Source organism: Tachyglossus aculeatus, unplaced genomic scaffold, assembly GCF_015852505.1.
Source record: "Tachyglossus aculeatus isolate mTacAcu1 unplaced genomic scaffold, mTacAcu1.pri scaffold_124_arrow_ctg1, whole genome shotgun sequence".
NCBI lineage: Eukaryota > Metazoa > Chordata > Mammalia > Monotremata > Tachyglossidae > Tachyglossus > Tachyglossus aculeatus.
The window spans coordinates 556,819-623,716 of NW_024044853.1; the positions used below are offsets into that span (position 1 = coordinate 556,819).

Genomic DNA, 66,898 nt, shown 5'->3' on the forward strand with positions numbered 1-66,898 from the left:
GAAGTTTTGCAAAGAATGTCATCCCAGTGCATTTAATTTTAAAATGTAAACTTTCATTGATACAATTTTAATAACCAGTAATTTCATGGAAAATTAAAACAATATGTGTATTGATTTATAATATTGCTGCTGGTAACGTTAATTCACCCCAAAACTCTCCTCTCTGTCACTTTTCTCAAGTATCCTTCATGGGAACGATGAGACTATAAAACACAGAGGCTGCTTTGTCATAAGGCAAGACATGATTTGTATATGGCTGTTGAAAGTACACAGAGAAGAGGGCCCAATAAAACAAAGCAATGACGATCAAGTAAGTTACACAGGTAGAAAAAGTCTTTCACTTTTCCTTTCTTGAAGGGAATTTCAGGACCATAACGAAAATGCAACAGTACGAGAGAAAGACGACCAGCAGAGTGCTGACAAGATTCAATGTGGAAATAATGAAGGTCTGTTTCTCTTTAAAATGAATGTCAGAGGGGGAAAGAGATAGCAGAAATGCAGTAGAAGTGATTAATGACTCTGAGGTCACAGAATGAGGCTTGCAAAGTCATAGTGGTCTGTATCAGTGAAATTGAGGAAACCATAAATATACACTGCAACAGCCAGCTCACTGCAGACTCTGTTAGATATGATGAATGTGTAGAGCAGTGGATTGCAGATGGCTACAAAATGATCCAAGGCCATGGCCGCCAACAGGAAACATTACGTAGTTGCCAAAGCACTGGAGAAATACATCTGGGTGAAGAAACCAGTAAAGGAAATGTTTTTTTCCTTCACCAAGATGTTTGCCAGTATCTTGGGTGTGATAGAGGAGGCATAACAGACATCATCAAAATAGAGGTGACTGAATAAAAAGTACATAGGAGTGTGGAGTCGAGAGCTGATCTTGATTAGCCCCATCATCCCAAGGTTCCCTATCAGGGTGATGAGATAAATTACTAGAAATATCACAATGAGCAGAATCTGCAAGTCCAGATGATCTGTAAATCCCAGAAGGATGAACTCAGTCACCATGGTTTGGTTCCTCCTGGACATTTTTCTCTTCAATCTTCAATCTTCTCTCTGAATGATTAACAAAGTCTGTTGATCAAAGGTCCAGTGTGTGCAGGGAACTGTACTAAGTGTCTGGCAGAGCACAATAAAACAGTAATTCAATGCTGATTGTGTTTAATGCTCCAAGGCATCTCTAACTGTCTCCTACCATTCATTCATTCACTCATTCAATTTTATTTACTGAGTGCTGAATGTCTGCAGAGCACTGGCCTAAGCGCTTGGGAGAGTACAATAATAAACTGCTACATTCCAGTCTACAAGAAGCTTACAGTCTAGAATAAATGGCTGGGCTCACAGGCCATGTGCTGGAAAGCCAGCAAAATTCTGAATTCCTAAATCCCATTCTTCTCTAGGTCCTGTTATTTAATGAGCATCCCAGAAGGATTTATGTTGGAAAATAAAGAACACTGACAGTGTCCTCTAGACTGTAGGGTAATTGTGAGCAGGGAATGTATCTGTTTATTGTTGTATTGTATTCTCACGAGCACTTAGCACTATGCTCTGCACACAGTAAGAGCTCACTAAATACAATTGACTGGCTGACTGCATGACCTGAGTAATGATTCCAGCTGTACTTTCACAGGGCTGTACTAGCTGAGCTCCATTTGATTATGTTCCCAGGTTCAGCAAGCTCATTTTCCCAAAAATGCTAGGGATAGGGTTAGGGTGCTTTGTCAGCTATTTTGTTGTATTTCTGAGCCTGCATTTTTAATTCAATGGATTTATGCCTATCCCAGCATATTTGTGTACTCAATTACATATTCTGATCACAATAGTTGTAACTATTTTTATATATTTCGTCCTCAGTTAGAAGATAAGCTTGTATTGGCAAGTAATGTGCCAAATAATAATAATAATAATAATAACAACAATAATAATAATAATAATGGTATTTGTTAAGTGCTTACCATGTGCCAAGCACTGTTCTAAGCTCTGAGGTAGATACAAGATGATCAGGTTGTCCCACGTTGGGCTCACAGTCTTAATCCCCATTTTACAGATGAGATGACTGAGGCACAGAGAAGTTAAGTGTCTTGCCCAAGGTCACACAGCAAAGTGGTGGAGCTAGGATTAGAACCCATGTCCTCTGACTCCCAGGCCCGTGCTCTTGCCACTAAGCCATGGCTTCTTTATTCTGAACTTCCCAAATGCCTAATTCTTCAGTGCATTGCATCAAGTGTCATTCAATTGTTTCCCCTGGGTCTAATGCTACTACTACTACTAATAATACTAATACTACTAATGATGACATTTATTAAGCGCTTACTATGTGCAAAGCACTGTTCTAAGCGCTGGGGAGGTTATAAGGTGATAACGTTGTCCCACGGGGGGCTCACATTCTTAATCCCCATTTTACAAATAACTGAGGCACAGAGAAGTTAAATGACTTGCCCAAAGTCACACAGCTGACAATCACCAGAGCTGGGAATTGAACCCATGACCTCTGACTCCAAAGCCCCTGCTCTTTCCATTGAGCAATGCTGCTTCTCTAGTACCACTATTACTACTAATCAACATGGCCTAGTGGATAGATCATGGACTTGGGTGTCAAAGGAACCTTGGTTCTAATCCTGGCTCTGCCACTTGTCTGCTGGGGACCTCAGTCAAATAACTTCTCTGTGCCTCAGTTACTTCATCTGTAAAATGGGGATTAAGACTGAGTGCCATGTGGGACAGGAACTGTGTTGAACCTAATAATCCTATATCTATCCCAGTACTTAGAACAGTGTTTGACACATAAACACTCAAGGGCTCAATAAATATTTTTGATTATTATGATTATAAATAAATAATTGGAATATTATATCTATAATTTTATATTCCTAACGTTTTACACATTAAAATCACCACTAAAAAGTTATTTGGGCAGAAGATATTGGAATTTTGAAAACTGAATAACAGTAAGGATTATTAATGTGCTCGTTCTTACTGCTCGCTTTCATAACCCCAAATTTGAAGTCAATGTATTTTTTCCACTATTACAGCCAAAGTTAGCATTTTTAAACAGCAATTTCCGTCAGTACATATTTATTACTCTATTTGTTTTATTTGTACATATTTACTGCTCTATTCATTTTATTAATGATGTGTATATAGCTGTAATTCTATTTATTCTGACGGTATTGACACCTGCTGAACTCTTGCCCTATCCTCTCTCTGGCCTGGAACTCCTTCCTCCCTCATATCTGATGGGCCATAACTCTCTTCCTCTTTAAAGGCTTAATAAACTAATATCTTCCCCAAGAGACCTTTCATTCCCTGTCTAAGCCCTCCCTTCTATATTACCTATTCACTTGGATTTGTACTCATTAAGCACTTTCAGAGTCACCCTTTCCCAAGCCCCACAGCACTTATGTACAAATCCATCTGCAATTCATTTTAAAGTCTGTTTCCCTGTATAGATTGTAAGTTACTTGTGGGCAGGGATCATGTCTACCAACTTTATTGTGTTAGAATTTCCCAAGAGCTTAGTACACTCCTCTACACAAAGTAAGTGCTTAATAATCATTGATTTATCAATTGACCTTGGATAAGGAGGTTAGTTTCTTAAAAAGAGTGGCTTATGGTGAATATACACTACCTATTATTTATGAGTGCATCTGCGTTGCATCTACATTAGCACAGCACCTTATATTAATTTGGTGAAATTACATTTCGTAGTGGAAAGTTCAAAGAACTGAGAGTCAAGAGACCCAGGTTCTGAATCTAGTTCTGCCACTTATATACTGTGTGACTCTGGACAACTCAACTTCGCCATGCCTAAGTTTCTTCATCTATAAAATGAGATTAAATACCTGTTCTCCCTGCCCGTTAGACTGTAAATCTCTTCTATTGCCAAACTACTCACTGTAACTTGATCTCATCTATCTCACTGCTGAACACTCTCCCATGTCCTGTCTCTGGCCTGGAACTCCCTCTCTAGCAGATCGAGCCTAAATTTAGGTGTAAGAAGAAACTGTGTTCTAATCCCAGCTCCACCACTTGTCTGCTGTGTGATCTCATGCAAATCACTGTCCTTCTCTGTACCTCAGTTACCTCATCTGCAAATTGGGGATTAAGGACAGTGAGCCCCATGTAGAACAAGTACTGTGCCCAAACTGATTAGCTTGTATCTACCCCAGCACTTACTGCAGTGACTGTCACACAATGATGATGATGATGATGATGGAATTTGTTAAGTGCTTACTATGTGCAAGGCACTGTTTTAAGCACTGGGGTGAATACAAGGAAATTGAGTTGGACACAGTCCCTGTCCCATTTTGGGTTCACAGTCTCAATCTCCATTTTACAGATGAGGGAACCGAGGCAGAGAGAAGTGAAGTGACTTGCCCAAGGTCACACAGCAGATGTGTGGCAGAGCTGGGATTAGAACCCATGACCTTCTGACTCCCGGGTCTGTGCTCTAACCACTCTGCCATGCTGCTTCTCACATAGTAAGCACTAAAATAATGTCATAAAATACACAGACACACAAACACACACATACATATTTACAGTATTTGTTAAGTGCTTACTATGTGCAAGCACTATACTAAACTCTGGGGAAGATATAAATAAATTCAGTTGACCTCAAAGGGTGAAATCAAGGCATACATGGGCAGTTTCAGGTCCACTGTGCAAAATACTTCAAAGAGTTAATTAAATTATTTCTTTAATCATCAAACTAGCTATCACCTTGATTTTTAATTGTATTTGTTAAGTGCTTACTATGTTCTAAGCACTGGCATAGATACAAACTAATCAGTTTGGTTACAGTTAATATCCCCCACAGTGCTCACAGTCTTAATTCCCATTTTGAAGATGAGGTAACTGAGGTGCAGAGAAGTGAAGTGACTTGCCCAATGTCACCCAGCAGTGGCAGAGCCGTGATTAGGACTCATCTCCTCTGACTCATAGATATAGTGGATAGAGCATGGGCCTGGGAGTCAGAAAGTCATGGGTTCTAATACCAGCTCTGCCTCGTCTGCTGTGTGACCTTGCACAAATCACTTCCCCCCTTTGGTCCTCAGTTACCTCATCTGCAAAATGAGAATTGAGACTGTGAGCCCCATATGGGACATGGATTGTGTCCAACCTGATTTGCTCGTAACCACCCAAGCACTTAGTATAGTGCTTGGCACATAGAAAGCATTTAACAAATACAATTATTCTTAATATTTATTTTTTTTCTGTATTTTACAAGATGAAGGAAAATTAAACTTTACATTTTCCATGTTGCTCTATGGAAATTACATTGAATTACAAGGTCTCCTACAGGTTACTCTTCCTTCCATTACATTTCTGAGGGCATCTTTCACCTCCAGATTCTTCAGGCTGTAGATTAGAGGGTTCAGCATGGGGATCACAAATGTGTGTAAAAAATCAACGGGGATCTGTTCATCCAGAGATGAACTTGAGTCGTGCCTTAAATAGATGAAAAACGTGGTGCCATAAAATATCACCACAGCTATTAGGTGGGAACTGCAGGTGTAGAAGACTTTGTGTCTCCCCTCAGGAGACAGGATCTTCAGGATGGCAATCAGAATGTACAGGTACGAGGATAGGAGCATTATCACTGTGCTTATTTGGATCAAACCTGCCCCAGTAGAGAGCAGGATTTCATTGATAATGGTATCAGATCAAGAAAGCTGCAGAATGGGGAGAACATTGCAGAAGTAGAAGCAGCATGGCTCAGTGGAAAGAGCACGGGCTTTGGAGTCAGGGGTCATGGGTTCAAATTCCGGCTCCACCAACTGTCAGCTGTATGACTTTGGGCAAGTCACTTAACTCCTCTGTGCCTCATCTGTAAAATGGGGATTAAAACTGTGAGCCCCCAGTGGGACAACCTGATCACCTTGTAACCTCCCCAGCGATTAGAACAGTGCTTGCTTTGGAAATAGTAAGTGCTTAACAAATACCAGCATTATTATTATTATTAAGTAGTGGTGGATCAAGTTGGAGTGGCAGAAAGCCAACTGGAAAGTGCAACTGGCGAGTAGGGTAGCATTTGCAAATCCAGCCAAGTAGGAACCAGCCACCAGGCCCACACAGAATCTCTGGGAGATGACAGTCTCATAAAACAGAGGGTTACAGATGGCCACATAATGGTCATACAGCATGGCTGACAGGAGAATAGTTTCTGTGCTGGCAAATCCAGAGAAAAAGAAGAGCTGCGCAGCCCATCCAGCTACAGAAATGGCTTTCCCCCATTTACCAAGTTTACCAGGGCTTTGAGGGTGATAGACGAGGAGTAACATGTGTCGAGGGAGGACAAGCCAGAAAGGAAAAAGTACATGGTCAGGTGCAAGTGGGAGTCCATTTGGATTAACCCAATCATCCCAAGATTCCCCAACATAGTAGTCTCGTAGATCAGTTAAAAAACCAGGAAGAGAGGGATCATCAATTACAGGTGGTGTCTGAAACCCACAAGGATGAATTCAGTCACCAAGTTACCATTGTTCCTGTCCATCACGGAATACGATTACCCAATCCACATAGCCAGTTGTGCTACTCTGGGAGTGTTGGATGTCACCCACAACACTTATTTCCCATGGAGTTCCGTAAAACAAGGAATTTCCACCAGGCCGATCTGGAGCCATTAATATAGTTCTAAAAGAAAGGAGTTGAGGAAATGAAAATCCTTCCTTGTAAACGCACACATGTATATAGTGGTTCCTATGCATGCACTCACACAGAGATAGGATATTTAGTAATTATTAGCAATTTAATGTGGGGGCAGAGAGGACATTTATTTATCTGTGTTTTAAGTCTTCTTCATCAGCTATCCCCAGCAAGGTGATGTTGGGGCTTTTGGAAGAGTGGAGTGAGTTTAAGCAGAGACCAAGAACCACACTCGAATAAACCATATTGGGATCCTGCCTCCTGAAGAGAGGAATTCTGGATTCACCCTACTGACTAGAGAGGGAAGATTGCAATAGAAGATCAAATATTCTCCCTGAATGAATGAAAGGGGTGTTTGGATATCTGTGGAGAGATGGCACAGTAAGCTTCTGCTGGAGTGGGCTGGAATGGAGTGAATATTTCCCAGAACAAAAAAAGAGTCTTTTTGCATCTTTGCTCTAGGGCCCGGATGATTTAAAGTGATGGTGACTGGAGTTATTACACATTCGACCACCAATTCAACTGCCACAATTCAATTCTAACTTCCACAGTTCTGAAAGAGGAATATGGGGAAGTGTGGTTAATCAGGTATTTGAATAATAACACTACTTAAACACAGTGACTAATTGTGCTGTTTAAACATCGTTTAGGTGTCTTTTAGGGGCAAAGGCATTATTAATTATATTATACTTTTTATATTAATCTCTGTCTCCACCTCTAGACTGTAAACTCACTTTGGGCAAGGAACGTGTCTGCCTACTCTGTTTTATTTTACTCTCTCAAGTAATCAGTACAGTATATAGTAAGCACTCAATGAATACCACTGATGATGAAGAAGTCAAAATTGCTAAAGGCTTTACCTCTGAAAGTAGGTCTACTGGAAATCTGCAGGGGATGCCCATAGATAATAACATAGATTAACTTCTGAGATTATAAAATAAAATGAAGGAGATGGAAGATTTTAAACAGCTGGATAAAAAGAGTCCTCTTACCTGTTTTCTTCCTCCAAGCAGCTAGATACAATTGGCAGTGTTCACTCTGCCAAGAATCATTCTCGGATTCAATGTTATGTGTGTTGAAATGATACACGAGGGATGTACCTATGGAAATTAGAAGCAGAGATTAAGAAAGGGAAGGACTCTATGGTTGGTGATATTATTAACTTCAGATAAAGCCAATCTTTGATTAATAGATTTGTTCCTTGTTCTTTCCTCTATTTTCTCCAGTATTTCAGCCATTTGGGCAGGAGCCTAGAGAGGAAGTAAAAAATATATTTTATTTTCCTAATTGTTAGCAGTTCTGGAGAGAATGATAAGTGAACTAAACCTTTGGACAAAATAAAGCACTTTGAATTATCTGTAGATTTCTGCCATCATTGTCATGGAATCAAGAAATGACTGTTCTATAGTTTGAGTATTCAGAGGCTAGATATCTGATTTCTTTACCAATATCATCATCATCATCATCATCAATCGTATTTATTGAGCGCTTACTATGTGCAGAGCACTGTACTAAGCGCTTGGGAAGTACAAATTGGCAACATATAGAGACAGTCCCTACCCAACAGTGGACTCACAGTCTAAAAGGGGGAGACAGAGAACAAAACCAAACATACTAACAAAATAAAATAAATAGAATAGATATGTACAAGTAGAATAAATAAATGAATAGAGTAATAAATATGTACAATATGATCATCATCATCATCAATCGCATTTATTGAGCGCTTACTATGTGCAGAGCACTGTACTAAGCGCTTGGGAAGTACAAATTGGCAACAACATGGGGTGGCAACTCCAGCCGACCCAGAGACAGTGCTCCGCACACAGTAAGAGCTCAATAAATACTACCGAAGGAACGAACCAACGGCGCTTCCCCCGCGTCCGGGGCCGCGGGACCGTGAAAGGAAATTCTCGGCCGTCAATCCGACTCATTAAGCGCCGGGTGCCGAGCGCGAGCTTCCGGTCCGGAGGGGGAGACCGACATCGCTGGAGCGGAAAACGGATTACGGATGCGGCCGGATGGTCCCCGCTGACGCGTCGAAACCCAACCCGTCCCACAGAGCTAGCGGCGGCCGCTTCCCCGGCGCCGGGAAGAAGACGCGGCCCACGAGAGCAACTAAATACAGTCCCCTAAATGACACCCTTCCGCGCGCTATTCCGGACACCGGGATTAAGGACGGAAAGGATTTCTTTCGAGGGAGGAGACTCGAGCCAACGATGACGACAGGATCGGAAGGGTCATCCTTTGCCCAGCGGCTCCCCGGGCCCTCTGCTTTTCACAGAGTCCGGTGCCCCGTCGAAGCCGGACCTTCAGTGAGGAAATGGACGGGCGAGACGGGAAGCTATAGCTAATACCATTATTATTATTACATTATTATTATTGTTATTCTATGGGCTGTAATATTATTTTACGTTATCTTATGTTATTCTATGCCCTCAGCTGGGAAACGGGGATGACGACCGTGAGCCCCAGGTGGGACGGGGACCGCGTCTATTTATTTAGCTTGTACATACTTACTATTCTATTGATTTTATTCTGTTGATATGTTTTGTTTTGTTGTCTGTCTCCCCGCCCCGCTCGCTCCCTGTCGGCCCCGGTGCTTGGCACAGAGTGAGCGCTGAACAAGCCCCGTGATTATTTAGCATCGCCGTCGTCTTCTTTGGAAGAGTGCTTGGGATCTGGCCTTCGCGGGAAATTCTCCGAACGGGAGAATACTGGGAATTAATGAAAATTGCGGTCCTGGGGAAGCGCTGACTCTGTGCCAAGCGCTGGGGTAGATCTGTATATATGTATGTACATATTTATTACTCTATTTATTTTATTGTACATATCTATTCTATTGATTTTATTCTGTTAATATGTTTTGTTTTGTTGTCTGTATCCCCGTCCCGATTGCTCCCTGTCGGCCCCGGTGCTTGGCACAGAGTGAGCGCTGAACAAACCCCGTGATTATTTAGCATCGTCGTCGTCTTCTTTAGAAGAGCGCTTGGGATCTGGCCTTCGCGGGAAATTCTCCTAACGGGATAATAGTGGGAATTAATGAAAATTGCGGTCCTGGTGAAGTGCTGACTCTGTGCCAAGCGCTGGGGTAGATCTGCATATATGTATATATGTTTGTACATATTTATTACTCTATTTATTTTATTGTACATATCTATTCTATTGATTTTATTTTGTTAATATGTTTTGTTTTGTTGTCTGTCTCCCCGCCCCGCTCCATATTCACTAATGCAAAATCCATTCTTTTTGTCTTTAATGGAAAGAAAATTTATCTGTCATAAATTGCATTATTTTGCATTTTGTATGGCAGTCCAAAATTTAATCCTACCAGTAGAATGTAGAACTGCAGTGACTTCCAAATTATTCCTCTCTAGTTTAAGTTTAACAGCCATGTTTATATAAAAGTTTTACCCTCTGGGATTAAATTATTAGGGTCTGCAAATACTTATTATCAAAGAGGCTGAAAACACAATAATTAAATGATTTGTGTATGCTTTGATAATTTCAAATAATATTTGAAAATCAATTATGTATAATTACATGAGAAGCAATGGGTGTGGGGGAGATGGAGAAAGGGGAGAGACTGATTGTTTGAGAAGTGAAGAGATAGAGGAATGAAAGAGATGAATGAGATGGGGTAATTCAAAACAGGGAATTAACAGAAGGAGGATTTAGGATGAAAAGGAGGAGAAAAAGGGATCTAGACAGGATGGGTAATAAGCAGAGAGAACAGAGGGAATAGCTGGAGGCTCTTGGTGTCCCTTTTTTTAGGAGTACTGGATGTTAGATTGGATGATGATGATGATAATAATAATAATAATAATAATAATAATAATAACAATAATAGTACTTAAGTGTTTCCTATGTGCCAAGCACTGTTCTAGAGATCTGAGTAAAGAGCAGAGGCCAGGAAGTCAGATTGCATGGGTTCTAATCTCAGCTCTACCATTTCCCTGCTGTTACCCTGGGAGAGTCACTTTACTTCTCGGGTTCTCTGTTTCCTCATATATAAAATGAGTATAAAATACCTGTTCTCCATCCTACTTTGATTGTGATCCCCTTTGAGTCAGAAGCTGTGTCTGACTTAATAATAAGAATAACAACTGTGGTATTTGTTAAGAAGTGCTTACTCTGTGTAAGCGCTTAGTACAGTGCTCTACACAATAAGCACTCAATAAATACGATTGAATGAGTGTAAGGCACTGTATTAAGTTCTTGGGTAGATACAAGCAAATTGGGTTGGACACAGTCCCTGTTCCACATAGGGCTCATAGTCTTAATCCCCATTTTACACATGAGGTAACTGAGGCACAGAGAATTTAAGTGACTTGTCCAAGGTCACACAGCAGACAAATGGCAGAGCCAGGATTAGAACCGAGGTCCTTCTGACTGCCATGCCCATGCTTTATGCACTTGATATCTACCCTGGTGCTTAGAACAGTTCTTGGCATATATTAAGCATCTAACACATACTATTATTAGTGTGAGCATACCACTGAACCATTGACAGGAAAAAGAACTGTATTTTCTAACTTCCCAAATTAAGCAGCTGACCAGTACTGCAGAGACTTTCTCAACTTTGTAGAAATTTGTTCTTCCTTCAGTGTCACAGAGTTTAGTGTCGTGGCTTCTTCTCACAGTAATCCCTGGTGGTGAGGATTACCCCCTATACTAAGTGTGACTCTCAGTTTCTGGCTACCCCTGAGGTGGACTTTGGTTCATGTGGACTCCCACAAGCTGGGAGACTGGGGGGTTGAAGGTGGTGGGGCCCTAAAGAAGTCCAGGTGGAGCTAGAAACCTGGGTCTTTTCCTTGGAAATTTTTGGAATCCCAAGTGAGAGACTGAATTTTCTTGGTACTATGGGTATTCCTGAATCTAGAGCCATGTCCAGTGCAGCTGTTCTGAGGACTTGTTCCCCAGATAAATTTCCCTAAGGCTGCCCAGGTTTACCTGGGCTACTTCAAAATTTGGACTTGGCTTGGACAGGGCACCACACACCACACACTGTGGGGTCAGAACCCTGCAATCAATCAATCAATCAATCGTATTTATTGAGCACTCACTGTGTGCAGAGCACTGTACTAAGCGCTTTGGAAGTACAAGTTGGCAACATATAGAGACAGTCCCTACCCAACAGTGGGCTCACAGTCTAGAAGGGGGAGACAGAGAACAAAACCAAACATATTAACAAAATAAAATAAATAGAATAGATATGTACAAGTAAAATAAATGAATAGAGTAATAAATATGTACAGACATATATACATATATACATTTACCAAGAAAATGATTCCCCGGAAGGCACACGATGCTTTCCAGATTTGGGAGAATGGGTAGCAAGTTTCGACCGCTATGAAATGGTATTGCTTCCTGAAAGGTGGGTGCAGTTCCAATAGTATCAGACAGATGGCAACTCCATCAGGGATTCGGTCATGCCTAAATTACCTAAGATGACTGCCCTTTGTGAACACTCATACCTGATCCTTTAACTCCGGTAACTAGGTCAGTAGTGGAATTTTTTACCTGAATGCCCAGAATAATTGTTTCACTTCTTGACTACCATTTTAAATGCTATAATTGTTGAAAGAGCTTCAATATACTTGGCAATATTCCCGAATACTAAATGACCCTTAGTGATCAGGAAGTATTGATTTGCCATCCTTTCCTCCTGTTTCATGATCAAGGAATTTTGTTAAGCATTTGGAAGAATTTAGCTAATGGATTAGCTATTCTGTTACTGCAGTATTGCAAGACACTCTGGGTAGGCAAACACCTTCCTTTTGAGTACTTCTCATTCTGAAGTTGACAGTTAAAACAGGCGAACTATCAACTCCTTACCCCTTGCAAGAAGAAGAAATGATTTCCAATTCAACCCAATCTGGTCCTAATCCCTTTGTGTAAAGAAACCTGAAGGTCAACCAGAGTTGATTTCCCTTTATTTATATAAAGATAACTTCAGTACACCCTTTTTCTTAGCACAGGATAAGCAAATCTCATTTACAAATGAGTTTATCACCTCTATTCATTTTGGGTGGAGTTTTTGCATAGTAATTGACTCAGTGCAAGAAAACAAGTCAAAGATAAAGAACCTGCTTTTAGATCCAAACATTTTAATGAAGGAAATGGACAAACAAGTACTCATTCTCTCCTTATAAGTGTGTTCTGGATCTTTTTTAATGGTATTTTTAAGCACTTCCTATGTGCCAGGCACTGTTCTAAGAGCTGGTGTAGCTTAAACAGGTAGGTCACCGTCCATGCCGCATATGGGACTGCAAGTCCTTATCCCCATTTTGAAGATTATGGAACTGAGGCACAGAGAAATTAAGTAATTTTCTAAAGGTCAAACAGTAGATAAGTGGCAGAGCGAGGATTGGAACCCATGTCCTTCTGACTCCTCAAAAATCTCCAGTGGCTACCAGTCAACCTATGCATCAGACAGAAACTCCTCACCCTCGGCTGCAAGGCTCTCCATCACCTCGCCCCCTCCTACCTCACCTCCCTTCTGTCCTTCTACAGCCCAGCCTGCAACCTCCACTCCTCTGCTGCTAATCTCCTCACCATGCCTCGTTCTTGCCTGTCCCGCCGTCGACCTCTGGCCCACATCATCCCCCTGGCCTGGAATGCCCTCCCTCCACACATCTGCCAAACTAGCTCTCTTCCTCCCTTCAAGGCCCTACTGAGAGCTCACCTCCTTCAGGATGCATTCCCAGACTGAGACCCCTCCTTCCTCTCCCCTTCTTCCCCCTCTCCATCCCCCCATCTTACCTCCTTCCCCTCCCCACAGCACCTGTTTATATGTATATATGTTTGTATGTATTTATTACTCTATTTATTTATTTTATTTGTACATATTTATTCTATTCATTTTATTTTGTTAGTATGTTTTGTTCTCTGTCTCCCCCTTCTAGTTTGTGAGCCCACTGTTGGGTAGGGACCGCCTCTATATGTTGCCAACTTGTACTTCTCAAGCGCTTAGTACAGTGCTCTGTACACAGTAAGCACTCAATAAATATGATTGAATGAATGAATAATGGATGAATGACTCCCAGACATATGCTTTATCCACTAGCCACTTAGCTATGACTAGTATTGGCTGGCTGTGTGTTGAGGAAGGCGGTAACCTCATTTACTTCATGTTCAATTGAAGTGATTTACTTTGGTTTCAAGCAAATTTATTTTTCATTTATCCATTGCAGCATGTTAGCCTTTCTAGGTTTTGCTTTATGGTGGAATGTAGATAGTAGAAATGGTCTCCTGGCTGTATACTTGACCATTAGATGAACCTCAGAAAAAGGTCAAAAATAATTACTGGTGAATACTCTACTCTCCCTTCAATGTCCAGAACAGTATTTGCAATGCACTTTCCAAAGAGATGGAAGTTAAAAGAGTTTTCCTCCTCAGCCTTCCCATTGCATCATCAGTGGTATTTATTTATTGAATTCTTCTTGTGTGCAGAGTGCTATACCGAGGTATTTGGGATTTCCTTTCCTGCAATGGGAAATAAGCAAAGGGAGACTTATTCCACATGTTCCAATGGGACATAAGGAAAATCACAGTATAATAAAAATTGTGATATTCATTAACACTGGCTATGAGCTGAGCACTATTTTAAGTGGTGGGTTAGAGACGAGATATTCAAGTTAGGCACAGTCCCTACCCAAATGGGGCTCAAAGGCTACTTACTCATTGTACTCATCGTTATCATCACACTGAAGAAAGGTGACAGAATTTCTGAAAGAAAAGTACTAGAACAGGAGAGCTTTAACAGTTTTGGAATATCACAGAAAAAGTGGTGGATGACATTTGAACTACAGAAAGACAATCAAAAGAGAGAAAATGTCTGTATAGTGGAATTTAACATTCTGGCTACATAAGAGCCAATGATTAACTCAAAACACAGATGTTGGGACAAGATTGCAGGATAAAGAAGGGGATTGCAGACTGCTTAGTAACTACCGTATGCCATTATAGCCAAAAGATAATATTCTATGGTTGCAAAGGCAGCAAAGAGACACAATTGTGTAACACAATCAGAGTAAAAAATGACCTTTCTTTCTGCAAGGGATTTAACCAGCATGTTGGGTGTAATGTTAGAAGAGCAGCAGAGGTCAATGAAGGACAAGTTACTGATGAAAAAATACAAAGGGAGGTGAAGTTGGGAATCTTTCCTGATTAATATGATCATCCCAAGCTTCCCAAGGAGAGTGAGCATTTAGACAACAAGAAATGCTATGAAGAGAGTGCTCTATATATCTGAGTAACTCAAGAATCCAGAAAGGATGAGTTCTGTCACTATAGTGTGGTTTTTCCAGAGAGCCATTTGTGAAGACTTGGTTATCTGGTGAACGAAAAAGTATGCTGGAGTTAGAAAAGAAGTTACAGCTCAATTGATTCAATATCATAATTATTGTCTTCCTATTCTCAGTGGAATGGAAACAATTACAGTACATATGGAAGCACTTAGTACAGTGTATTGAACACAGGAAGCATTTGATAAATACCATTATTTGATTGATATGGCAGGCATGAGATTATTTTTATTGTATTGCACTTTTCAAAGTGCTTAGTACAGTGTTCTGCACACAAGTGCTAAAGAAATTCCAACAAGATTAAAAAATGATGAATTTGGAATATTAATGATCTTAATTACAATTTTGTTTTACAAAACAGTCATAGTTTATACTTTTCTAATACCTTTCTCTAAATGATACTGTGGTGCAAAAGGAGATCATAGGTTTGATCTTACTAATGAATAGATCATTGAGGTTCACTGGATATTGTTTCTTAAAAAGAGTTAAGTGCATATAGGAAGGTTAGCCCACAGGAAAAAAATAATAATATCCTAATAGGTGAGCCAAAATCAAATCAAGCACTTAGAATAGTGCTTGGCACATAGGTGCTTAACAAATACCACCATTGTTATTATAATCACCAAAAGAGCTTTTTCATACCCATTTATGCAGTATTCTGATATAAGGGAAACACCCAAGTTTGGTTAAGATTGAATAACAAGCTCCTTCATTAGGACATTAGATTTAATGCCCAAACACTATTGTTGGAAGGCATTTATTTGTCCCTCAGTTTTCTCATCTGTAAAATGGACATAAACTATCCATCTTTCCTTCCTTTTTAGACTGTGAATCCTATGTGGGATGGGGACAGAGTATGATCTGATTATTCTATATCTACCCCAGGGCTTTAGTACCAGGGCTTGGCACACAGTAAGTACTTATTTAAATACCTTAATCAGCATTATTGTTAGGCAGAAAAGATTATGAAAAGTCATCATTCATATAATTATTAACCTCTGTCCAGGTCTTAGGTGATGGATCCTGCCGATATCGCATCCCATTTGACATTTACTGCTGGAACCCCAAGAAAATATACAACCAATTCACTCTCCTCTTGAAAATCCTTCCAGTGTACAGCTGAATTCATTCATTCATTTAATCCTATTTATTGGGCACTTACTGTGTGCAGAACACTGTACTAAGCTCTTGGGAAGTACAAGTCACACAGCTGACAATTGGCGGAGCCGGGATTTGAACCCACGACCACTGACTCCAAAGCCCGGGCTCTTTCCACTGAGAATCACATTTAAGAGATGGACCGAGGAGAAATGAGTTTAAGGAAGGGGGCAGCTAAGTTTCCCAACATAGCACCTTATCATTCCTCCTTTACCCTCCGGTTTTAGGCTGACCTTACAGTTGTTGAGCTTTCATTCACATAATTTGATTTGTCTAGCCTGAAACTAGCTAGAGTTTGATTTTCCCTGCATTCTGAAGGGACTGTTAATTAAGGTCTATAGGGCTTGCATGAGAAAAGGGGATGATCTATATGTGTTTAGAGCCACTTTACTTGTATGCAATCCTGGAGACTTGAATTTACACTTGCTTCAACATTTGAGGTAATTGAGCTGATTGATATGCTAATCTATTACCATAACAGGTCTGACATTTTAAAATAATAATTATGGTATTTGCTAAGCACTTACTATGTGCCAGGCACTGTACTAAGCCCTGGGCTGGGCTGTAGAAGGAGAGAAGGGAGGTGAGGTAGGAAGGGGCGAAGTGATTGAGAGCCTTGAAGCCGAGGGTGAGAAGTTTTTGCTTGATTCGTAGGTTGACAGGCAGACACTGGAGATTTTTGAGGAGGGGAGTTACATGCCCAGAGCGTTTCTGTACAGAGATAATCCGGGCAGCAGAGTGAAGCATGGACTGAAGTGGGGAGAGACAGGAGGATGGGAGATCAGAGAGGAGGCTGATGCAGTAATCCAGTCGGGATAGGATGAGAGATTGGACCAGCAAGTTAGCAGTTTGGATGGAGCAGAAAGGGTGGATCTTGGAGATGTTTTGGAGGTGAGACCGATGGTTTTGGTGACAGATTGGATGTGTGGGGTGAACGAGGGAGCGTAGTTGAGGATGACACCAAGGTTGTGGGCTTGTGAGATGGGAAGGATGGCTGTGCTGTCTACAGTAATGGGAAAGTCAGGGAGAGGGCAGCGTTTGGGAGAGAAAATAAGGAGTTCAGTCTTGGACATAATGAGTTTTAGATGGCGGGCAGACATCCAGATGAAGATGTCCTGAAGGCAGGAGTAGATGCGAGCCTGGAGGGAGGGAGAGAGAGCAGGGGCAGAGATGTAGATTTGGGTGTCATCAGCGTAGAGATGATAGTTGAAGCCGTGTACGACCAAAGATGCTCAAGGGCTTCCTAGTGGGGAGAGATACAATATCTTATGTTGGCTGTGCTGCTCAACTGTGCTCTACTTTTGCTTTTGGAATCTCAGAGGACATCTTACTAGGCCATGATGGCATACAACCAATGTGTGGACATCTGCAATCCCCTGCTCTATGCCATCTCCATGTCCAATAGAGTCTGTGTCCAGCTCATAACTGTTTCCTATGTAGGCAGTTGCTTAAATGCTGTGGTGTTTACCACTTTTGTTTTCAATTTAGTCTTCTGTGGACTCTGTTAAATTTATCATTTTTTTCTATGATTTCCCACCATTAAAGGAAATTTCCTGCTCTGATATTCATCTAATTCAAATTCTTTATTCCATCTCTGCTGCCATCACAATATTAAGCACTGTCCCCACCATAATCATCTCTTATATATACATCCTCTGCGCCATCATGAGGATCCAGGCAAGTGATGGGAGACAGAAAGCTTTCTCGTCCTGTGTCTCTGTTCTACACAGTGGTGATCCCTATGCTGAACCCTCTAATCTATACTCTGAGGAACAATGTTAAGGGGGCCCTGATGAAGGTAATGGGCAAGAATATTTGTTCTTGGTAAAACTGGGTAAGGACATTCTGTTAACAGAAATGGGGTTAGTATGAACTGACATGTCATATGCTATGTCTCTTATCAACTGTGAATTTCCTTTATGGGAACTGGGACAGATCATAGCAAATTCCAATTTTCATTTATAAATAGGTGTATGTTAGATGTCATTTTAATATGTCTGACAAATGTGCTGAGGAGAAAGTAGAACCCTATAATAATGAATATAATAATAATAATAATACACACAAAACCTCATTCAAGAGGCAGCAATGTAAAAGGTGTCCACACTTGAATGCTGGTAGGTGTTAGGTGAATGCTCCATCCATTTTAGTGCCCTGTCTCCATTTATATCCTTCACAGAGGGTCCATTAAACAATCAAACAGTAGTATTTACTAAGCATTTATCATGTTCCACACTCTGTACTAAGTGATTAGGAGAGTACAACACAACATAATTAGTGGATACATTCCCTGCCCATAACTAGCTTACATATGAAGATTACCCTCTGACCATCACTGTTACTTCTAGAAATGTACCATTAAACGTCTCTAAATTTTCCTCCATTATGCATTACTCATCTGCAATTTTTCACAAATTTCTCAATAATCAGCTGATATTGTGGGCCCAAGACAACTTCCTATTATAAGGATTTCCATATGCTCATCATCATGTTGGTGAAGACATGTTATTTTGTTTTGAATTTCCCACGTTTAGTTTTGAAGTTTACCCCCTCTTCTTGATGCTGTAAGATCTGGTGAACAGTTTCGTATTTCCTTGCCCACAGCTCACAAAAATACAGATCGTCTCTATATGTTGCTTACTTGTACTTCCCAAAAGCTTAAAACAGTGCTCTGAACACAGTAAGTGCTCAATAATTGGATGGATGAATGAATATAGACTTTAATAATGTTCCTTCTATGCCTTTATCTTTCCAGACAGAATCCTATTCCTTTCAGCCTGTTCTCAAGGAAATGCTTTCCCATCTTCTTATTCACTTCACTAATCCTTCTTTTTACTCCCTCTGGACTGTAAGCACCTGGTGGGTAGGGAACATGTCTTCCAAATCTTTTATATTATACTCTCCCAAGGTCTTAGTAAAATACACTGCCCACAACAAGCACTCAAAAATGACTGGTTGATTTTTTTCCATATTTATTATGTCCTATTTTAGGGATGAACATGTCTACAACTCTGTTGAATTGTACTCTCCCAAGCACTTAGTACAGTGCTATGCAAACAGAGTAAGTACTCAGTAGATGCCATTGATTGATTGATTGACTGATGGTGACCAGATTCCAGTGTGTACATATCATAGTTTTACATAGTGACGTTACATAGAAACTAATCATTTCATTTAATCTTTTATCTCCTCCTTGATGCCCAGGATTTGATTTGCCCTCTTGGCTAATTTTTCATGTTGGATTGGTGATTTAATATGTGCAATTTTCCTCATTCAAAGATGACATTATTGGTGGTAAGCTTATCTATGGGCATAATTAGGATGAAGAGTCAATATGGGACAACTAGTCCAGATTATCACTTATAAATGCAGAGACCATCCTTAATTGTGCTGTTGCATTTGTTGCTGACACCAGCTGGCATTGTTTTCTCTTTTAAATATCTGTCACAATTGTCTCAAAACCTTTGCTCTGAAAGAGCCACTATTCATCTTGACTTCCAGCTTGTGTCTGTGATGCCACATGGTTTCCCTATATTTTTACTATTTCCCTAAAACATTTCATTTGTCTCCCTTTCTTTGGTTGTATCATTCACTTCTCTGTGCCTCAGTAACCTCATCTATAAAATGGGGTACTTCACAATACTATAATTGCTTGGATATGTATTGCTACCCATTCTCCTCCTATATCCCACCAAGAAAAGATATGTTGAGGTAAGCAAAGTTTCAAATAATCGTGATATATGTTTAGCTCTTAGTGTGCCAAGCAATGGACTAAGCCTGAGGCAGATACAAGATTCAAATCTCGTAGATAGACTCACAGTCTTAATCCCCATTTTAAAGATGAGGCACAGAGCCCAAGGTCATACAGCAAAGTGGCAGAGCTGGGATTAGAATTTACAATCTCTGACTCCCAAGCCTGGGCTCTTGCCCTTAAGCCATGCTGCTTCTCTGTACTCTGTTGTTTACTCTTTGCCACTTAAGTATTTAACATTATGCCTAATTTTCTATTTTACCCACTTACCTATGTTTCCATTCTCCTTTCCTCATAATGGTAAATACAACTGAATCATTTCCTCCTTGTAGAATAAAATCCTTAATTACAGAGATGCTGTCTTTTACTCTTGTCATACTCTGGCAAGTGATTGGTTGACTTAACAGTTCCGTCCTACTCCAGAATTGCCATCCATAGGCCTCTACCCTCCACTACCTCAGAGACATTTTTTCCAAGAGCCCCTGGCCTCTCCTTGCCATTAGCCTTTTTGATTTTATTTGACTGAACCATGGACAATTCATCCTTCTGCTCTGGGCATCATCTGCCTATTTTATGGTTGCTTCTGTATGTTAATTGTTAACTGCTCTCTGTGATGTCATCATCTGCTTATTTTATCATTGTCATCACATGTTAATTTTTAACTGCTCTATGATGTCATCATCTACTTATTTTATTATTGCTACTGCATGTTAATTGTTAACTACTCGATGTGCTGTCATTTACCTTATTGACCTCACAATTAACTATCAACTCCCCTGCTCCCATCTGCCCTTCCCAGTCCTCACCTTCCCCCTCTCCTCTCCAACCCAGCTCTTTCCCTCCCTTTCTCCCGCCCCCACCCCCCCTTCACCCCCTCCCCAGAATCCCTCTGTACCAGTGTCAACCCTCAACCCCTCCTTTCCAACTCCCTCCCTCCCCTCCTCCCCACCCCCGCCCCATCCCAGTTCTCCTATCTCATCATTACCCCTCTTCCCCCTCTCTCCGCCCAGGACCCAGCCAACTCACTCCAACCCAAACCGTCCCCACCCCTCGCATCCTTCCCCCTCCTTCCCCTCCCTCCACAGGTGCTGCCAAGTGTGGCCTTTGGAACCCCCGCTCCATTGTAGGTAAGCTCCCTTTCATCCCTGACCTATTCCTTTCCAGCTCTTTCCCCGTCTTGCCTTAACCAAAACATGGCACACTCCGGATGACACGGTCTCTTCGGCTGCTCTCTCCAGTGGAGGCTGCTTCTTCTCCCACACGCCCAGACTCACCGGAAAAGGAGGAGATGTCACGTTCCATCTCGCATCTCAATGTCACTTTTGCGCTATTCCTCCCCCCCCTTCCCTTTCCTTCGTCTCCTTTGAAGCCCATATTATTCACCTCTCCTTCCCCCTCCAGATTCTTTTAACCATCATCTACCATGCCCCTGGCCCGACCTCCAACATCTTTTAACGATTTTGACCCTTTTCTCACCTTCATTCTCTCCTCTTTCATTCCCACTCATCCTCGGAGACTTCAACATCCACATGGATGTCCCGGGTGACTCCTCTGCCACCCGCCTTCTATCTCTCCTTGATGGTGCCAACTTCGTGCTCCACCTCACCTCACCCACACACCAGCCTGGTCACACCCTCGACCACATCATCTCCTACTACTGCACTATCTCGACCAACTCTGAAATCCCTCTCTCTGATCATAACCTTCTCACATGCGTCCTCACTCATACTCCTCACCCATGTAAATCTATATTACTACCCCACAGAGACCTCTGTTGTCTCCACCCGATCCATCTTTCTCAGAGCATCACAGCCCACCTCGCTTCCTTATCCTCTCTACCCAATCTTGATGACCAGACTACTACTCTCAACCCTACCCTCTCTACTCTCTACTCACAAAAATCTGCCGGTCACACCTCCACAACATCGCCAAGATCTGCCCTTTCCTCTCCATCAAAACTGCTACCCTGCTGGTTCAATCTCTCATCCCATCCCGAATGGATTACTGCACTAGTCTCCTCTCTGATCTCCCATCCTCCTGTCTCTCCCCACTTGAATCTATACTTCACACTGCTGCCCGGATCATCTTTGTGCAGAAACGCTCTGGTCATGTTACTCCACTCCTCAAAAATCTCCAGTGGCTACCAATCAACCTACGCATCAGGCACAAACTCCTCACTCTCGGCTTCAAGGCTCTCCATCACCTTGCCCCCTCCGACCTCAGCTCCCTTCTTCCCTTCTACAGCCCAGCCAGCACTCTCCTCTCCTCTACAACTAAACTCCTCATTGTGCCTCGTTCTTGCCTGTCCCGCCATCAACCCTTGGCCCGCATCCTCCCCCTGACCTGGAATGCCCTCCCCCCGCACATCCACCAAGCTAGCTCTCTTCCTCCCTTCAAAGCCCTCCTGAAAGCTCACCTCCTCCAGGAGGCCTTCCCAGACTGAGCCCCCTCCCTCCTCTCCCAAACCTCCCCCTCCTCCCCACCCTACCTCCTTCCCCTCCCCACAGAACCTGTATATATGTTTGTACAGATTTATTACTCTATTGTACTTGTATATATTTACAATTCTATTTATTGTATTTTGTTAATATGTTTTGTTTTGTTTGTCTCCCCCTTCTAGACTGTGAGCCCGTTGTTGGGTAGGGACTGCCTCTATATGTTGCCAACTTATACTTCCCAAGCGCTTAGTACAGTGCTCTGCACACAGTTAGCACTCAATAAATATGACTGATTGAATGAATGAATGAATACTCAACTCTACTAGCTCACTCCCCTTTCCCTTTACCAGTCACGTACCACTAACCCACAGCCTTAGATCACTGCCACGGTGTGCCTCCTTCACTCTTATGTTCGACCTGCTGGTGAAAGTTTAAACATCAATCCAAACTTGTTCACTTTAAATTTATCCTTTCCTTCCTTAATTCTGCCCTCTCCTCTGCCAGGCAAAACTATTTCTCCTCCCTTATTGACACCCATTTCCATCATCCCCGTCAACTGTTCGGTACATTTAACTCCCTTCTCAGGCCCCCTGTTCCTCCCCCTCCTCCATTCCTCACCCGCAACGATCTGGCCAACGACTTCATTAGTAAAATTCAAACCATCAGGTCTGAGCTCCCTAAAGTCACTCCTCCCCCTTCTCCATCCCCCTGCTCTCAACCCTGTCTGCTACTCTCCCATCCTTCCCAGCAGTATCAGATTAGATCTCCTCCCTCCTCTCAAGTGCTACTCCATCCACCTGTGCTTCGGACCTCATTCCCTCTCATCTTATGAAATCTCTTGCCCCCTCCCTCCTCCCCACCTTAACTTCCATCTTCAACGGCTCACTCTCCACTGGTTCCTTCCTCTCTGCCTTCCAAGGTGCCCACGTCTCTCCATCATAAAAAACCCTCTCTTGACCCCGCCTCCCCTTCTAGTTACCACCTTATCTCCCTCATACCCTTCTTTTCCAAACTCCTAGAACGAATCATCTACACTTGCTGCCTCGAATTCCTCAACACCAAATCTCTCCTTGACCCCATCCAATCTGGCTTCTATCCCCTACACTCCATTGAAACTGCCCTCTTAAAGGTCACCAATGACCTCCTTCTTGCGAGCTCCAATAGCTCCTAATCTATCCCAATGCTTTTCGACCTCTCAGCTGCCTTCGACACTGTGGACCACCCCCTGCTCCTCAACATGCTATCCAACTTTAACTTCACAGACTCCATCCTCTCCTGGTTCTCCTCATCTCTCCAACCGTTCATTCTCAGACTCCGTTTCAGGCTCCTCCCCCCCCTCCCATCCACGTACTGTAAGGGTTCCTCAAGGGTCAGGTCTTGGTCCCCTTCTGTTCTCTTTCTACACTCACTCCCTTGGTGAATTCATTTGCTCTCACGGCTTCAACTATCATCTCTATGCTGATGACACCCAAATCTACATCTCTGCCCCTGCTCTCTCTCCCTCCCTCCAGGCTTGTATTTCCACCTGCCTTTAGGACTTTTCCATCTGGATGTCTGTCCGTGATCTAAAACTCAATATGTCCATTACTGAACTCCTTATCTTCCTTCCTAAACGCTGCCCTCTCCCTAACTTTCCCATCACTGTAGATGGTATTACCATTCTTCCCATCTCACAAGCCTGCAACCTTGGTGTCATCCTCGACTCCGCTCTCTCGTTCACCCCACACATCCAATCCGTCACCAAAACCTGCCGGTCTCACCTCCACAATATTTCCTAGATCTGCCCTTTCCTCTCCATCCAAACTGCTACTTGCTAGTTCAATTTCTCATCTTATCCTGCCTGGATTACTGCATCACCCTCCTCTTTGATCTCCCATCCTCTTATCTCTCTCCACTTCAATTTATACTTCTCTCTGCTGCCTAGATCATCTTTGTACAGAAATACTCTGGGCATGTCACTCCCCTCCTCAAAAATCTCCAGTGGCTGCCTGTCAACCTACAAATCAAGCAAAAACTCCTCACTCTCAGCTTCAAAGCTCTCCGTCACTTCGACCCCTCTACCTCACCATCCTTCTTTCCTTCTACAGCCCAGCTCACACCCTACACTCCCCTGCTGCTAACCTCCTCACTGTGCCTCGTTCTCACCTGTCCCACCATTGATCCCCGGCCCACGTCCTTCCCCTGGCCTGGAATGCCCTCCCTCCATACACCTGCCAAGCTAGCTCTCTTCCTCCCTTCAAAGCCCTACTGAGAGCTCACCTCCTCCAGGAGCCCTTCCCAGACTGAACCCCTTTTTTCTCTCCTCCTCCCCATCCCCCCCGCCCTACCTCCTTCCTCTCCCCACAGCACTTGTGTATATATATATATATATATACAGATTTATTATTCTAATTATTTTACGTGTACATATCTACTATTCAATTTATTTTGTTAATGATGTGCATATAGCTATAATTCTATTTGTTCTGACGATTTTGACACCTGTCTACATGTTTTGTTTTGTTGTCTGTCTCCCCCTTCTAGACTGTGATCCTGTAGGTAGGGACCATCTCTATATGTTGCCGACCTGTACTTACCAAGCGCTTAGTACAGTGCTCTGCAGACAGTAAGCATTCAATGAATATGATTGAAAAATGTAAACCTTTTCTATATGTACTCTGCATACCTCTGAGACTGTGTTCTTTATTGGTTACTGCTTCCTACATGGCCAGCTGCCTGAATACTGTGGTCTGTACAACTAATGCATTTAGTTTGACCTGTGGACCTCTTGAAATCAACCACTTCTACTGTGACGTTTCCCCCATTGCTGAAGCTGTCCTGTTCAGACCCCAGGCTTGCCCAAATACTTCCTGCTACTTCCACAGCCATCATTATGCTGGTTATGATTCTGATCACACTGATATCATGTATACATCCTACTGGCTATTCTTAAAATACAGTCCTCTGGAAGAAGGCATAAAAGCCTTTTTCACATGTGCCTCTCACCTAATGATTGCCACTTTATTCTATGGAACTACAATGTTTATTTATCTGCTACCCAGTTCCAGCTTCTCAGTGGATCAGAAAAAAGTGGTGTCCGTATACTATATGATATTGATGTCAATGGTAAACCCAGTGATCTATAGTCTGAGAAACAAAGAGGTGAAAGATGCCCTGTGGAAGGCAAGGAATGTACCGGCTAATTTTTGCCATATTGTACTCTCTGAAGTGCTTAGTACAGTGCTCTGCTCATAGTAAGTGCTTAATATATACCATTAATTGATTGATTTTAATTGTCAAGAATCACACAGTACAGTGTGAATTATTTACACTGGTAAATCCATAGCCATAAACAGGATTTTTGCATTTTAAATGTATCCTCTTCTAATGCGAGGGTTGTGTTCTTGCAGAACCCTTTGTTGAGGTGACCTCGTGCTGTGGCATGTGCTGTGCTAAACTGGTAGCTCATAGTGGGCAGGGAATGTGTCAGTTATATTGTACACCCACAAGCTCTGAGTAGAATGCTCTGCACACAGTAAGCAATAAATAAATATGGTTAACTGACTCATTCTGCGGGTATGCTCACAGCCTGTTTCTTCACTGTGGAAGGTGATTGATCTAAAAAATGGCCTTTTTAACATCAAGAATTATAAGCTAGAGTGTGAATCAGTCACACTGTTCCATTCATAACAATAAACAGGAATTTTGCATTTTCTATGCATCTTCAGCACAGATGTCTACAACAAGTTCTCTTCAGAGTCTGAGAGTTGTATCCTCTGTTGAGAACCCGTGCTATTGAAAATGCTTTGCTCATTCTGCAGGTATGCTCACAACCTGATTCTTCTGATATTCCATCAAGCTGTTCTTAAACAGGCCTAATCATTTTTTTACTGGCCTAGTAACATTCAAGCCACAGGATATAAAAAAAAACTTGGACAATAGCAGAATTAAATGTTCATGATTATTTAGTCACATACTTTATTATGCATTCAGCTGTTTCATCTTGACATATTCATTCATCTACTAATCATATCATTCTATTTTCCCCACTTTCATTCTTTGTGAACAATTTTGGTCTGTCTGTCTTCCCTATAATATAGGAAACTCCTTGGTGGTAGATAATGTGTACTTTGCTTCTGCTGAACTCTCCCAAGCATTTACTATAATGTTAAGAATTGAATAAATTCTGGTTAAATGCATTTTATGGAGTGATCGATTTGAATTTTATTCTATTAGATTGGTTTGAATTATGGGTACTGAAATCTTTTATCCAGCTCTGAATCTCACTTTGTCTTCGGGGCATCTCTCGTGGAAGTCTAGTGAATGTGTAATCTCATTTCTCTTGTCATTCCTAATCACCAGTGGCAATAGCCAATAAACCAGTTGCTCCCAAGTCCATGAAGTAATCCTTATTGCTTCTCTAAGCTTCTCCACGACCATTCAACCAATTGCCTTAGTCTATTCTCCTACCTGTTCCCAAATCCAAACCTTAGGTATCTCTGAACTAAACTATTGCTCTATTTTTCTTGTTAGCGTCTCAGAACCCCTCTCACAATTGCACCTGCAGAGTTTTCAGTACTCTACCAGACTTGGCTATGGGAGGGAGAGTCAAACAGAGGCCTACCCATTCCATTCCTAACTTGGTCAGTGGCTAGTGAGTGGAAGGCAATCTGCTATAAGTCAAAATTCACCTGACCTGTGCTGGGCAACAGTGGCACGGGAGAGACCTGAGGGCAGAGACTCAGGCTTACTGCTCAGAAGGCAATGGTAAACTATTTACGTATTTTTATCAAGAAAACACTAATAGATACCCTACCAGAATGCAGATGGAGATGGGGCAACCTGGGAGCGAGATATCCATGGAGTTGCTATGGGTCAGAGACAATGTGGCAGCTTAAGGCAAACGTCTTAGAAGGGTTGGGCCAATTCTTGTGACCCAGTTGAGAAATTATCCATAAGCCATGTCATGGAACAGATCTTCTTAGTAGCTCATTCTTCGATAAGGAATTTCTCAGTAGGGCATCCAGAGAGAGGCTGTTCCAAATCAAAATTCTACCAAATACAGTTTCATCTTGAGAATTAAGACATACTTGGAATTGCTGCAGCATGGCTTAGTGGAAAGAGCACAGGTTTGGGAGTCAGAGGTCGTGGGTTCTAATCCCAGCTCTGCCACTTATCAGCTATGTGACTTTGGGCAAAACACTTAATGTCTCTCTGACTCAGTTACCTCATCTGTAAAATGGGGATGAAGACTGTGAGCCCCAAATGGGGCATCCTGATTACCTTGTATCTACCCCAGTTCTTATAACAGTGCTAGGTAAATAGTAAGCACTTAACAAATACTATTATTATTAATGATATATCTTTTTCATTTTTAATCTGCAAAGATTTTGCATTATTGTCATTATTTTTCAATGACAATAGTATTGTGAGCACTATTAAATGTCAATTCCTGATGTGCCAAATTTGAACTTCAGCAGACTGTATACAAATTAAAGCCCTGGATAGTTTTTAGAGTAATTCTCAATGTTTTTAGACTTTGTTCTCTGCATAGCCACCTACCCTCTTTCTCAACTATACTTTCTCCTTTACTAATGAGCTGTTTACTATTCATCCTTGAATCTCTCCCCCTTTACCCCAAGGAGTCTCCCATCTTTCGACCAACTCACCTCCTCTCTGCCAACTGCTCTTACTTTTTCCATTGCACTTTTCTTCCAAGTTTCCTGCTACCTATTCTATCTTTCAAAAACCAATTCATGCATTCTGCAAAATCCCTCAGTCACTCCGTGTTTCAAACTCTTTCCTTCCCTTTCTCTTCCTTTCATTTTTTCTGTAGTCTAACCTGCTTTCTATAAGAAGTAGCAGTAGCATTATTTTTTAAGCACTTACTGGGTGCACACCACTGTACTAAGTCCTGGAAAAGAGAATGCAGGTGGCCAACCTGTACTACCCAAGCGCTTAGTACAGTGCTCTGCACACAGTAAGCACTCAATAAATATGATTGAATGAATGAATTAGACACAGACACTGTCCCTTGAGGGGCTTACAACCTATCAATAAAAGCATGTGGGGCTGGGGGAGGCAGGGAGAGATTGGTGGGGAGAAGACTGGATATGGACATAAAGAAAGCAATGAAATGCTAAAATATTAAAACAACATAAGGAATAAAGACAAATGTGCAGTGCATAAAATATGCTTCCTGTTTAATCTCTGTATTTCGTTTTGTTTAGATTTGTAATTTCCCATTATCAGTTGTTCTTCTGAACCTTTTCCCAAGTTGACCTACATGAACTGAAAAAACTCTGGTGTCTAGAAGCCAACCCCAGACTTTTATTTCCTTTAAATCAATCACAGCTCAATAATAAGTCTAGTCCTTCTTTAAATCTTCTCTAATTAATATCAATTGTACTCTGGCATATCAATATAATTCCCACCATCCCCTACATCTGAATTCAGAGGTGATTTCCCCACAATTTCCTTGCTGCATTAATGATCTTACCCAATATACAGAGACTCCCAGTTACCCTTTCAAAACTTCATTGGCACGTACTGTAACATTGTTAATGGCATTAGATAAAATCTGGATTCATAAATAAAGTCTCCTGGTATCACGTCCTCTTTACCAGCAGCCGAGTGATAGCTGACATTCCTTTTGAGGTGCCTTTACAGCATTTCTTATAAAATTCCTCTAAGCAATTTCCCATTAGGCTGTATAAACACTGTTGATAGGAATCACCTAATTATATTTCAGTTAAAGTGGAAAGACTTTAGAAAGACTATTCCAAACTTCACAAAGTCCATAAACTTAGCTATAAATTTATCTCCTCATATGTGAAAATCTTAGGATGGGACTGAGCAGAACCCAGTGGTGTGAAAAGTGAGCAATAAAAATCTTAGGATAGCTAAACTAGGAAAGTCAATAATGAGACAGGATTATTGTCAAGAAGAGGAGATTTGGGAGACACTAGAAATGTCACATCAAGTACGAGTATGGTCCCTATGCAGGGATCTACTTATCGGAGTTTGCCTGTTGTCCAATTGACATTATGTCAATTGCAAAACCTGGGCCCTGTTGCTTCTAAGTTGAGAGTAGGTTCTATTTCCAGAGAGGAAAAGACAGAGCCTAACAAATGCAATAAGCCTCACTGCTCTCCATATACAACCCAGTCCATTCATTCATTCATTCATTCATTCAATCGTATTTATTGAGCACTTACTGCGTGCAGAGCACTGTACTAAGCGCTTGGGAAGTACAAGTCAGCAACGTATAGAGACGGCCCCTACCAAACAGCGGGCTCACAGTCTAGAAGGGGAAGACAGACAACAAAACAAAACATGTGGACAGGTGTCAAGTTGTCAGAATAAATAGAATTAAAGCTACATGCACATCATTAACAAAATAAATATAATAGTAAATATGTGCAAGTAAAGTAGAGTAATAAATCTGTACAAACATGTACAGGTGCTGTGGGGAGGGAAAGGAGGTAAGGCGGGGGGAATAGGGAGGAGGAGAGGAAAAAGGGGGCTCAGTCCAGGAAGGCTTCATGGAGGAAGTGAGCTCTCAGCGCGGTTTTGAAGGGAGGAAGAGAGCTAGCTTGGCCAATATGTGGAGGAAGGGCATTCCATGCCAGGGGAAGGATGTGGGCCGGGGGTCGACAGTGGGACAGTCAAGAATGAGGTACAGTGGGGAGGTTAGTGTCAGAGGAGTGGAGGGTGCAGCCTGGGCTGTAGAAGGAAAGAAGGGTTCTAAACTGTGAGCCCACTGTTGGGTAGGGACCGTCTCTATGTGTTCCCAACTTGTACTTCCCAAGCGCTTAGTACAGTGCTCTGCACACAGCAAGCACTCAATAAATACGATTGAATGAATGAATGAATGAGAAGAGTGGTGAGGTAGGAGGGTGAGAGGTGATGGAAAACCTTGAAGCCAAGAGTGAGGAGTTTTTGCTTGATTTGTAGGTTGATAGGCAGCCACTGGAGATTTTTGAGCAGGGGAGTAACGTGCCCAGAGCAATTCTGCACAAAGATGGCTCGGGAAGCAGAGTGAAGTATAGACTGAAGTGGGGAGCGACAGAAGGATGGGAGATCAGAGAGGAGGCTGATGCAGTAATCCAGTCGGGATAGGATGAGAGATTGGACCAGCAAGTTAGCAGTTTGGATGGAGAGGAAAGGACAGATCTTGGTGATGTTGCAGAAGTGAGACCGGCAGGTTTTGGTGACAGATTGGATGTGTGGGATGAACAAGAGAGCAGAGTCGAGGATAAAACCAAGGTTGCGGGCCTGTGAGATGGGAAGGATGGTAGTGCTGTTTACAGTCATGGGAAAGTCAGGGAGAGGGCAGGGTTTGGGAGGGAAGATAAGGAGTTCAGTCTTGGACATACTGAGTTTTAGATGGCGGGCAGACATCCAGATGGAGATGTCCTGAAGGCAGGAGGAGATAAGAGGCTGGAGGGAGGAAGAGACACCAGGAGCGGAGATGGAGATTTGTATGTCATCATCGTAGAAATGATAGTTGAAGCCATGAGAGCAAATGAGTTCACCAAGGGAGTGAGTATTGATAGAGAACAGAAGGGGACAAAGAACTGACCCTTGAGGATCCCTTATAGGAAGGGGATGGGAGAGGGAGGAGGAGTCCGCAAAGGAGACTGAGAATGAATGGCTGGAGAGATAAGAGGAGAACCAGGAGAGGACGGAATCTGTGAAACCAAGGTTGGATAGCATGCTGAGGAGAAGGGGGTGGTCCACAGTGTCGAAGGCAGCTGAGAGGTCGAGCAGGATTAGGATAGAGTAGGAGCCGTTGTATTTGGCACGCAGGAGGTCATTGGTGACTTTTGAGAGGGCAAGTTCTGTGGAGTGTAGGGGACAGAAGCCAGATTGGAGGGGAGAGAGCTGGCGTTGAAGAATTCGAGGCAGTGAGTGTAGGCGATTCGTTCTAGGGGTTTGGAAAGGAAGGGTAGGAGAGAGAAAGGGTGATAACTAGAAGCGACAGTGGGGTCAAGAGAGGGTATTTTTAAGATGAGGGAGACGTGGGCATGTTTGAAGGCAGAGGGGAAGGAACCAGGGGAAAGTGACCAATTGAAGATGGAAGTTAAAGAGGGAAGGGGAGAGAGATTTGATAACATGAGAGGGAATGGGGTCTGAAGCACAGATGGATGGAGTAGCACTTGTGAAGAGGGATGAGAGCTCATCTGAAGATGCTGCTGGGAAAGATGGGAGAGTGGCAGAGAGGGTTGAGAGAGGGGGGTTGGAAAAGGGAGAGGAGTGACTTTGGGGAGCTCCGACCTGATGGAGTTAATTTTACTCATTTAGATGACTTGAGTATTTCTAAGTGGACCTTTGGCCAGCATTTTGTTCCCTGTAGTTCGTGCCCTGTGCTCTACTTTCTGTCTTCGTTTGAAATTACAGTATTCTGATAATGTATTGTCTCACTGGAATGGTATACTTTCAATAATATTTGTAAAGCACTTTCTAATGCCAAATTTGGGTCATTGCTAATCTACATGTGGAGTAAGGTCCATAAGAATCTAGAAGGAGAGAGGCATTTAAGAGGGAAAGATGATTCTGATTACTTTATCTAATCAATCAATCATTGGTATTTATTGGGTACTGACTGTGTGCAGAGTACTGTACTAAACGCTTGAGTGAGTAAAAGACAATAAAGTTGGCAGACACGATTCCTGCCCAAAACCAGCTCCAACTCTGGGGCTTGTTCACCTTTCCAATGTGTGGTGAGATGCTAGCTATACAATCTGTATGATATACTGTTTTAATATAACTAAAACTTCTAACTCTACTATAGTTTCATCTCTGTGATTTCCACCCAGATATACATTTAACTGTAATAACTGTGAACCATCTCATTTTTTATTAATGGAAAATTTTCAACTATTGTTATCTCTTTTTTCAAATGATATTTAATAGTGTTAAATGGTATTTATTATTAAGGGCAACTTAAATAGTGATTACTTGTACATTGCATCATTAGAATTACTAAAAATATTTTTATCTCTACCCAACAAAATGAAAAAATCCTCACTGAAGTCTAGATTATCAAGACCGTGTCTTCACCATGGCTATCACTTTTTTATGGTATTTGCTATGTACCAGGGACTCTGCTATGTGCTGGGGTTGATACAAGTTAATCAAGATGGACACAACCCATGTCCTACATGGGGCTCAGAGTCTAAACCCTCATTTTACAAATGAGGTAACTGGGCACAAAGAAGTTAGGTGTCTTGCCCAAGGTCACAAGGCAGACAAAGGTCAGAGTCAGGATTAAAACTCAGATCATTCTGAATCCCTGGTTCGTGCGCTAGCCACTAGGACAGGCTGCTCCACATCCGGGCAGTCCAATTAATCAATACTTCACAACATCGCTAAAGTCTGCCCTTTCCTCTCCATCCAAACTGTTACCATATTAATACAAGCACTTCTCCTATCCCATCTTGATTACTACATCAGCCTCCTCACTGAACTCCTCGGCTCCTGTCTCTCCCCATTCCAGTCCATACTTCACTCTGCTGCCCAGATCATTTTCTTACAAAAATGTTCAGTCCATGTTTCACACCAGCCAAAGACCTCCAGTGGTTGCCCATCCATCTCTGCATCAAACAGAAGCTCTTTACCATAGGCTTGAAACCACTTAATCACCGTACACCCTCATACCTCACCTCGCTACTCTCCTCTCACTTTACTCCTCTAATGCTAACCTATTGACTGTACCTCAATCTCCCCCATTTCACCGCTGACCTCTCACCTACCTCCTGGCACTGCCCTAGAACACCCACCCTCTTCATATACACCAGACAATTAATCTCCATTATGTCAAGCAATATTGAAGTCACATCTCTTCAAAAAAAGCTTCCTAGGTTAAACCCTCATTTCTTGTTCTCCCCCTCCCTTCTACATTGCCCTGATTTGCTCCTTTTATCCATTCCCACCCAGCCCCAAAGCACATATTTATTCATTTAAATGAATGTCTGTCTCCCCCCTAGACTGTGAGCTCACTGTGGGCAGGGAATGTGTCTTTTATATTGTTTAGCTGTACTCATCCAAGCGCTTAGTACACTTTTCTGCACACAGTAAGTGCTCAATAAATATGATTGATTGATGGACTGAAGCAGAGCACTGTACGAAGCCCTTGAGAGAAAACAATATAACAGGTGTTGGTAGACATGTTCCCTGCCAACTAGGATCTTACAGATTATGGGAGGAGATTTTATAGTCCAGGAATCATCTACCCTTCATGTTGAGCAAGAGCTTAATGGCCTAGTGTTTTCCTCAACAGCCAAACCCACAATGGAAAAAAAATAGCCTCTCCTGGCCATGGAGGCTTTAATGAGTGCTCTACTATATACTACCTCTTGGTTACTTGGATCTGCTCTAGACAGTTCCACTTCACTTGGACCACTTTATCAAAATTCAATCAGATTATGTGATTGTTTAATCACACCTGGTACCTAATTAATAATAATCACTGTATTTATTATAAGGCCTTTGATTCTGTGGAACACTAGAAACTCTGGAGCACATTAAGGAAAATGGGCATGCCAGATCATTTAATTCCATTATTACAGAACTGGAATACTGAACATGAGGCTACAATAACAACAGAATATGAGAAACAGATTGATTTCCCATTAGAAAGGGTATAAGACAAGGATGTGTCTTAATGCCTTATCTGTTCATCCTAAATACCAAATACATTCAGGGCTTAGAACAGTGCTTTGCACATAGTAAGCACTTAATAAATACCATCATTATTATATTGAGAGAAGCTGGATTGTATGAAGACTAACATGGAGTAAAGATCGGAAGAAGGAATATAAGCAACCTTTGTTATGCTGACGAAACCACCCTACTAGCAGAAAGTGAAGAAGATTTGAAGGGCTTATTATTTAAAGCTGAGGAACAGAGCAAAAAGATGGGCCTATATTTGAATTTCAAAAAAAAACAAAGATCATGACAACTAGAAGTTTTAACACATTTGTAGTGGATGGAGAGAAAATTGAAATAGTTGACAATTTTTCTCTCCTGGGCTCGATAACCAGTAATGAAGACTTGCTATGAAGAGCCTGGAAAAAGTCATGAAATGGGCTGGTGTACCAAATGCTACAAAAATACAAATTGTTAATTCTATGGCGTTTCCAATGACATTGTAAGGATCCAAAAGCTGGACAGTGAAAAAACATGATAGAGAGAGAATCAATTCTTTTGAAAAGGGAGTTGGAGAAGACTTTTGTGAATACCATGGACTGTCTGAAAAACGAACAAATGAACTTTGGAGTAAATTAAGTCGAAGTGGTCTTTGGAAGGCCAAATGGCTCGATTTAGATTAGCATATTTTGTACACATAATCAGGAAGGCTAATTCTCTGGAGAAGACACTAATGCTGGAAAAAGTCCAGGGAAAATATGGAAGAAGAAGACAAGCAGCTAGATGGATCGAGACCATGCAGCAATAATGGAAGAACCGTTAAAAAGTTTACAGATTATGACAGAAGTCAAGACGTTCTGGAGAAAATATATCCATAGAGTTGCCATGAATCAGAAATGACTACATGGCACTTGATAATAATAATACCTATGTGCCAGGCACTGTACTAAGCTCTGGGTTGTATACAAGCAAATCAGGTTGGACACAGTCCATTCCACATGTGGGGTTCACAGTCTCAATCCCAATTTTACAGATGAGGTAACTGAAACCAGAGAAGTCAAGTGACTTGTCCAAGGTCACACAGCAGATAATGGTGGAGCCAGAATTAGAACCTATGAAAGTCTGACTTTCAGGCCCAGGCTCTATCCACAACACCATGCTTCTTCTCATTGTTCTTAAATAACTACACACACCCATTTATAGTTAATATTGTACTATTCCTTTATACTTAGTGCTTAGTACAGCACTTTGATTCGTAGGAGCTCAAGAAATACTATTGATTTATTACAACAATCTCAAGACCCTTCTCTTCTCACCCCGTATTTGAAGGATGTGATGTCTGCTCTGTAGGATGTCTTAAAATATAGAGAAAAGCGGGTTCAGATGGAAATTAGTTGGTATTTTATTCAGTTAGACAAGTATTCTAATTAATTAACCAGAGAAATTGAGTTTGAGCATAATAGAATGGTTGAAGCCAGAAGAGATGGCATGGGTTGTGTCTACATACTCTGTTGTACTGTACTTCCCAGGCTGTTACTACAGTGCTCAGTACACAGTAAATGTTCAGGACATACAACTGATTGATTGATTGACTGACTTATAGAAGACCATTGTGAGTAGGATCAGGATTAGAGGAAGACCCAAGATTAAAAGTAAAATGGAAGAATGGAGGTGGGTAAGTGAATTAACCTAAGTGGAAGGATAGAAAAATCTGCACTGAGCACCTCTCCAGACCCCTCAGGACCAAACAGGACAAGAGAGCTAAGATAAAGATGAATATGTACTGAGTGAAACTCTAATAGGTAAACTCAGAGTAATTCAAGGTATGCCTCTCTGACCAATGTACCTGAGGTTCATTGCAAAAGTCATGAATGAACTCAGGGGACTTTGAGAAAACGAAGTACTCCTACTAAAGCATGATAAACACCTGCTCTGATTCATTTTTCAACTTCACAGCATAGCATTAGCTACCCCCTACCTACCTCTTGTTTTTCGTATTAAACTTAATACCAAGATTATAAGAATTTTATTATATTTTCTTACTTTTATTCCATAATAACACTTTAACACTGCGGTTTCCAGGTTAAAAAAAAACCCCACTATCAAGTGATCTAGGGATTCATTTCCCAAATGCCACCGAGTATTTAATTCTCAAAGATTTTCTTAGAATCCATAAAAACAATACTTTCATGACTGGGAAAGGTTTTACTTTCCATTTGGTCATGTCAGACTTCTTTCATGGTGGTCATGGGAATGGGTAGGGTGCCTGAGTCTAGGATTAGCAGAGTGAAAGATTCAATGGCTTGTGGTTTAGGCACTCCCAGGTGTGATGTGTGTTTGATCTAAATAAAATATGGGACCTTTCTTTCTTCTGAAAACTATGAAATTTATTCAACCCCTTTCCATCTAATGCTGACCAGCATCATTGAAAATCTGATCATCCATATTGTTACTGTAGTGGGGAACTTGGTCATTACACTTTCAAGTATTTTGACAATGGTTTCTCTCCCCACTTTTGAAGTCATTGCCATGCTCCCAGTCCGGTATGACAGCAACTCCACTTTCCACTTGCAGCAAATGAAAGGCAAGACACTAATGGTAGCTGGAAATGACACTTTGCTATCAGAATTCATTGTTTTTGGATTCACTGATGACCAAAAATTACAAGCCATCCTTTTTGGACTCTTTCTAGTGATCTACATGATTACCTTGGTAGGCAACCTTAGCAGAATTATGTTAATTCAGGCCGGTCCCCAATTGCACACCTATGTGTACTATTTCCTCAGCCACTTGTCTCTCTGACATGTGCTTTTCATTGTCGGTCACTCCAAAGATGCTGGGGAACCTCCTGCAGGGGAAGAGAACCATTTCTTTTGCGGGTTGTGCTGTTCAGTTTTCTCTGGCTGCAACCTTTGGGACCATCAAGTGCTTCTTACTAGCAGTGATGACATATGGTCGTTACTCTGCTATCTGCAGGCCTTTGCTCTACCTGCTCATCATGTCCAACAAGGTGCATTTCCAGCTGGTCATGGTTTCCTATGTAGTCAGCTGTGTCAATGCTGTGATTTTCAAAGGTTCAGTGTTTAGTTTGTCCTTCTGTGGGATGAATGAAATCAATCACTTCTCTTGTGATTTCCCTCCTTTGCTGGGTCTTGCCTGTTCCGACCCCCAAGTGGCTCAAATTTTGAATCCTATCACGTCGATTCTCATTGTTTTGGTCACGATTCTCATCGTAGCCATCTCCTATCTGTGTATCCTCTCTGCAATTCTGAGAATCCACTCCACTGAGGGGAGACACAAGGCTTTCTCCACCTGCACCTCTCATCTGACTGCTGTCACGCTGTTCTATGGGACTCTGTCATTTATTTTTACACAGCCAAACTCCATGTATTCAACGGTTCAGAAGAAAGTGGTGTTTGTGTTCTCTGTGGTGGTGATCCCCATGCTGAACCCCCTGATTTACAGCCTGAGGAACAACGATGTGAAGGAAACTCAGAAGAATATTTGGTTCTTAAAAGATGTTCTGATTGATTGATCCAATGAATAGGAAGCTTTTTTGATCCTCACACTGTTAAGGGAACTGAGGTTAGCTGTGGTACCCGACAGTTTGAAATCGGTATTGGGGTAAAAATCTTCCCTTTGTACCTTTGGCATTTGGGTATAAATGAATATTTATTTATTCTTATTCCAGTTGATGAGGGTATAAGACCTTCCCTCTAACCCTTTCAGTATCTCTCTTAATACTGGGCACGGTCTGGGATTATTACTGCTGCTGCTTTCACCAAACAGTAAGCCAGCCAGGGATAAGGGCAGAGGAAGAAGCATTGCATGGTGGATAGTGCCTGGCCCTGTGAATCAGAAGGTCATGAGTTAGTACCAAGTAAGTACAGTCATTCATTCTATCCTGACTGGATTAGTGCATCAGCCTCCTTTCCAACCTTCCATTTTCCTGCCTCTCACTACTTCAGTCCATACTTCACTCTGTTGTCCAGATTATCTTTCTACAGAAACGTTCTGGACATGTCACCCCTCTCCTCAAAAATCTCCAGTAATTGCCCATCCACCTTCGTATCAAACAAAAACTCTTCACTATTGGCTTCAAAGTTCTCCATCACCTTGCCCCTTCATACCTCACCTCCCTTCTCTCCTTCAACAGCCCAGTACATATACTCTGCTCCTCTGGTGTCTTGATCTCACTTGTCTCACTTTCGATCTCTGGCCCACGTCCTACCTCTGGCCTAGAACACCCTACCTCCTCAAATCCGCCAATCACTCTTCCCCCCTTCAAAGCCCTACTGAAGGCTCACCTCCTCCAAGAGGCCTTCCCAGACTAAGCTCCCCTTTCCTTCAGCTCCCCCTCCCTTCCATGTCACCTCGACCTACTCCTTTTGCTCTCTGCACCTCCGCACTCCACAGCACTTACATATATAAGTATACATATCTATAATTCTATTTATTCATATTGTTGCCTGTTTACTTGTTTTGATGTGCATATATATCTATATATATATAATTCTATTATTTAAGTTTGATGCCTGTTTCTCATTTTGATGTCTGTCTCCCCCCTACTAGACAGTAAGCCTTATACTGTAAGCCATTTGTGGGCAGGGATTGTCTCTATTGCTGAATTATACTTTCCAAGCTCTTAGTACAGTGATCTGCACACAGTAAGTGCTCAATAAATACGATTGAATTGAGCGAATGTGTTCAATATCTGGTTCTTCCATTTGTCTGCTGTGAGTCCCATGTGGGGTCTGATTATCTTGTCTCCACCCCAGCACTTAGTACAGTGCTTGGCACATAGTAAGGACTTAACAAGTATCACAACTATTATATAGAGAAGCAGCATGGCTTAGTGGAAATCAATCAATCAATCAATCAATCAATCGTATTTATTGAGCTCTTACTGTGTGCACAGCACTGTACTAAGCGCTTGGGAAGTACAAGTTGGCAACACATAGAGACAGTCCCTACCCAACAGCGGGCTCACAGTGTAGAAAGAGCATGGGCTTTGGAGTCAGAGGTCACGGGTTCAAATCCCGGCTCCGCCAATTGTCAGCTGTGTGACTTTGGGAAAGTCACTTCACTTCTCTGGGCCTCAGTTCCCTCATCTGTAAAATGGGGTTGAAGACTGTGAGCCCCATGTGGGACAACCTGACCACCTTGTAACCTCCCCAGCGCTTAGAACAGTGCTTGGCATATAGTAAGTGCTTAATAAATGCCATCATTATTATTATGTAGAGGTCTTAACTGACACTGAAAGATTAAATACAGTACCTCTCCTTCTCCAAACTCCACCAAACCTGAATGAACAGACCTCACGACTGCAGCTGGGGTCATGGGAAAGATTAGGTATAGAAGCCCACATTCCAGACCAAGAGCCACAAATTTAGCCCTGTCATTAAACTGATTCATTTAGATGACTTGAGTAGGTATAAGTGAATCTGTGGCCAACATTCTTTTACCTGTGGCTTGTTCGCTGTGCTCTATTCTATGCCTTCTTCATAAATTGCTAAATCCTGCTAGTGGATTGTCTTGTTGGAACAGCATATCTTTAATAATATTTGTCATGCACTTTTTAGTGCCAATATTGGGTCATTGCTAGCCTACATGTAGAGTAAGTTCCATAAGAATCTTGAAGGAGAGAGGATTTTATGAGGGAAAGATGATTCTAATGCCTTTGTCCAATCAATCAGTGGTATTTATTAATAATAATAATAATAATTGTGGCATTTGTTAAGCACTTATTGTGTGTTAGGCACTGTATTAAGTGCTGGGGTGGATACAAGCAAGTCGGGTTGGACACAGTCCCTGTCCCAACTGGGGCTCAAAGTCTTCATCCCCATTTTACATATGAGGTAACTGGGGCCCAAAAAAGTGAAGTGATTTGCCCAAGGTCACAAAGCAGACAAATGATGGAGCCAGGATTAGAACTCATGATCATCGGACTCACAGACCCGTATTCTATCCACTACACCAGCACTGTGCTAGAAACTGAGGCAATCCCAGCCCCAAACCAGAGCCAAATGTGAGGCTTGCACACATTTCCAATGTGCTTATATTGTAATGAGACACAAGCTATGTAATCTGGATGATATTATAATTAAAACATCTAATTATACTATATTTTCAATTTAGTGATTTCCCCCAAATTGACACCATTTTACTTGCACTCAACAAACTGTGAAACATCTCATTTTTATTAATATGAAATTTTCATCTATTGTTACATGTTTTTTTAAATGGTATTTAATGGTATTAAATAATATTTGTCATCACAGGATGCTTAAATAGTGATTACTTGCATAGCATGTGTTTTCAATGATTGAAGATATTTTACCCTCTACTCAACAAAATGCAAAATACTTCATTGAAGTCTAGATTGGCAAGATCTTGCCTCCACCATGGTTATCCCTTTTCTTTTTCATGGTATTTGTTAATTAGGATGGACATAGTCGATGTACTTCATGAGTCTCACAGTCTTAATCCCCATTTTGTCCCCCTTGGTGTCATCCTCGACTCCGCTCTCTCATTCACCCCTCACATCCAAGCCGTCACCAAAACCTGCCGGTCTCAGCTCCGCAACATTGCCAAGATCCGCCCTTTCCTCTCCATCCAAACCGCTACCCTGCTAATTCAAGCTCTCATCCTATCCCGTCTGGACTACTGCACTAGCCTTCTCTCTGATCTCCCATCCTCGTGTCTCTCTCCACTTCAATCCATACTTCATGCTGCTGCCCGGATTATCTTTGTCCAGAAACGCTCTGGACATATTACTCCCCTCCTCAAAAACCTCCAATGGCTACCGATCAATCTGCGCATCAGGCAGAAACTCCTCACCCTCGGCTTCAAGGCTGTCCATCACCTCGCCCCCTCCTACCTCACCTCCCTTCTCTCCTTCTACTGCCCAGCCCGCACCCTCCGCTCCTCCACCACTAATCTCCTCACTGTACCTTGCTCTCGCCTGTCCCGCCATCGACCCCCGGCCCACGTCATCCCCCGGGCCTGGAATGCCCTCCCTCTGCCCATCCGCCAAGCTAGCTCTCTTCCTCCCTTCAAGGCCCTGCTGAGAGCTCACCTCCTCCAGGAGGCCTTCCCAGACTGAGCCCCTTCTTTCCTCTCCCCCTCGTCCCCCTCTCCATCCCCCCGTCTTACCTCCTTCCCTTCCCCACAGCATCTGTATATATGTATATATGGTTGTACATATTTATTACTCTATTCATTTATTTTACTTGTACATTTCTATCCTACTTATTTTATTTTGTTGGTATGTTTGGTTCTGTTCTCTGTCTCCCCCTTTTAGACTGTGAGCCCACTGTTGGGTAGGGACTGTCTCTATGTGATGCCAATTTGTACTTCCCAAGCGCTTAGTACAGTGCTCTGCACATAGTAAGCGCTCAACAAATACGATTGATTGATTGATTGATTGATTGATTGATTGATTTTACAGGTGAGATAATTGAGTCTCAGAGAAGTTAAGTGACTTTTCCAAGATCACAAAGCAGACAAGTGGCAGAATCTGGATTAGAACCCAGGTCCCTCTGACTCCCAAATCCTGACTACCATGTCCGTGTTCTAGCCACTAGTCCATGCTGCTCCACAGACATGCATTCAATCAATCAATCCTTCACAACATTGCAAAAATCCACCCTATCCCCTCTATCCAAGTGGATATTAGGTTAATCCAAGCATTTAGCCTATCCCACCTTGATTACTACATCAGCCTGCATCATTGACTTCCCTACCTCCTCTCTCTCACCACTCCAGTCCATACTTCACTCTGCTGCCTGGATCATTTTTCTACAGTTGTGATTTAATGATTAATTGATAATGCATCCATCAGTGGTATTTATTGAGCACTTACAGTGTGCAGAGCACTGTACCAAACACTTGAGAGAATACAAGTGTTGGTAGACATGTTCCCTGTAAACTAGAGGGGGAGCTTTTACAGTCCAGAAGGAGCTGCAGTGGAGCTAAATGGCCTAGTACTTTTATTGACAGCTAGTTCCCCAGAGGAAAAAAAGAGCTTCTTCTGTTCCTGGTGCTCTTCCAACTGCTGCCTCTTGGTTATTTGGCTCTTCTATAGACAATTCAACCAGAGAAGCAGTGTGACTTAGTGGAAAGAGCCCGGGTTTGGGAATGAGGGGACATGTGTGACCTTGGATAAGTCATTTAACTTCTCTGTGCCTCAATTAGCTCATCTGTAAAATGTGGATTAAGTCTGAGACCCCTGTGGGGCAACATGATTACCTTGTATCTACCCCAGCATTTAGAACAGTGCTTGGCACATAGTAAGCGCTTAACAAATACCATCATCATCATCATCATCATTATCATCATCGTCACCACATTTGGGCCATCTTAACCACCAAAATTCAGTTAGATTATGTGATTGCTTCATTTAATGTGATACTTGAGTCTCAAGGTTTTTACATAACTACACACACTTGTTTATAGTGAATATTGTGCTCTTGTTTTATATTCTACCAAATGCTTAGTACATGCACCTCCTAGGTGCTCAATAAATGCCATTGGTTGGATATAACAATCTCAAGCCCCTTCTTCTCTCACCCCTATTTTTGAAGGATGTGTGATGTCTGCTCTGTAGGATTGCATAAAATATAGAGAAAATTGGGTTCAGATTGTAAGTGGCTAGAATTTTATTCATTTAAGTAAGTATTCTGACAATCTTTCAGGAGGTTCTTATAAATTCTCCATTGGAAAACAGATCGAACATTATAGAATGGGTAAAGAGAGAAGAGAGAGCAGGTGTCATATTTATCTACTCTGGTACCATACTTTCCCAAGCACTTTACTTTCAGTGCTTGACACACAGTTAATGCTCAATAAATACATTTGATTGATTGACTGATAAAAGACCCTTGTGACTAAGATCAGAATTAGAGAAAGACCCAAGAGAAAGAGTAAGACAGAAAAATTCAGGAGGGTAAATGAATACCCACAGAATGAAAGGACAGAGAATTCCTTCTCCAGTAACAATTAAAAAGAGATCTAAGAGAAAGATGGTAATCCACAAAGTGAACTTCTGATAGGTGAACTCAGGAAAATTGAAGATCTGAAGTTTATTGAAAAAATCATGAGAGAACTCAGGGTACTTTTCAAGAAAATGAAGTACTTTTAACTAAAGGAGTAAACCCCTTTTCCCCACCTCATTCTCCCTTCTGCACCATCTATGCACTTCAATTCATGGTCTTCAGGCATTTGATATTCTCTCCACCCCAAACCCCAAAGCATTCATGTACATATTTTTAAATGAAATATCATGTATTATAAATTACCTATTAATTCATATTAAAGTCTGCTTCCCCCTTTAGACTGTAAGCTCATTATGGGCAGCGAATATGTCTGCTAATTCTGTTGTACTGTATTAGCCCTTGGGAGAATACAGTGTTCTGCACATATTAAGCACTTAATAAATATGATTGATTAATTCATTCATTTTTCTATTCCACAACACAGGAATTGCAATACCTTCCTCTTTTTTTTTCTTATGACACAACCCCAAAATAATGACACTTTAATGATTATCTATGTTTTCCAGGTTAAAACAGAATGCTCCAATTATTCAGTTCCCCAAATACCACCTAGTAAGGTATAAATACACCTCTTTAATTCTCAAGGATTTTATCAGTATCGGTATCCATAATCGGGTAAGATTTCCCTTTCCCTTTGACTATCTCAGACCTCTTCTTTCATGGCGATCATAGGGATGGATAAAATACCTTTGACTAGTATGAGTGGGGTGAAAGATTCAGTAGCTTTTGGCTTAAGAATTTTAGGTGTGTGTGTGTGTTTGCTCTAAATGAAATTTGGTGCTTTTCTTCTGAAAAATTCAACTGGTGTTCATCTTATACTGACCAAGGTCACTGACAATAATTGGAGGCTCACCACCTAATCAGATAGGAGAGATTCTAGGGTTACTTTAGCAAGAACCCCTAGGTTATCAAATGTTCAAGATGTTTATCAGGATTTCTGTTATAGATTTCAACTTTGGCCATGGAAAATAAAGAATGTTATTTTCTTCATGAATTAATTGGATGCATATTGATATATTCTTATGACCTCTGGTAGCATATAAATACATGAGCATTACTTTATCAGTAGTGTTCATGCTCTACCTTTGAGTTATATCTTTTAGAAATGGTGCACCAATGCTTCTCCTACTGCTTCTTGCATATTAAATCCTATAAATGGCAGATCACCAACAATTAATCTGTTGTCTCAAGACTGAGATTCATCTATTTTTCTGATAGGGGGCTCTATCAGAGACTCCATAATCAGTTTATCAAAGATGGAGCAAATAGGGAAAAAGGAGATGAGGGTAAGTTAGAATAGGATGGAAAATTCAAGGAAAAAATGAATTTGTATTTCAAAGCTACGTTTTTAAAAATGTATTTCATTTCAAATATTTTCCTGAATTACAAACAGGACCTTGTTTTAAGCATTTCAGCAATCTATGATAGTTAACTTCACTTTCATTTTGATGATACTTAACTTTATTTTCCGTTAAATTTTGAAAAACATTCATCCAAACTTTCCTACACTAAAACAAATCATGGTAATACTGGAATAATTATTCAATTAAGCATAAAGTGTAATCCCAGGCCCTACTGTAAGAATGGTAAGGATCTTGAATTGTAAGGATTTAATAATAATGATAATAATAATAATTATGGTATTTGTTAATTCGTTATTATGTGCCAAGCATTGTTCTAATGAGGTAACTGAGGTCCAGAGAAGCTAAGTGACTTGTCCCAAGTCACAAAGCTGACAAGTGGCAGAGCAGGGATTAGAACCCATGACCTCTGACTCCCATGCCCCTACTCTATCCACTAAGCCATGCTGGATTTGATTCTTTGTCACGTTTCAATCAATCCGTTGAGTGGAATTGTTTGTACCTCTCTGTTTTATTTTTTTTAATCATTCTGGTGACTCCATGTTGTTAGGACTTACTTCATCTTCAATTCTATTTTACCAGATGACCCTTTTGTATTAAATGGCAAACAACAATGGCTCACATATGACAAAGTTCATTCTGTTAGGATTAACCAAAAACTGGGAGCTGCATGTCCTCTTCTTTGTGCTGTTTCTGATCATTTATACTGTTACTGTGCTGGGGAACCTGGCTATTATTCTATTAATCAGAGTCCATTACCAATTGCACACACCCATGTAATTTTCCCTTTGCCATTTGTCTTTCTCTGACACCTGTTATTCATCATCTATCACCTTCAATATGATGGTGAGTTTCCTGTCGGTCAAGAAGAGCATTTCATACCGTGGTCGTACTTCACAGTTCTGTGCCATATTTACTTTTGGGACAAATAAATGTTTCCTTCTGGCAGTGATGTCATACGATTGTTTCACAGCAATCTGCACCCACTGCTCTACACCATCATGATGTCTAAGAAGATCTGTACCCTGCTTGTGGTGCGTTCTTAAACCAGGGCAGGTATCAATGCCATGGTGGCAAAAAGTTCTGTTTTCAGCTTGTCTTTCTGTGCCCCTAATGTGATGAATCATTTCTTGTGTGACTTCCCTTCATTGTTGCAGCCCTCTTGTTCTGACATTAGCCTTGCCAAGGCACTCAATTCTTTCATGTCAGGGGTTATAGTTACTATTAGAATGCCAACAATTCTCTCTCCTACCTTTACATCCTTCTGTCCTTTCTGAAGATTCCCTCCACCCAAAGGAGATGCAAAGCTTTCTCAGACTGTGATGCCCATCTCACAGCTGTAGCTTTATTTTCTGGAACCACGACTTTTGTCTATGTATTGCCCAATTCCAGAGATACTCTAGAGCAGAATAAAATGCTCTGTATATTCTACATCATAGTTATCTCCATGTTGAATCCCTTTATCTACAGGCTTAGAAACAGGGAGGTAAAGGAAACCCTGAGAAGAACAATTGACCAAAGAAGATTTTGCTAATAAACCAGAGGGTCAGATTTCATTTGACAAAAGAAAATGACTGAAGGATAGGCAATTCTGATATACTAGAGGTTTGCCCAAATGAATGTGAATCATTTACAAACAAGATTGGAATCTCCTTTAGGACAGAGATCTTATCTACCAAATCTATTGAATTGAGCACTTACTGTGTGCAAAGTTCTTTACTAAACTCTATAAGCTGTAAACTCCTGTAAGCTCCTCTGAAGACATTAAAGCCCCTTGAAGGCAGGAGTCATGTAAATCAACTCTATTGTATGGTACTTTCCCAAGTCTTATTACAGTGTTCTGCAGTCACTAAACACTCAATCAATTATTATTATTATCAAATGCTATCAAGTCATTTCCAATTCATAGTCAATAAATACAATTAATGATAACAGTAATAATAATAATAACTGTGGTATTTGTTAAGTTCTTACTATATGCCAGTCACTATACTCAGTGCTGGTTGGGGGAACTACAAGCAAATCAGTTTGGACACAGTTCCTGTCCCATATTGGGCTCACTGCCTTAATCCCTGTTTTACAGATGAGGTAACTACAGCACAAAGAAGTGAAGTGACTTACCCAAGGTCACACAGCAGACAAGTGGCAGAGTAGGTAGTAGAACCTTCTGACTACAAGGACTATGTTCTATCCACTGTGCCATACTGACATGTCAATTGATTGACAATTTTTTTATGCTCCATTACTGCCTATCTGTAATTCATTTCAGTGTCTGTTTCCCCCACTCTATTGTAAGTTCTCAGGGACAGGAATCATGTCTATTAAGTCTATTCCTTCTATTATACTCTGCTTAATACAGAACTCTGTATACAATCAGTGCTACCTAAATACCATTGATTAATTGATAATTTTATTGTTCCCTCCTAATAACTGAGTAATTTGACAAGCATCCAGCACTCACGTATTTCAAAAAGCAAATTGAGGTGGTCCATCAACTTCAAGGAGTGAGATGATCCACTGGTCCATTTGCAGGTATTCTGAGGCAAATTTTCATTAGAATTATCTTTGTAATAATAGCTCCATTAATATCACTGTAATCCAGCAGATGTAAGGGGAGAAGGAGCCCCAGCCAAGGGCAATAGTGTGAACCAGAGGTAAGTGAGTAGGTTAGCTTGAAAGGACTGAAAAAAGAGACCTGTATATAGTGATAGAAGACACTAGGTAAATACAAGAGAGATAGTTCATTTAATTAGTGCCAAAAAGCCAATGTAAGGAGTTGTTATTTGACGTGGCAGTGGGTGGACAACCATTGTAGTATGTTTAGGAGTGGCTACACATGTACACAGTGACATTTTAGAACAATGATCAAGGCAGCAAAGAATAGTACAGATTTGAGAGGGAAGAGACAGGAGGCAGGGAGGTAGGCAAGGGGGTTGACACAGTAGTAGAGCTGGGAAAAGTACCAAGACCAGCATAGTGCAGTTTAGATAGAGAGGAAGGGGTGGATTATGGAAATCTTCTGGTGGAAGAACCGACAGGATTATTGGCTTCAAGGCTGTCCACCACCTCGCCTCCTCCTATATCACCTCCCTTCTCTCCTTCTACAGCCTATCCCACCCCCTCTGCTCCTCTGCTGCTAACCTCCTCACTGTGCCTCGTTCTCGCCTGTCCCACCATCAACCCCTGGCCCACGTCCTTCCCCAGGCCTGGAATGACCTCCCTCCACACTTCTGCCAAACTAGCTCTCTTCCTCTCTTCAAAGCCCTACTGAGAGCTCACCTCCTCCAGAAGACCTTCCCAGACTGAGCTCTCTTTTTCCTCTCCTCCTTCCCACCCCCAGCCCTACCTCCTTCTCCTCCCCACAGCACTTGTATATATTTGTAGAGATTTATTACTCTATTCATTTTAGTTGTACATATTTATCACTCTATTTATTTTGTTAATAATGTGCATATAGCTATAATTCTATTTATTCTGACGATTTTGACACCTGTCTACATGTTTTGTTTTGTTGTTTGTCTCCCTCTTCTAGACTGTGAGCCTTTTGTTGGGTAGGGACCGTCTCTATATGTTGTCAACTTGTACTTCCCAAACGCTTAGTACAGTGCTCTGCACACAGTGAGCGCTCAATAAATGCAATTGAATGAATGAATGAGTTTGCAAGACTGAATGTGGGGTTTGAAAGAGAAATAGAGGTGAAGGACAATGCCAATGTTTCAGGCTTGAGATATGGGGATGATAGTGTTACTGTTAACTGTGATGGTAAAACTAGGAGAAGGAGAGGATTTGAGAGGGAAGATGAGGAGCTCCGTTGGGGCATATTGTTCTGGAAGTGTGGTGGAACATCCAGGTAGAGGTGTGGTGGAAGCAGGAGGAAATATAAGATTGCATAGAAGAAATGTCAAAACTAGTGAAGTAGATTTAGATGTCATCTGGTTAGAAGTGTTTGAAGCCAAGGGAGTGAGTGTAATGTAAAATGGTTGTCCAAAATCCACTTCTGGGCAATGCTGACTCTTAAATAACTGGCATTTTCGACTAACCTGAACTTCTCATTTTCCAACTATACAAGATAGTAAAGTTGTTACTGTAATATGTAATAATTAAATAGGGAGGGAGGGTGAAACATTAGGTTGTGTAAGGGTAGGGAGGAAGCATTTGCCAAGATATTGCAAAGTATGAGTGCCTCCTAATTAGCCCAGAAATTGTCTCTTCTCTAATAATGATGGTATTTGTTAAGTGCTTACTATGTGCCAAGCACTGTGTGTTCCCTCCTCATCCCATTGCCAGCTTCCTTCTAACCTAACTGAAGGGGAAGACCGATTATACCCTGCCCATTTATTCCTTTCATAGCTCCTTACTTGGCTGTCTCTGTTTCAGTATATCTGTTTGAGTGGAATAGATTCCCTCTAAAGTCAGGCTCTCTCTGACTGAAATTTTATAAGAATGATGTATTTATTAAGTTCTTACTAGGTCATGACTGCTGGGGTGCATACAAGGTCTTGAGATTGGATTTAGACCCTGTCCCAGATGATTTAATAATCCCTCTGATCCCCACCCTGGTCTCCTGATTTGTATTCCAGTGAATACAAGTATTCCAGTGAACCACCCTTGTCCATTTAGATTCTGCAGGGCAGTTGAAATTGCCTAGAGAATGGTCCCAGAGCCAGAGAAACTGAAGAGAACTGAACAGAGAAAATGATACAGTCCATTGGTAAAACGAACATTCCCCTATAATGGGATGCGATGGGGTCCCTGTCACCACACCTCCCACCCACTCACGAAGCATTCTTAAGGGTGTATACTCTGTCTCTCTAGGTTCCCCATTTAGCAAAAACAGTGAGTGAGGTTTTCACGTGAATGCCATAGAGAATTATTCATTAAAGAAATGCTACACTTTCTATTCGCAGAGAACGTTCAGTGTAACAGAAGTTTGGAAGAATGAAAACATTTTGTCAACATACAAATGCAAGTATTCACACACACACATGAACACATTCATACACATGTGGGAAAGGGTGTCTTTTAGGTTGTCAATGAAGTGACTGGGTCATGCCTGGGTTAGAAAAAGATTCATATTCCTATAGATTAATGTTTTAATGCAGACAAAGCCTACTGAGAACAGTGATTTTTCATTTTTTAAGCAATGGAACAACTGCACGGTCTAGAAGCTAAATGATAAACAGAGAATTTGTAGAGGGTCTGGAAATACCAGGGTTATGACAATAAGTTAGTTTCTTGGACTTTTGAGCTTTTGATATAGCTGGCAAGAATGTTTTCATGAATAAAATATGGAGATGATGTCTTTTCATACCTCCATCCTTAATCAGTGAATCATTAATCAATCCAGCAATGGTGTTTTTTGAGCACTTGCTATGTGCAGAGTACTGTATCAAGTGCTTGGGATCATACAATACAACAGAGTTGGCAAACCCCATCCTTACCCTGAAGGAACTTAGATTACCTTGAGCCTCCCTCTTACATTCAAGCAGCTGGTAGCAGAGATCCTGTCTAATTTACACCTGTGTACTATTTCCCAGCACTAAGTACATTAAGTGAGAAGCACCATTGCCTAGTAGATAGATAAAGCCATGGGAGTCAGAAGGACATGGGTTCTAATCCCAGCTCTGCCACTTGCCTGCTGTGTGACTTTGGACAAGTCACTTCACTTCTCTGGGCCTCAGTTACTGCATTCATAAAATGGGGATTAAGACTATGAGCCCGATGTGGGACAGAGACTGTTTCCAACTCGATTTGCTTGTATACTCCCAGCACTTAGTACAATGCCTGGGATAAACTGTAAGCTCATTGTGGGCAAAGGGAACATAATAATAATAATGGTATTTGTTAAGCACTTACTATGTGTCAGGCACTGTAGTAAACCCTGGGGTGGATATAAGAAAATCAGGTTGGATACAGTCCCTATCTCACGTGGGGCTCACAGACTCAATCCCTAGTTTACAGATGATGTAACTGAGACACAGAGAAGTAAAATGAGTTGCCCAAGATCACACAACAGACAAGTGGCAGAGCCAGGATTAGAACCCACATCCCTCTGACTCCCAGGCCCGTGCTCTATCCATAATAATAATAATAATAATAATTAGATTAGATTACCTAATAATATAATATAATAATATACCTAATAATAATAATAATAGTAATTATTATTATTATTATTAATAGCAGTTATTAAGCACTTACTGTGTGCAAAGCACTGTTCTAAACGCTGGGGAGGTTACAAGGTGATCAGGTTATCCCACGGGGGGCTCACAGTCTTCATCCCCATTTTACAGATGAGGGAACTGAGGCCCAGAGAAGTGAAGTGACTTGCCCAAAGTCACACAGCTGGCAACTGGCAGAGCCAGGATTTGAACCCCTGCCCACAGACTCCAAAGCCCGTGCTGTTTCCACTGAGCCATGCTGCTTCTCTGTGTCTATCATGCCTATCAATTCTGCAATATTGTACTCTCTCAAGCACTTAGTACAGTGTTCTGTACACAGTAAGTGCTCAATAAATGTTCTTAATTGATACAGTAGTCTGCACACAGTAAGCACTTAATAAATACCATTACTACTACTATTAGTTCTGAAAGGAGGAATACTGAGGCAAGTCTGGGGCAGAGTTAAGGTCCATTAATCAATCAATCAATGATATTTATTGAACTGTTACTAGAACACTGTTCTAAGTGCTTGGGAGAGTACAATACAGCAGAATTAGCAGGTATATTTCTTGCCCATAACGTTCTTACGGTCTGGAGAGTGAGCTTCTTAAGTGTTGACATAAAGAGGAGAAAAGAGCCCAAAAGGTATGGGATATCTGACACTGTCCTTAAGGCTGTAGGTGTGTCTCAGATAGAGAATGGCCATTTAAGTCAATCCCGAAATGTTTCCTTCTGAAAAGCACTTAGATTCCCTTCGTGTTACATTTCCAACTGGTAGTGAACGTAATTCCAGGACATAACTGCTAAATAATTGTACAGTGATCTGCAACAGTAAGTTCTCAATAAATACGATTGAATGAATGAATAATTAAAATGCCCCTTTGACTTTCCCGGTGGCAAATCTGCCCTGAGGATCCGAAGGTGTCAAAGGGTGGGAAGACCAGGTTCCAAGGGAAGAATAGGGAGGAGCAGATCCAGTGATAACCAAGGTGATTTGTAGAAGACAGAATCCTAGAGACAGTACTAGTGGCTCCCTGTTCCAAAAGTAACTTTGTCTAATTGGCAAAACCACAGAGGTCAAGCAGTAACTTTGTATAGAGCAGAGGCCAAAATGCTCTTTTCTACTGGAAAAAGATCTCCCCAACACGATTGCCTTGGGTGGAAGGGACAGAAAGCTGTAGGGCCTGCGGGAGCTGATGAAGGCCATGCTGCACACCGCTGGTTTTGACCGGGTGCTCGACAAGGTCATCATCATTTATTTATTTTACTTGTACATATTTATTCTATTCATTTTATTCTGTTAAGATGTTTTGTTTCGTTCTCCGTCTCCCCCTTCTAGACTGTGAGACCACTGTTGGGTAGGGACCGTCTCTAGATGTTGCCAACTTGGACTTCCCAAGCGCTTAGTACAGTTCTCTGCACGCAGTAAGTGCTCAATTATAATTATAATAATAATAATGGTGTTAAGGGCTTACTGTGTGCCAAGCACTGGGGGGATACAAGGTGATCAGGTCAGGTGATCAGACGTGGGGCCCAGTCTTCCTCCCCATTTTACAGAGGAGGGAACTGAGGCAGAGAATAATGATAATAATAATGTTGGCATTTATTATTCTGTTTAACTTGTGCATATTTATTTTATTTTGTTAATATGTTTTGTTGTCTGTCTCCCCCTTCTAGACTGTGAGCCCGCTGCTGGGTAGGGACAGTCTCTAGATGTTGCCAACTTGTACTTTCCAAGCGCTTAGTACAGTGCTCTGCACACAGTAAGCGTTCAATAAATACGATTGAATGAATGAATGAATGATTTTCCACAGGCTACCATTCCTTTAGAACTATATTTCAAAACTGCTTTCCAGCAAATGGCCTAGTTTACCTCATCCCCCAGGAACACAATTGATAAACATCATCTGCTCTCCTGTTGAGTTGAATAACAAGGCTATTATTTTGAGAATAATCAAAAGCAGTTGAAATGACACCCAGATATTTGCATACTATGAGAAAACAGCCTCTATGCAATTATTTAAAGTCTCAAAGGGTTCATTTTAATGATCCATGCTGGCCTGAATTAGATGGGGATGCATTAGAGATTTTATCTCCACGTGGTAGTCAATGATTTTAAGCACAGCCACAGCCTATATTCCACTTAAATATCAACTGTACCAAGAATTAAGGATCAGACAGGGGAATTGGGTATGTGTAGCTGGATAACTTCATGCTTTTTCCCTTTTGTTCCATTTTACCTTGGAAATGTTATTTTCCCCCATTTATTGGATTTGAAATGTTTTCACTTTGCAGAATAAGTACTAATGGAATAGTAAAAGATGGTTAGAAGTCACTGAGTGGTGGATAAAAACGCAGCATCTGTGGTATTTTAGAACTTTGGAGAGCTGGTGAGGTAATCTAGTCCATTCCTCCATCTCCAAAGACAATTTGCAATCAAAAGAAATTTGAAAGCTCTGAAACAAAACTGGCAGAGCAGAAAGTTTAACCTCTCACCTCAGTTAATAAGGGTAAAGTATCACTTTGGACTTTAAAATGCCAGAACTGGAAGTGTTGAGTAACACTACTTTATTCTTGGAAGTGGTGAAATTAGCAAGAGAAGCAGAGAGATTGTGAAGTGAAAGGAGTGTGGTGAAGGGTGTGGTTTTCTACAGTGTACTTCCCTGTAGTCAGATGTCACAGTCTTTGCCGTCTAGGAAAGGGCAAAGCTAGAGGAAATTTAGGAAATTTGTGAAGATCTTTATGTGCGAATAGGGAATCCATTGTAGGTACAAGGATAAAGACTAATCAAACTATCTGTAATAGGCTCTTGTTAGAATTACTTTCTTGATAGTTGGGGCTCAGCCACTAAACCCTGTGTTTTATCTGGTAAAATACATTCATTTATTCATTCATTCATTCAAATGAATTTTTTGAGCACTTACTCTTTGCAGACCACTGAACTAAGCACTTGGGAGAGTACAGTATAACAGTAGACACATTCCCTGTCCACAATGATCTTAGGGTGTATCAGAGTTCTTGGTACTGTAACATCTCAACCCCCTCCCAAATTGGGAAGCAGCATGGCCTAGTGGATAAATCACAGACCTGAGAGCCAGGGGACCTGGGTTCTAATCCTGCTTTTGCCACTTTCCTGCCTTATTACCTTGGACAAGTCACTTATACAATCTGTGCTTTAGATCCCTCAACTGTAAAATTTGGGATTTAATACCTGGTCTCCCTCCCACTTGACTGTGAGCCCTTTGTGGGACAAGGACTGAATCTGACCTTGGGGTCAGAGGACCTAGGTTCTAATCATTCATTCAATTGTGTTTATTAAGCACTTACTGTGTGCAGAGCACGGTACTAAGCACTTGGGAAGTTCAACTTCTAATCCTGGCTTTGCCACTTGCCTGATTTCTGATACTGGGCAAATCACTTAACTTCTCTGTGCTTCAGTTTCCTCATCTGCCAACCAGGCATTTAATACCTGTTCTGCTTCTTACTTAGGTTGTGAGCTCTATGTAGGACAGGGACTATGCTTGACCAGACTATCTTGTGTTTGTCTACCTCAGTACTTAGTACTCTTCTTGGCACATTGTAAGCATTCAACAAATACCACACTTATCATTGTTATTGAGGGCAAGAACTGGGTCCACCCACTCTATTGTACTTTTTCAAGTGTTTAGTACAGTATTCTGCACAGAGTAAGTGCTCAGTAAGTACTGTCTCTTGATCGATTATTTGGATATAGTGCGGGAAGCTTATCTGGGATATTAAGTGGGATCAAGCACTAAGCTCAGGGGCTTGAAGCTACCAGGTCCCCACTCCCTGAATGACAGATTATTTAACCTTTTAGATTTTCCCATTGAAATGCTCTGTGATTATTATTATTATTTAGAACAATATTCGGTTTTCATGCAGTCATTGGATTTCCTTTTTTGCTTTTCTATCTCTTTCATACACAACTGACTTCCTCTACTATCCTACATTATCAGATAATGAGAATGGAATAACTTGGTATTCTCTATCCCATTCATATTTATACTGTATTTCATTTCCAACAACCTAACAGGAAGGGTCAGAATACACTCCCTTTTACTGCAGACCTATTTTTTATTTAAAAATGAAGATTCATTTTCTTGGAACAACCCTAATGCACAGCAAGGACTTTACAAACCTGTAACTCCTTAAGGGCCAGAACCATATCCCCTAACTTTATTGTATTGTACTCTACCAGGTATTTAGTACAGTGCTCTACACAGAATAGGTGCTCAGAAATTGCAACTGATTGATTGATTGATTGATTGATTACAAGCTGCATTCTTAGATACTCATTTGTTCTCATTTCTAGGAGCTCATTCTAGCAGATCCTAGCTAGGGATATTGCTCTCAATGTTGAAATAAAAGACTGACAGGGAACGTGCTGCTAATGTATTGTATTCTCCCAAGTGTTTAGTACAGTGCTCTGCACATAGTAAGTGCTCAATAAATACGATTGATTGATTGATTGATTGAATGGTGACTGCATCAGTGGACAGTTTCTAGTAGAAAGAACATGGACTAGGAAGCCAGGGGACCTGGGATCTAATCTGTTGTAAATGTGAGGTCCTAACTAGTCTGTTCACCCCAGTGGGGTACGAGTGACTTGTTGGAGGATAGAGGACAGAGTTGTGAGCAAGGGAATCACAAGACCCTGGTAGGGTCAAAGGAAGAAGGACTCAGAGGGGACAAGTCACCAGAGCAGAATGGCAGGAAAGTGGCTGGTCATCCATTCACCCTGGTAGGGTACGAGTGATGAACATCTCCGATCCCACCTCCCATTGTAGCCTTTATTAGAGCTTCAAGCAATCAGAATCATGGGGAATGTAACAGTTTAAAGACAACTTCCTGAATACTTGTTTACTCGGTTTGCTTGAGCAGGAACTCCTGATAAGATGTCTTGTTTACAGGAACTCCCTGATCAGTACTGATAAGATATAGATCTTGTTCAAAATGGAGTCACTTAAGCTAAGTCCTTGAGCAAAATGGAGTCATCTAGGCTAGGAGTTCATAAAATGGAGTCATCTAGGAGTTCATAACAAATCCCAGCTCTGTCACTTGCCTGCTGCATGACCTTGGGAAAGTCACTTAACTTCTCAGGGCTTCAATTCCCCAAACTGCCAAATAGATATTAAATTCCTGTTTTCCCTCCTTCTTAGATCTTAGATTGTGAGCTCTATGGGAGAAGGGACTGTGTCTGACCTGATTAAGTTTTATCTACCCCAGTGCTTAGCAATCAATCAATCAATCAATCAGTCAATCAATCAATCAATCGTATTTATAGAGCACTTACTGTGTGCAGAGCACTGTACTAAGTGCTTGGGAAGTACAATTTGGCAACATATAGAGATAGTCCCTACCCAACAGTGGGCTCACAGTCTAGAAGGGGGAGACAGAGAACAAAACAAAATATATTAACAAAATAAAATAAATAGAATAGATATGTACAAGTAAAATAAATAAGTAAATACAGTAATAAATACGTACAAACATATATACATATATATGTACAATACAGGTATTGTGGGGGAGGGGAGGAGGGGGAATGGAGAGGGTGAGGAGTGGGAGAGGAAGGAGGGGGCTCAGTCTGGGAAGGCCTCCTGGAGGAGGTGAGCTCTCAGTAGGGCCTTGAAGGGAGGAAGAGAGCTAGCTTGGTGGATGTGGGGAGGGAGGGCATTCTAGGCCAGGGGGATGACGTGGGCTGGGGGTCGACAGCAGGACAGGCGAGAATGAGGCACGGTGAGCAGATTAGTGGCAGAGGAGTGGAGGGTGCGGGGTGGGCTGTAGAAGGAGAGAAGGGAGGTGAGGTAGGAGGGGGTGAGGTGATGGAGAGCATTGAAGCCTAGGGTGAGGAGTTTCTGCCTGATGCATAGGTTGACTGGTAGCCACTGGAGATTTTTGAGGAGGGGAGTAATATGCCTAGGGCGTTTCTGGACAAAGACAATCCGGGCAGCAGCATGAAGCATGGATTGAAGTGGGGAGAGACAAGAGAATGGGAGATCAGAGAGAAGGCTGATGCAGTAGTCCAGATGAGATAGGATGAGAGCCTGAACGAGCAGGGTAGCGGTTTGGATGGAGGGGAAAGGGCGGATCTTGGCAATGTTGTGGAGCTGAGACAGGCAGGTTTTGGTGACGGCTTGGATGTGAGGGGTGAATGAGAGAGTGGAGTCAAGGATGACACCAAGGTTGCGGGCTTGTGAGACGGGAAGGATGGTAGTGCTGTCAACAGTGATGGGAAAGTCAGGGAGAGGACAGGGTTTGGGAGGGAAGACAAGGAGTTCAGCCTTGGACATGTGCTTGGAACATAGGAAGTCCTTAAGAAGTACCACAGTTCATTATCATTATTACTCTTATTTTGACTATTATCTGTAAATTAGTTTTTCCAGGAAATAAAAGTCCCAGAAATGGAGGAAAGAAATTGCACCACAGGAGCCCAGTTCATTCTCTTGGGATTAACAGACCAGCCAGAATTAAAGTTCATAGTGTTTTTGATGTTTCTCACAATTTTTGTGACCATCCTCGTGGGGAATCTCACTCTGGTAACCTTGATCGAGATCAGTCCCCAGCTTCACAGCCCCATGTACTTTTTCCTTGGGAACCTGTCTCTCTTAGTTGCAGTCTACTCCTCTGGCATTGTCTCCGAAGTTCTGATCAACTACTTATTGGAAACCAAGGTCATTTCATTTGGTGAGTGTGTGGTTCAGTTTTTCTTTCTTTTTTTTCTTTGCAAGTATGGAATTCTTTTTAGCCGCAATGGCATACGATCGGTTCATTGCATTGAGAAGCAGCATGGCTCAGTGGAAAGAGACCGAGCTTTGGAGTCAGAGGTCATGGGTTCAAATCCCAACTCTGCCAACTGTCAGTTTTGTGACATAGGGCAAGTCACAACTTCTCTGTGCCTCAGTTACCTCATCTGTAAAATGGGGATTTAAACTGTGAGCCCCCCGAGGGACAACCTGATCACCTCATAACCTCCCCAGCGCTTAGAACAGTGCTTTGCAGATAGAAAGTGCTTAACAGATACCATCATTATTATCCCCCTTCTGGACCTTGAGCCCACTGTTGGGTAGCTCTCTGAGCTAGTGTGCACAACTGCACTCATACAGGAAAGCAGGTATGAACTGGCTACCAAAAGAATACAGACTTCCTTACATATAATTACTGTATAAAGCAATGGGTGACAGATCAATCAATCAATCAATCATATTTATTGAGCACTTACTGTGTGCAGAGCACTGTACTAAGCGCTTGGGAAGCACAAGTTGGCAACATATAGAGATGGTCCCTACCCAAAAGTGGGCTCACAGTCGAGAAGGGGAAGACAGAGAACAAAACAAAGCATATTAACAAAATAAAATAAATAGAATAGATATGCACAAGTAAAATAAATAAATAAATAGAGTAATAAATACGTACAAACATATATACATATATACATGTGCTGTGGGGAAGGGAAGGAGGTAGGGCAGGGGGATGGAGAGGGAGTGGAGGGGGAGAGGAAGGAGGGGGCTCAGTCTGGGAAGGCCTCCTGGAGGAGGTGAGCTCTCAGTAGGGCCTTTAAGGGAGGAAGAGAGCTAGCTTGGCAGATGGGCAGAGGGAGGGCATTCCAGGCCAGGGGGTAGCCTATTAGCAAAGCAGTGTAGCCTATCGACAAAAGCATGGGCTTGGGAGTCAGAAGACATAGGTTCTAATTCTGGCTCCACCACGTGTCTGTTGTGTGACCTTGGCCAAGTCACTTAACTTCTCTGTGCCTCAGTTTCCTCATTTGTAAAATGGGGATTAAGACTGTGAACCCCATGTGGCACAGGGACTGTGTCCAACCTTATTACTTTCTATCTACCCAGCTCTCGGACAGTGCTTTGCTCATACTATTAGTACTATTATTTTGTAGAATAATTACCATTTACTGTCCCTAGCACTGTGCTAGGGAGTCGATGTAATAAGATAAGTTTTCCTTTGATTTTCAAATCATATGGTCAGTTCTTAGAGCACATGAGAATTCTTGGCTGAATGGGAATCATTCCATTCTGAGCATTCAGGGAGATTTCGGAGACCCTGGACAACTACAGGAAGCTGACATGACGAGAGGAGAAATCAGAGAGACTTGCTCAATGGTTTCTAGGACAGGCCCAACAATACAACAAAATATAAAGGCTCATTTTTTTCCCCATTTCAGCCTCTGACTTTCCCATGATGTTTTGTTCGTCTTGTTTTCCCATCCCTAGTTCTGTCTTTTCTCCCTTTTACACTTTGATAAAGTTGCCTCTCTGATCTTTGCCCCCTAGTTCTTGTTCAGAGAAAATAATAATACCTGAAAGCAAAAGAGAAGGATGCAGCCCAAGAGAAATCATATAATTTTCAGACCTGAGAGTAGTAAGAGAGACAAGGGAATATATTATTGCAGGAAGCCACATGCCCGCTGTGTGACCTTGAGCAAATCCTTCAACTTCTCTATGCCTGTTTCCTCATCTATAAATAAGGATTAAATACTTGCTTTCCCACTCCCGTTCATCATGAAGCATTTGGTATAGGAATCCCTTAACTTGCTTCTACTCCAGCGCTTACTACAGTGTTTGGCACATAGCAATACTTATGATTATGGTAGTTGTTAAATACTATATAGCAAGCACTGTTCTAAGGGCTGTGGTTGATAGAAATTAATCAGGTTAGGCACATTCCCTGTCCCACATGGGGTTTATGCTCTTAATCCCCATTTTACAGATGGGGTAACTGAGGCATGGAGAAGTGAAGCAATTTCCCCAAGGTCAGACAGCACACATCCTGTAGAGCCAAGATTGGAACCCATGTCCTTCTGACTCTCAGGCCCATGCTCTTTCCACCAAACCATGTTGCTTCTCAAATAAGCACTTAACAAATACTGCTATTATTTTCATGACCAATCAATTACACAGAAGAATTAGGAAGGGACAAAGTGGGAGCCATGTTTTTGGGAAGGAGTTCCTCAACTATTTTGGGAAGAAAGTTTGGGCCGGGACCCTCGTAGGATGACACAGGATGCTGAAAGTTTTCCTGAGATGTGATCTGGTAGGTCAGGACACATAGGAGGTTTGACTTGTGACCTTGGAAGAACAAAGGGAATGGAAGAGGGATCTGAGATGTGGCCCTAAATGGTTAGGTTACCCAAAAATTTGAGGTCCTTAGGAGAGGAGACCAGAAGAGATGGTCTTCTATCCCTGAGAGGGAGAATGACTGGAGGACTAAGAGCTCAACTAAAAGGGCATTAAGAGATTGGAGAGGGTGAGACTGCCCTGCGAAGAGAAAGGAAAAGGAAGAATGTGTACACCAGAACATCTACAGGAAAATAGAAAGGAACCCAGGGAAAGGCACAAACTCTTTAAAGAAAGAGAAAAACATTTGGATAAACATCATGTTCAATTTGCAACCCAATTAATGCATCGGTAATACTTGCAAACCATCTATTTAAGTCCTGTTCAGATCTGTAATCAATGTGTCTGTCTTTGGTTTAAGCTGGGGAATTCTGGGTGCTCAGGAGACACGTTTAACTGGGAAGCTGAGGGAGGGGGTTTGAGCCAATCCTTCTCCAAGCTCCCTCTAGCCTCTCCCAGAGGGGGTCATGCCTGGCCAGATTTCAAATGATCCCCTTGATGTTCTGAGTGATTTTAGATTGAGAGACAAAGGCAGAGGCAGGGAAAACTTCTCCTTCCCAAAAAGGGGAGATCTGGAAAGCTTTGTGACCCAGTGGACATTAACAGGGATGCAGGCTCCCATAAGTAACTCCCAGGCCTATTTCAAGGATTACTTTTTATGGTATTTGTTAAGCACTGTGAGCCCACTGTTGGGTAGGGACCGTCTTTATATGTTGCCAACTTGTACTTCCCAAGCGCTTAGTACAGTGCTCTGCACACAGTAAGTGCTCAATAAATACGATTGAATGAATGAATGAATGTGCCAGGTACTATACTAACACTGGGGTAGATACAAAATAATTAGGGTTGGATACAATCCCCGCCCCACATTCGTTCATTCATTCTTTAATTCATTCATTCATTCATATTTATTGAGCACTTACTGTGTGCAGAGCACTGTACTAAGCACTTGGGAAGTACAAATCGGCAACATATAGAGACGGTCCCTACCCAAGAAAGGGCTCACAGTATAGAAGGGGGAGACAGACAACAAAAAAAAACAAGTAGACAATACTATCAGAATAATATCAGTAGTCAATACTATCAGAATAAATATAAATATAAATATAAATATACTATCAGAATAAATATAATTATAGCTATATACACATCATTAATAAAATATAGTGAATATGTGCAAATTAAACAGAGTAATAAATATGTAGAAATATATATAAGTGCTATGGGGAGGGGAAAGAGGTAAGACAGATGTGAGGGGGGTGACGGGGAGGAGAGAAGAAGGAGGGGAGGAAAAAGGGAGGACTCAGTCTGGGAAGGCCTCCTAGAGGAGGTGGGCTCTCAGTAAGGCTTTGAAGGGAGAAAGAGAGCTAGTTAGGCAGATGTGCAGAGGGAGGGCATACCAGGCCAGAGGAAGGACGTGGGCCAGGGGTCGACGGTGGAACAGGTGAGAACGAGGCACAGTGAGGAGGTTAGCAGCAGAGGAGTGGAGTGTGCGGTCTGGGCTGTAGAAGGATAGATGGGAGGTGAGGTGCTGGAGAGCCTTGAAGCCAAGAGTGAGGAGAGTGAGGAGAGTGAAGAGACCCACATGGGGCTCACAGTCTTAATACCTATTTTGCAGATGGAGCAACTAAGGTCCAGGGATGTTAAATGACTTGCCCAAGTTCACACAGCAGGCAGTGATGGTACTGGCATTAGAAGCCAAGTCCTTCTGACTCTCAGCCTGTCCTTTATCCAGAAGGCCACACTGCTTCGTTAGGGTGGATTTAGAGTAGAAGATCCCTGGAACAACTACAGGTGGTCCTAAGAATGATATGGAGACAGAGGCAGAGGGAGAACTGCCACCCTTAGGAAGTGGAGTGCATTGTTTTATGCTTGTGTGGAAGAGAACTGGAGAGTCCAGAAGTCTAGAACGGCACGTGAATCTAGGACTAAACAAAACTCTTTCAAGGAGCTACAATCTGTGAAATCACGTGCGGGGATCTAAAAACCTATGAAGCAACCCTTGGCCATTAACTTCTTCTCCCCTTTCAATTTCCTAGGCCTTTCCTAGTTCAGTACATTTTCCAGGCACAATCCCTAGGATAAATGCTAGCTGTTCTCATTCATTCAGGTTAAGTCTAATGGCTGGTACTAGAGGATCTGGGATAGAGACAGTCTAACTGTGGGACTCAGGCTCACAGACTGTGAGTCTGAGGTGTGATAGGGACTGTATATAACCAGATTATTTTGCATTTATCCCAGCATTTAGTACAGTACTTGGGACATAGTAAATGCTTAACAAATACTACTACGATGATTAGTAGTAATAACAATAATCATGATGATAATAATAATGAAACAATAATAGTGGTTAATCATGTATTTTTAATTTCTTAATGACATGTCTTCCCACACCCTCTAATCCAGGTTGATGTCCCTGGAGCCTTCGTTAGACAAGAGCCACTCTGAATACCTAGTGAGTTTCCCAAACACTGGGAATGTTCCAAAGTCTTCAAGCCCAGTGCTAATAATCACAATAACCATAATAATAATTAAAATTTGTAAAATACTATGTGCCAAACATCATACTAAGCACTGGGTTAGATATAAACTAATCAGATCAGCTACAGTCCCTGAGCCACATGGGGTTCATAGTCTCATCCAAATTACTACTATGTTGATCCTAGACCTTATCCTATTATACCTTGACTATTGCATCAGCCTCCTTGCTAACCTCCCTGCCCCCTCTCTCTCTCCACTTCAGTCCACAGTGCACTCTGCTTGCCTGGATCATTTCTTTAAAAATAGTTCAGACCATGCTCCCCCACTCCTGAAGAAGCTCTAGTGGTTGCCCATCCACCTCTGCATCAGACAGAAAATCCTTACCATCGGCTTTAAAACACTCAGCCCTCTTGCCCCCTCCTATCTTACTTCTCTGACTTCTTACTATAACCCAGCCCTCTCACATTGCTGCTTTAACACCAATCTACTCACTGTACCTTGATCCTATCTGGCTTGTTGCTGGCTCCTTGCCCACATCCTGCCTCTGGCCTGGAACTCCCTCCCCTTTAGTTACCCAGAAACCAACACTCTCATTACCTACAAAGCCTTATTAAAATCACATCTCCTCCAAACGACTTTCCCTGTCAATAAATCAATCATATTTATTGAACACTTACTTTGTAAAAGTAAGAAAACAACAAATATAATTGATTGATCTAAGAGGGAAGGAGAACAGGTACTTCATCCCCATTTTAAAGTCATGGAAACTGAGGCAGAGAGAAGTTAAATGACTTGCCCTCGTTTATTCAGCACACAAATGAACCTCTAAAGTGAACCTTGGGTCCCATTTATCTTACTCCAATATGAAGGTTTCATAGGGAAAAGGGTTGCCAGGAACTGAAATAATCAAGAAAAAAGATCCAATTTTGCTTCCGTGCTATAAGGTTGCTGACAAAAGTGGTCTTTGGGGAGCCCAGATTACCCAAATTACTGAACACAGAGACTTCTTCCTAGGGAGATTTGCCACAACTCTGCTTCTCGGGCCACAAACTTTTGCTTAAGATTTCAGAGTGGAATTTGCATATAAATCCAGCACCTTGATCATGAAACCCTGACATGTGAAGGGGAAAGTCTAGTGGTGTTTGAAGACCTAAGTGGCCCCAAGCCTACCCTGACCCTGACAAAGGCTGATGATTGGCTTAGGGGAAAGTTGTGTGTATATTTTGTTTTTAAACCACCAAAACAATTGCCTTCTCTTCGTTCTGTTTCTCCATCTCTAGTATGGTGATTCTGAATTAATCAGAATTATATCATTTATATAATTATTATATATTATATTGATTTTATATAACTATTACTCTATATTACATTTAATTATATCTTCTTGCAAGTGCCATGTTTCCTGTAAGACCTTCAGATACTCTTGGCTTTTTCTATACTCATGACATCCAAATCTACATCTCTGCCCCTGCTCTCTCCCCCTCCCTCCAGGCTTGCATCTCCTCCTGCCTTCAGGACATCTCCATCTGGATGTCTGCCCGCCACCTAAAACTCAACATGTCCAAGACTGAACTCCTTGTCTTCCCTCCCAAACCCTGCCCTCTCCCTGACTTTCCCATCACTGTGGACGGCACTACCATCCTTCCCATCTCACAAGCCCGCAACCTTGGTGTCATCCTCGACCCCGCTCTCTCATTCACCCCTCACATCCAAGTCGTCACCAAAACCTGCCGGTCTCAGCTCCACAACATTGTCAAGTTCCACCCTTTCCTCTCCATCCAAACAGCTACCCTGCTCGTTCAAGCTCTCACCCTAGCCCGTCTGGACTACTGCATCAGCCTCTTCTCTGATATCCCATCCTCGTGTCTCTCCCCACTTCAATCCATACTTCACGCTGCTGCCCGGATTGTCGTTGTCCAGAAATGCTCTGGGCATGTTACTCCCCTCCTCAAAAATCTCCAGTGGCTACCAATCAATGTGCACATCAGGAAGAAGCTCCTCACCCTCCGCTTCAAGGCTCTCCATCACCTCACCCCCTCCTACCTCACCTCCCTTCTCTCCTTCTACAGCCCAGCCCGCACCCTCCACTCCTCTGCCGCTAATCTCCTCACTGTGCCTCGTTCTTGCCTGTCCCGCCGTCGACCCCCAGCCCACGTCATCCCCTTGGTCTGGAATGCCCTCCCTCTGCACATTCACCAAGCTAGCTCTCTTCCTCCCTTCAAGGCTCTACTGAGAACTCACCTCCTCCAGGAGGCCTTCCCAGACTGAGCCCCCTCCTTACTCTCCCCTTTGTCCCCCTCTCCATCCGCCCCATCTTACCTCCTTCCTTTCCCCACAGCACCTGTATATGTGTATATATATTTGTACATATTTATTACTCTATTTACTTATTTATTTTACTTGTACACATCTATTTTATTTATTTTATTTTGTAAATATGTTTGGTTTTGTTCTCTGTCTCCCCCTTCTAGACTGTGAGCCCACGGTTGGGTAGGGACTGTCTCTATATGTTGCCAGCTTGTACTTCCCAAGCGCTTAGTACAGTGCTCTGCACACAGTAAGTGCTCAATAAATATGATTGATTGATTGATTGATTGATTGATTGAAAGAAGGAAAGGGGAAATCTTCAGAAAACCCATTTCCACACACATATATACTCCCATGAAGTGGAAAACCAGATGTAAATAATTTTCCCATCCTCCCAAAGGACAACTAGTACTCCAAATGGTTCCTGGAATGAGATCTGGAGTACAGAGCTGCCTTAGGGACTTATTCCCTCCTGCTTACCCCGACAGCAAAATTCCACCAATCAGAGCATAAATTGGGAAGCATCTTCTTATTGAGTTTTGAGGAAATCATTGTATGTCCAACAAAAGTCAAATGACCATCCTTCCATCTGTGAATGTGACCTCCATTGGTTTTTTCATCCCCTTGATTACAACATTTTCTCCTTTACAATTGGAGCCTGCTTGGATCTCCAATCTATTCAGACCAAGATACCTCCTGGATTCAGATCATGTGAGGATAAAGATACAACATCTATTCGGACCAAGATACCTCCTGTATTCAGATCATGTGAGGATTAAGATACAACAATTTTTTTTAATGTTGATGAATAGAAGGTATCCAGTGTAAAATATTTGTATATAGATTTCATGCATGTTGGATTATATTGGATATGTTTGGATTTGGATTTGTTGGATTTGTTCCTTTGAACAAACAACCCTGTTTTTTCAAATAGAAGTATGAGCTCTTAGGGTGAAGAGACTTCCTTAAGAGTTAATGCCTTATCAATATTTGTTAAATAGGAGGTCAAAGTTCTCAGGAGATGAGTATTTATATATATTCCATGATATTCTCCCCCTGAACCTCCTCCCTTCCTTCCAGCATTTAATTTATGTTTAATTATGAGAGGGAAATAAAATGTTGAAGAAGGAAGGTGTTGGAACTGGGGATTTCCTTTGGCTCCTTGATAAGCTACACTTTATTTCCCTGCAGTAATTAAGGTTATGCATTTTTATGTGTTTTTCAGTCTGTGGGTTGCCATCCCTACTCGTGTTTCTGTGTGTCCTTATGTGTTTTCCTGGGAGTCGTGGAGTGGGATGAAAATATATGCATTTTCCCACATTTACGAATGCTTGTATCTCTGGGTGTGTTCAGGTATGTTTACCTGTGCATGTTCATGCATGCCCTTGGACATTTTTCAGCATCTCTCCATAGATTGTTCAATGTGCGAGCCTTTCCCTGTGCATTTTAAGCGTGTTTCTCCCTTTGTTTTTGTGTCCATGTTTGTTCTCCTGTCTGTATCTCTGTGCATCTGTGATTGGGTATTTGTATATTCTAGTGTGTCCACATGTTTTTCTGTCTCTGGTTGTTTGCTCATAGGTTTGTTTTTTTACTTTTTCTTTGTGCACCTGGGTGTTTCTCTGTGCACTCATTTCTGCTACAACACATGTTTTCACTGGGTGTTTTGGTGAGAACACTGTTAGGGAATTGGAGAATGTTCTTTCAATAATGCAAGTCTGTTAAATACAGCATACCATGGTGCTGGAAGAACATGTGCCTCATGCAGTGTCCAACACAATGAACACTACAATATGAGTTTTCTTTAACCCAGAGTTTGCAAGAAAGCAATCTCCCTTCATTATGAGAGGACTGGGTTTATTTTATATCTGTGTGTGTTTGTGTGTGTGTGTGTGTGTGTGTGTGTGTGTGTGTGTGTGTGTGTGTGTTTGTAAGTGTGTCTTCAAGCTATGTAGCCAGGGTCTTTCTCTCACCGAGCAGATCTCTCCAATCCCATTTTGGGGATTACTTGTATTTGCAGATCAGGGTTTTGAGTTGCAAACTCAGAGCTTCCTTCTTTTCATTCATTCATTCATTCATTAAATCATATTTATTGAGTGCTTATTGTGTGCAGAACACTTTACTTCCCTGCCTCCTTTCCTCCCGCCTCATGGTACCGATACTGCAGCATGGAATAGTGGATAGAGCATGGCCCTAACAGTCATAAGGTCATGGGTTCTTATCCCGGCTCCACCATTATTCTGCTGTGTGACCTTCGACTAGTCACTTAACTTCTCTGTCCCTCAATTACCTCATCTGTAAAATGGCGATGAGACTGTGAGCCCCACTTGGGACAGGGTCTGTGTCCAACCCAATTTGCTTGTATCCACCCCAGTGCTTAGTACAGTGCCTGGCACATAGTAAGCACTTAACAAATACCAGAATTATTATTATTATTATTAG

The 66,898-nt window shown here is 41.8% G+C and overlaps 1 protein-coding gene and 1 non-coding gene across 2 annotated transcripts; both read left to right on the top strand.

Annotated features, from left to right (window-relative positions):
• Window positions 1-26,835: 26,835 nt before the first annotated feature.
• On the top strand, window positions 26,836-26,973 carry LOC119922806. Its single transcript, XR_005448721.1, has one exon. It is a non-coding gene; the product is annotated as a small nucleolar RNA SNORA7 (small nucleolar RNA).
• A 9,380-nt stretch (window positions 26,974-36,353) lies between these two features.
• On the top strand, window positions 36,354-37,479 carry LOC119922793 (olfactory receptor 477-like). The gene is given in 2 exon segments (XM_038742440.1): window positions 36,354-36,736; window positions 36,738-37,479. Coding segments are annotated over 2 exon segments (1,125 nt in total).
• The last annotated feature ends 29,419 nt before the right edge of the window (window positions 37,480-66,898 follow it).